The following is a 72,089-nucleotide window of genomic DNA, read 5'->3' on the forward strand; positions in this document are numbered from 1 at the left end:
GTCTTGAGGAATTTCAGAGGCGAACTGGAGGGATTTTTACACACCTCTTTCCGTATCTGGAGAAATGCGATTTATTCGAAATAAATAGATTATAATAAAATAATAGTTAAAATTAATTAAATTCGGACCAGCTCATAGCAAATTTCTTCGTTTTAGTCTACAAAAGCCCAGAATCGAGCACGCTTAGACGCTCTCCTATACATATACAGAACTTTAAAAATGATTTCTACTGCTATGGTCACGTATATTTTAGAAATGGAAGAAGAGAGAAACATGCGGTTTGCGGCATAATGTTCACACACAACTAAAACTGTTTTTTCTTATTTTCCTAGTTAATGAGTGGAACTCCTCAGCAGTTGGCACAGTGTGTGGAATGGTGGGTGCACACCACGTCTGTCACCCAGGTCCTGCGGAACAACATATATTTTTTTTTTTCTTTGGGCTGGATTTCCACAAACGTAAGCTTGCAATAGCACACATTAACGAGGACACACTAGGCCTAACATAGTGCAGGAATATCGCTTAGATATCTGGTGTGCTGCAAATGGTACACACATCTAAGGTGACCATCGTCCACTGTCTCCTGTTTTTGATAGATTTTTGTAGCTCTGTCCCAATTTTTTTCAGAAGCAATTCGGTACACCTGTTTGTTCCTGATTTAACAATTATGAAATGATTTATCATAAATTAGATTTTCATTTCATGTGCAGCGGTGCTGAAAGAGTATTTTCACAAATATGTAACGTAAAGAGCTGTGACAAGACAAAATTTGTTGCAGAAACTACGAAAGTGATGTTAGTGACTAGAGTGAATTATGATGAAACTTGAGTTGAAAGTTTTCATATTCTGTTAAGAATACAGGTATGGTGAACAATTTACAGCACTGATAAAAACTGTATGCCTGATCTCACTCCTTCATCGTAGAAGGATCCAAATAACATGTAAATAATGTACTTTTTGTAAGAAATGACAGTCATAGTTCACATTTATTACGTTTAATAATTAAGCGGCTACTAGAACCTTAGGTGTGTATAAACATCATGCCGCAAGCTGCACGTTTCTACCTCGCTCCATTTCTGAAATATAGGTGACCAAAGGTGCAAAGATAATTTTCGAGGACTCTGTATTTTCCATATTTCTTTACTGAGACAATGAGAAGCGGCCGATAATCGGTTATTGTCTGCACTAAGTTGCAGCCCCGCCTGCCATACAATTGAATATTCCAAATGGCATTTGTCTTCTACTCACTGAGCTGTATTAAAACTGACTTAACTTACAATCCGATTCCTAGCTGCAGATGAGTTCTACCTTTAAACATGAACGTTTATTTAATGCGTTTCCATAAATCCTATTTACTATCGTGTGTAATTTGTATCTGCTCCCAGTTGTAGCATTTCAGCCATCGGTCAGCTTAGGTCTACAGACTGTATGTGTCCGGGAAAATAATCCGCTTTGGCCCAGAGGTAAAGGGTTTTCAAAGTTTTCTTTCCGGGGTCGCAGTTTAAGTGGTGACAGGCATACCGAGCGGCGAAACGTGAGCTTAATTAGTTATGCGTTAATGGTAACTATAACAACTTAATCCACAACAATATATGAATTTAAGTGCCGACTGTTGTGGCCGAGCGGTTCTAGACACTTCAGTCTGGAACTGGGCGACCGCTCCAGTCGCAGGTTCAAATCCTGCCTCGGGCATGGATGTGTGAGATGTCCTTAGGTTAGTTAGATTTAAGTAGTTCTAAGTTCTAGGGGACTGATAAGCTCAGACGTTAAGTCCCATAGTGCTCAGAGCCGTTTGAACCATTTGAATTTAAGATAACGTGCATGGTGCCAATTTTAACTTTGATGTATCCCGTAAGATATGTCTTAACTTACCCTTGGCTAGGTAAGACCACTCTCTGGCGGCATAATGTAGCACTGCTTTAGTTCAACTAATGAAAGTACTGCAGGCTAGTTTCACTCAGAGGAATGGATGGATAGGACAGTCAGATAAAACACTAAAGAATGGTTTCAGTTGAAAGAATGAATACATATTTCAACAGCCAGAAAAACCACTGACTGTTTTCACTTGAAAAGAAAGAAAGAATAGTTCAATCAATACGCACAGCAAGCAACGGTGTCGAATGTTTTCATTCGTTTGTTCCTACAGACACTTTCACTCGAAAAAAATAAATGAATAATAATCCAACCGACTGACTCTAATATTTTCATTCTGTTCCTCCCACAGACCAGTTTCACTCAAAAGAATAAATTACTAATTCAACCCACATGTAAAACTACAACCGAATGTTTCGATTATTTTCCAATAACTGCATGAATCGACTGTTTTCATTCGGTTTTTCCCCTCACTATGGAATTTGACGGATTAATACATCTTCATCTGTATGAAAAGATGATTACTTGCATCATTTGTTGCTACATTTTGCGTTACTTATCGTGGTTTTGGAGATTTCGTATTGTGTTGTTTCTCATGCGTTTGAGAATCACTCGCATTTTTCGAACAGTTCACGTCACAGTAGGGAAATTACTGTTTCTATTCGAAATTCTGATGAGCGTGCCATCTATTGACTTTTGTTGACACTACATCCACGATCTGCGTAATTGCTTGTAGGGCACTGTACATTTTAGTAATAACAATAACTATGAAACCCTGACCAAAATATCTTCTAGGGTACATTTCATATGTACAACAGCAACTTATCAATAAATTAGAGTGTACTATCATGTTATGTGAGAGTTTCGATCTTTCCCTCGTACCACGAACTAATGACGTTTGGTGGTACTGTAATGGAGGGTATTGCCTTTACCACAACATCGTTCGTTGCTTTGGCATTTAATTTTTCATTAATTTTCTTCACTGTTTCATTTGTATGTGTGTGTGTGTGTGTGTGTGTGTGTGTGTGTGTGTGTGTGTGTGTGTGTGTATGTGTGTGTGTGTGTGAGAGAGAGAGAGAGAGAGAGTGTGTGTGTGTGTGTCCGTATTGAAAAATAAATCCATCTGTTCATTAGGGGATCACGTTGAAATTTTAAGTAATCAACCAAGAACTTTTAGAGATTTTTGGTAATGACCTTTCCTTTTTATATATTACATGCACGTATTATTCAAATCAGATTGCGTAATCTTATGTAAGCATTGATGTTCCTGTTGTCTTGAAGGTGAAGTGTGCAAAATTCCATCAAATTTGGAAGAAAATTGTAGATCTGTATGAATTAAAAATCGAACAGACACTCTTCTTTAGCATAGAGATAGATGCCTTTGATTGTGTGCATCATAAAATTATACTAGGTGAGTGAATATTTAATTTATTTAAAGACATTCTCCTTGCACGGATAGAATCATATAAACGGAAAAAGGCAGTCACAGTAGCAAATGATATGATAGTAAGAAGCGTATATCCACAGTGCACGAATATTAAATATGGTTTTCCAGAAGTTTCAGTGCTTGGCCGATTTCTGTCTTTGACATACATGACAGCTTTACTCGGGACATTGGAGGCCTGTTCAAAACCTATTATGGTTTCGGAGGGCACCAGTATATTCACAGAAAGCCCAAAACATTCATACCAAACACATAAAGCAGAAACAGGCTTTCCTTTGGTTCACTGCTAACAGCTTAATCATAAATGTTACTAGTGTATGCAAATCCAAACAAACATAAGTTTCAGATATCATGAGGTTTTAGATATACGTGGCTATCCACTCACTAACGCACTGTTTTGACAGCTGACAGGGTGTGTGGGCGCGATTTGAAACAGGGGAGCATCGCTTGGTAGGAGGTACTTACCAGGGTTCTCAGCTAACTAGCTTGCAGACGGCACTTCAGTCGCCTGCAATAGGCGAAACAACGGGCCACGGTGTAAGGCAGGTAACAAGAGGGCAGTAGGTAGCCTTCAGTGTTGATGAAAAGCGGCTAAAACACGTACTCTTAGCGGTTGCAGAACACTGCCTGTGTGAGGTGCCGTCATCGTCTGGAGAAAGTGGCCGAAGCTCATTTCACGGCCAGAAAAATCTTGACAACTGCATCGTATCACTCCTTCGATAGTACTTAATATATCTGACTATACCTATTCAGTTAAGAAGTTAATAACTTAAAAAGCCTTAAGCGATCCTAAAGAGCCAATTGTCCGGAAATAGAGCTTCAACAGCACTATGAAAATACAGTTGCAGAATGTATATTGAATTACGAAACGGAATGCTAATTCCGAGATGTGAAGACGTACTTTAACGCAAAATAAACCGCAAATCAGTACATGTAGCGGCAGTATGAGACAGAAGACTACAATATCTACCTACAGTTATGTGTTTTTTGTTATGTTTAGAAATAATACATAGCAAAATGGATGAATGGTGTATATCAGTGATTGAAATGTTCTAAGAACTGAGAGGTTCCGGTAATTGTGGCCTCTAGCTCTGAGCAGCTACACGCATGACTCGCAAATATTTCGATAGCTAGCCTCGTGAAGTTTACCTTTTGCGCAGATTCTCAATCAGATTTGTAATTTATCAGAAAGCGTTGTGAATTCGTTGGACTTGTAAATATTTCAAAAGCTTGCCTGGTGAACTTTAACTTTTGAGCAGAAGCGCAGAACCCGTAAAATTTTTCGACAGTTAGCTTCAGGAAATTTTAACATCGAACGTTAGTGTGGTGCACCGCACTTTATAATTTCGTAAGTGTGAGGACTTTTACCTGTCGTTATACTGCATTAACGATTCTGAAGCTTCAATAAACGCTTTTATTTGTAAACTGTATCCAAATGGTGTCTGGCCATTATTATTATTCCTCAAAGACCACCATCCTGTCTGGAATTAGGGCTTAATTAATTATTCATTAAGAAGAAAACAGATTTATCTGGTAATATGGCAGGTATGTGATCGTCCCCCATAGTAGCCAAAGCAGTAAACGAACATTAAATCGATAACACGTTTAAACCGGTTGACTTCCAAGGACACTTAGAAGACGTAAAGGGTGGCAAGTACGGGAAAGCAGAGCAAAGTCGTCTATCTTAACTTTAATTTCATATAAATTATTTTCAGTCATCAGTAAGTATACCAATTAAGGCTATTCCAATTTCTTATATATGCAGCAGGATGATATTAGTCAGCTTTCAGGTTTAAATAAACATATCTCAGCATAAACTTAATAATCTCGTTAAGCTTTTGGATTAAATGTGATACCCTCATAAATGAATGGATAAACTTGAAAATAAAAGAGAAATGTATGATTCTACTTAAATAAATATATTAAAACACGTAGTAATTCTTGAAAATGCTGCTAAGGGTCGCCGTAAAGTTATCTTCGGTACCAACACAGATTATTGACAAAAGACCTTCAAATTTTGAAAATATTATAATAGTGTGGATAATGTTCTCAATACTAGTTTTAGTAAAAAAAGAAAAACGCTGCTTATTAAGAAAAGAAATGATAGACGAAGTAGTTTTCTAGATAGTGTTGCAACATTGTTCGTGAGCGCAGCCACGACTGTCAATGGGACGTTAAACACCAATCTCCTCCTCCTCCTCCTCCTCCACCTACCAGCCACGACAAAAGAAAGATTAGAGTTTAACATCCGATCGGCATCGAGATCATTAGAGACGGAGTACCAGGCAAGAATGAAGAATGAGCCGCAGGAGACACAAATAGTGTCACAGATTCTTAAAAAACTTCATTAACGAATCCACCAAACAGTATTCCAGCTTCTTCTACGCATCCAGCCTCTCACAAAAAGGCTTTTTTTTTCTCGGCTATTCACAGAGCACTTTCCATTCACCTCTCGAAAGAAAACCTTTCTAATCTTATTAAAACTGTGGTGGTCAATAATAGTTACTAAGCTCTGTTGGTAGATGACATCCTCAAAAAGAAGATTGGCAAGAAGAGTACTACACTTTGTTCTTTCATCAGCGTCCCAGAAGAATCGGAGAAAAAATTCTTCTCAATTCCATTTTTTGGTCCAGTGTCATACCAGATTCAAAGGTTGCTTCGGATTAAATACAAATGTAATATTGCCTTTTCTACAAATAACAACTTGATAAAAAATGTCATCCATAATTTAAAGTCAACTACTAGCCCTCTGCCGAATTCTGGTGTCTACGAGATATCATGTGACACTTGCGGTGCCTTTTATATTGGTCAAACAGGACGTGCCTTTTCAGTTCGCTGTAAAGAACATTTTCTGAGGAAAAACGGTTCGTGTGCCCCTAATTCTTCTTTTGCAGATCACCTGTTAATCACAGGGCACTCTCCTAAAGGTATTAAGTTAAAAATATTGAATATTGCAAGAAAAAGGGCGTAAACTTGATATTTTGGAGGAGCTGGAAATTTCCAACCTTAACTTTCGAATGACTGACTTTTTCTCAACGAGCCCGTTCAGTTGCGCGGAAGAAGTTATTTCAATGGTATAAAGCCGCTGCTTGACGAGATCTAACACTCTGATGTACTAACTCCTACTTGCAGATTCAGAAATACCTTTTCTTCCACTTTTTACGCCTCGCATATGTAAATTAAAAAAACTTTTTTGGTTTTTATAACGTATGTATTATAGTAACCAGTAATATCATTTATTGGATTATTTCGTATATGTCTTCTTTATGCAATTATTCTGGAATTTTTATACTACAGCCAGTCATTCATTAGTTGTATTTTATATCATGCATTATCCCGCTATTATAATTACTTAATGTACACCGTTCAGGTGTTCGTTTATTTCCCTCTCTGCAGTTACGAGAGATGTTTACAAAATAGCTTGTTTTACCAATTGCCACCAGATGGCGGTATTGTCTTGAAGTTGCCGTGGCGCAAAAGTCACATGATGTTTCAGTTTTGTGTCGACTGTAGCAGAGGACACATGGCAGCACCTATTGGCTTACACCTCTGTTGCATTTTATTTTAATTCTGTTTATCTGACCGGAGCTTTCGTATTTTTTGGTGAGTTATGCTGTACCATTTGGTTTTAATTTTGTCCGAAGAAGGTATCCCTTGTGACACCGAAACCTAGGCCACAAATTAATTGTGTTCGCGACTGACGGCTGTGTTTTAAAAAAAATTATATTATACAACACTCGCTGATTGACAGCCATGGTAAAAAGCTTTTTTATTTCACTACCCCGACGAATAATCATAATCAAATCTACAGGGTAAACATTAATAAAAGCGACAAACTGCATGGACGGATTCCTGACTGGATATGGAGGAAAAAAGGTCTCGGGAAGATGTGTCCGAAATGGACGATGTTCAACGACGAAATATCACCCTGGAGCACGGTACAGAACTGGGCCGCATCCACGGCACATCACCAAATGTTGAAAGTGCCCTCCATGGGACTGCAGGTGAAAGGGCTAGCAGCGGTTGTCGAGCAGGATACACATAAACGTACTTTGGCTTACACAATGTTGGCCATCACTTATCTGGAGCTTGTACTACAGTTCGTCTCAATATCCCGTAGAACCCGGTCCTCATGGTCTGGTATATCCCCAGTCCGCTGTCTCCCTGCACATTCGTCTTTGTGAAGAGATCCATCATCACGTAAACGCCCAAAACGGGCTTGAAATGTAGTGTTGGATGGTTGGTGTCTGGATGGGTACACGTTTGTGTACAACCGTGTTGCCGCTAAAATGTTTGCATCAGTTTGGCAGTACACATATACCATCTCGGCCGGTTCCTGACATGAATACCAGACCACTCTGCTGCTTACAGTACGCTACGTCAATCATACAGCCTGCAAACACTTCAAATAGTGAGAGGAATTGTGATTCGTTAGCGCCATCTACCCTAGCAACGGTGCATTTATGGACAAGTTTTAGTACGACCTTATTCCTTTCTTTTCCATTCAGGAATCCGTCTCTGCAGTTTGTCGGTTTTATCAATGTTCACCATGTATGTTACTTCTCAACGGAGTTTGTTTTGTTGACGCACCGTATCTCCTATATTACTTAACCAAAATTAATGATTGAGACATCATTTTCAAGATTTCGTTCTTCGGTATTGACAAAACTACACCAATATTTTAAAGTTATTGTTTTCGTTAAAAAAATCTTTATTTTGATAACATGTTTATGAAAACCGAGTACTGGGTGCAATCTGACAATATAATGTTACCGATATGTGCAATAGCGGTTGGAATTATTCACTTTCTTGAAACAAACGTTGACTACTGCATGAATAAACTGAATTACATCAACGTTTATCATGACTGGTGAGTACTGTTTACGTTTATAGCTTCGGTTACTTAACTTTTACTTCGTCATTACTTGACAGCGTTCGCAGTGATAAAATACTGGTTTACAAAACTTTGTGTCATGTTTTGCATGGGCAGGCATGTTGCCTCTCTCCTAACAGGGAGACGCACATTACAATCGATTTTCAAACTAAACTCGAACTCATCGGTCTCATCAATTTGCACTCACATCAAAGATGCACAACTTTTTTGTGACTCTGATATCATCATTTGGGACGAGATTTCAAAGGTTTTCAAAGACACGCTAAATGTTGTCGATGAGCGTTGGAAGGACATCTTCAATAATAATGTCCATTATAGATTCTAAATTATTCTTTCTAATGGATATTTTCGTCAAATATTAGCTTTCGTTACACTTGGCAATACAACAGCCATCGTCAAAACTACAGTTAAACGATCACACTTATGGTATCACATCAGATCACGTGCCTTGAAGCTAAGAGAAAATTCTGCGATCGTTTCCACTGAATGTTTTTTTTTAAACTGCGTACGGTGATTTAGAACATCAAACATATTACTTTGGTCAAGCATCAAAATACCTAAACTTTGTTACAGTAATGACGAGAGTTTTGTCAACATCGTATTTAATGCCACAGAAATCAATGAACAAAATGTTTCGTAATTTTATTCAACGGCGATTCTGTGTCCAAAAATGATGGTTGTACAACGATTAATGAATATGTCATTCCCAATTTGTTACCAAGAGAAAGGTTTACCTATTTTCTAATACTGTCGAATTTGAAGAATTAATCAACGTTCGGTTGTACCCCGTAGAATTCTCGAACTCCTTAAATCCGCACTTAAAACTTCCGGGCTGATAGGCCGTGGTCGAAGTATAAAACTGTCTCCTGACGTTTCGTCTCCGACTGCGGGAGACATCCTCGGAGGTAAAGCCTACATGGAACTCAGCGGCAAGGGCACTCGCTAACGCCTGCTACTGTGATTGGCTCACTGCCAGCCATGTCATAACTACATTGCACAGCGCGGCCAGCGCAGCTGCTCGAGCAACAGCATTGAACGGCTCGCAGAGATGCCCCGTTATAGGAGAAGAGTGAGGCGATCACGCCCGACTGTGTATAAGGCTATTGATAACATTCAAGTTGCTATTAATCCTCTTGGAGCTCAGACTTTTTTACAGGGCCCATCGGTCTTTTGTGGTTGAGTTTTTAATTTCAAATGTACGAAAGATGACACTTGTCAACATCGGTCTTTACCTCCGAGGATGTCTCCCGCAGTCGGAGACGAAACGTCAGGAGACAGTTTTATAATTCGACCACGGCCTATCAGCCCGGAAGTTTTAAGTGAAGAGAGTACCGGCCGTGAAAGCTTACATTGTATGATCCTTAAATCCGACCAATTTACCAGCTGATCCATTTCTGGTAAAGAAGAATAAAATTATTGAGTTAATAAGAAATCATAAATGAGGGATTAAATAATGGCGCAAGATTAATCCATTTAGGCGAGTACATCGTTATTGCTGAATAAAACTGCGCACACACACTGCATTAATCTTGCACCTTCTGATCCAACTATTCCTTTCCAAATGATAAAGCAACTGCCAATAAAATTAGACTTCCCTATGTCCGTTGAAAAGCATAAAGTTAGACGCTTCAAAGTGCTCGATTGTATTTACCAGAACCTGTTTTTTCCTGTGGTTATTGGCATATTGAGTGATATTTGTTTTTCCGACAAGGACGCATACAGCCAAAAAGTAAACTACGATTACATTATATCTGCTTAGACTTTTTACAAATAAGTTTTGTGAAGTAATGATTTAAAAAATAAAATAAATCTGGCTATGACGATAGCTGTTTTTATGTTTTACGATTGACCATATTGTATATAATGATATCTGTTTCTTTACAGTAACGCTAATATTTGATACTACTACTCAGATCATTATACCTTCCATTAATAAATTTTTGTATTTCTTAATTTTTGCATTACTGTATTAACTGTCGCTGACATATCTGGATAGTGTGCGAATTACTCACTGTGGCCATCTCGTTAACAGGATTGACAAGTAGATGTAGATGTAGATATGCACGCCAGCCAGCGCGGATGTAACAGTGGTGCTGCACTGAGGACCGTAGTTCAGAAGTAAACGAATTGGTTACACAAAATGAAAATGCTAGGACTGACTTAAACTATCTAGAAGCAAACTTCAACCAAACAACCTGTTCTTTCTTCTATGCTTGGAGTTAAAGTTCAGCGCTAGGTTTACGTTGTTTTGTTTAGGTACGAAGTTAGTTTCCTTGGAACAGTCTTCATTCAATGTAGTACAAGAATAATTTGAGCAAAGTCCTATCACTTCCACAAGCACGAAGACCGATCCGTACGCGACGTCGCGGCTACCATCGGCGTTGTCTGTAGTGGCGGCGGCTGATCAGCGGCGCAGAAGTTGGCGTCCGCGTGAGGTGGACGTCCGAAATACACTTCCGGCTTAGAGTGAACTGTGAAAAGACGGCCGTGCGGCTGCCTAAATACTGTCGGACATCAAGAGACCTGCTTTCGGTCAGGTGTATTGTGGGAGCAAGTAGTATCCTTCGACCTGTGACTTCTTTTCGCCGAAAAGTGGTGTCTGGCATGGGGTGGCAACTAGTGACGCTAGGATCTATGATGTTTTGAAGACCTTGCCGGTGTAACGTATCAACATACATAGGATTGTTTCAAGGCTGGGGAAAGAAATAGTCATGTCCTTTCAATAGAAGCACCCCTGAATTTGCTTGGAGGGATTCAGGGATATCACAGAAACCTGAATCTGGATGATCGGACGTGGAACTGAACCGTCGTGTCACAAATGCGAATCTAGTGAGCCCATGCCCGTGCCATCTCGCTCGATAAACGCCGCTGCAAGATAGACACTGGATCTGTCCATCCCTTGGCAATGTCTGAATACAGCCTGATGAAATCGAAGTAGCCTCTGTGTTTCTAGAATTCTTTATTTTTTCTTTTTTTTTCTTTTGTTAGCCTGTGTAATCTTCTAAACTTCCGTTTTAAGATTCTTCGGCACTCTTTACGGCCTGGCCGTTTTGGTTCTTCCTCTCAAAAAGTTTTAGCTTCCAGTTTTTGTTTTGTTCTTTCTCTTTCCTGCTTTTTCTTTAGATTCCACATAATTTTTGCATGGAGAGTATGTCTTTTTCCTATTGCACATTCTGCCAACTCAACCTTTGAAGGGGATATTTGAAGCGTTGGTAACACAGAACGACGATGACATACGAAAAGTTCCAGCAACCAGAACGATGTATATGACGTCAGTTTCGAAGCCCCGGGAACCATTTCATCTAGCAGTTCTGGAAATTATGCGGGTGTAGAGGGTTGTGAAACATTGTACTGGGGAACACTGGAATGAGAGACTGCATCTTAAAATGTCTCAGCTACTGAGACGATCTCTTGAGGTTCAAATGGCTCTGAGCACTATGGCACTTAACTTCCGTGGTCATCAGTCCCCTTGGTCATCAGTCCCCTAGAATTTAGAACTACTTAAACTTAACTAACCTAAGGACATCACATACATCCATGCCCGAGGCAAGATTCGAACCTGCGACCGCGTCGGTCGCTCGTTTCCAGACTGTAGCACCTAGAACCGCTCGGCCACTACGGCCGGCGATCTCTTGAGGTACTTTGCCTTGTGGTTGGTTTTCTTTAAGGTGAATGGTAAAACAGAGCTGAGCCTGTTTTGCCCCATCTGGTATAATCTTTTTTTGCCACTGTGCCAAAGTGCAAAAAGATGGCTTTCGAAATCAGCACCCGCATTATGTTGATCATGCAAACATTGACATCTTCTGAGAAACATGCTCAACCAAATTAAATCTTTACTCATTTCTTATCATGTAATCTTACTCTATAAAGCACTGTCCCAAGGAAGTCAACAGCGCACCAAATTTCGTCAAAAACGTTAAGAAACTCTAGAAGGAAAAGGAACCGTCACCCTCTAATGACTCTCCAAAATAGCGGCTGACTCTAGCTCCAAGCGTTGTCAGACAAATGTCTGAACTAGTCACAGAGAACTGCAGGTATCTAGTTTCACCCGCATACTCGGTTTTATTCAACGCTACTACGTCGCAACTATTACTAGATATCAACGGGAGTAAACTCTATTAGGATCCATGTGGAAACTTCCGAAGCATAAAGATGAATGTTAGACTTAAGTGACAGCAGTACTGAATAGCTGAATCAGAACGCTCTGTACTTTGTGCGTAGAAAACAATCAGATTGCTAGAATACTTTGTATATTTTCACGCGGTACTGCCCTATGGCATAATTGTTTGGTCCAACAGAGTCAAAAGTGTTTATTCTACAGGATATGTAATGAAAATATTGCGCAAAGTCCCTTCAGGAACTTAGGTATTCTTACATCTACTTTACAATACATATACTCGCTACTGGTAGTTGTGATTAATAGTAAAAGTTAATTTAGGATGTACTCCGCAATTTATAACAAAATCCTAGGAGTACAAATAATTTACTTATTGGCTATATATCCCTATCTACGCTCCAGAATAGAATTTTATGGTCTGATGCAAATTTTTATAAGAGGTTGGCGGTGGACGTCATGCATAAAATTAAATATCTCCAGATATGCGGAAGCAAGAAAAAGGGATACATCAGTAGCCACTCTTTCTAATACTTACCAAAAAACTGGGCCCAAGGCAGTAAATTACATTTAACTATAATGTTCACATTTAAGAGATCTTGACTGTCCCACTATACAGACAGGTAATAACTGTCTATGTGTACTGATTGTTCCGTTTCAAGTATTAGTTGACAACAGTTCAATAGTACATTTTCCTATCACAATAATGTGACCACCTTAAAAATTTTGAATAACAACCCGCACCTCTGGAACAAATGCAGGAAAGGAGTCGATGAGGTACTGGAAGATGCCGACAAGAAGGTGAAACCACACCAACTCCAATCCGTGACGGCAGTAAGTTTCTCAGTTAAGGACCCATGGCGTGAATAGCCAGATAGAGGAGGTCCTAAAGATTCAAGGTCGGGTTGGTGGCCATGGGAATGCGGTAAACTCCTCCTGGTGTTCTTCGAGCCATGCACACATTCACTATGAGCTGTGTGCCACGCTGCATTGTCCTACTGGTAGATGCCATTGCGCGGAGGAAAAAGTGAACTGCATGGAGGGGTGAACCTGATCCCCAAAGACAGATGCATACTTGTATTCATTCATTGTGACTACCAGAATGACGAAATCACCGAAGGTATGCCCTCCGGCCTGGACCCTAATGACGATTGTTGCAGGATGTTGGATTTCAGATGTTTCACGGCGTATACGACAACGGCCATCTGTCCGATGAATCAACGTGATGCATCTAAAACGGCCAGCTGTCGTCATTCAGTGAACTTCCCATTATAGTACTCGTGTGCAAATTCTAGTCTTCGTTGCCCCTGAACAGCGGTCAGCCAGGGTGCATGAACCAAGCACCTGCTGCTGAGGCCCGTACACAGCAATTTTCGCTAAACGTCTGTGGACGAGACTCTCCTGCTAGCCCCTTTCTGCATCTGGGTCGTCACTTTCCCAACGGTTGACGTCTATTCCCGCGCACACATCTCCACGGCAGTCGCTCACCGATGTCATCTACTGTCCGTGCTCCACCAGAGTTACATCGGCGCTGGCTTTGGATAGGACAATTTCGGCACGCACAGTATACTTTAACCACGATGGGAAGCGAATAATTTAAAATCTTAGATCATTCGGAAATGCTTCCAACCTTGACCCGGAAGACAATGATAGTGCCCTTTTGGACGTCAGATAAATCGCTCCGTTTCCGCATCACTACAACAACTGCACTATTTTTAGCATGCCCAGACCTGCTTTATATACGTTCCACTGCTAGTGCTGGGGTCTGCCGTTTGTGAGTGGTACGTTGTCGCCGAACATAAGCGATTGTCTCATTAACGTGAGTGGGCTGTGTATAAGGGATGGAAGATTGGGTTTTTTGACGTTGGTGTTTGTCTCCTACTGAAAGTATCTAGCCAAAATTGAACCTTTTATTCTGTGAAAGTATCAGTGATAAGATTGTTCTAAATTAATTATCCAGAAAACCAGCATCTGACTGCGTCTGTGAACTTCTTTCTTGCACTCCTCCGTTTTGCCAGAAATGCAACATATATTTGACTGAGCAATCAAGTTTAAGAGAATAATGCCGTTTGTGCAATGGCATTAAGATGGTGCTGGAAAATTAACTTTTGGCCCTGATGTTATTTGGTTCTTTCATTACTGGGTAACTTTAGTTTACTACTCATTTTCATATTCAGTACAAGAAAAGGATGTGGATTATGATTCAGGCTGTTAGATTTAAACACAATGTTGATCTCAATATACATATTTTTAAAATTTTAAGTCATACACAAAACCTATTATTTCAAACATTTTCGTAGCACGAATCACTCTTACAAAAATTTTACAAAACGCTTACTGCGTCAAACCTTGGACATACAAATCCTAACTCTGAACATTATCTAAGAAAAACTAATTTGAAATGATTATATATCTTCTCTCTTAAACATGCTAAAGTTTGCTCAGGGGCAGCGACTTAACGCTGTCACCACACGTCTGCTTCCTCCGCGCACCTAGCTGCGACTCCTCCCTTAAAGCTGTCTACACACGTCTGCTTCCTCCCGGCACCTATCTGCGACTCCCCGGTTTTCTTTACTGCGCGCGCCCGGCTCTCTTAACCATCAAAGATCCTCCTACTCAAAGATATTATACTCGTTCCACCTTGCGGTTGGCAACTACCGACTATTTTCTGGAGCTACCCTGATCAGACCTTAGCACATACCTTTCACTACAGCAAATACGTAATATAATCTAGAAATAATTTCCTTAATCGCAAGGATAACATGATTAACATTAGTCATTATTTGTTGACAGTTGACTTTACAGAAATTGCCAGCATTGGGCGATTCTGCCTGTTGATCCATAAATTAACTTGTTTCACAAAACTGAACATTCTCCTTCGCTATAGCAATGGCAGAGCATGATGTGTGAAGAAATGAACTTTCGTTGAGGTGTGTGAGTGATTTGCAGTCATTAACAAGAGTGACTAGTAAGTTTCAATTACTCTCACAAAATCAACAATGTTCTGGTTGTGATTAAGCCGCACACCTAGTTTCTTTTATATTCTTCTGTATCTTAGTTACGTCACGAGTTTTTCGAATATCTCTGGAAAGCCCACCCGATTTCCTGCCCTGTAGCAATGTAATCATCTCTAAGCAGCACTTACAGCCATAGCTTTTCAGTTATTTAAGTTGATAGGTTTCCACCGGTAGTCTCGGTTTGAATAAAATAATTTAGGTATTAGAAGAGAATCGCTGTGAATTCGATCGAAATGTCAGCAGTACAATTCCATTAGTGTTTTTCAATGACGCAGCCTAACCCAAAAATTATTTAATTCAAAAAGTTCAGTTGTTTGCTGTGTATATTCCTACATCTGTCTTACCCCCCTCTTTATGCATGGCACTCTTAGTGCTATGGATGTTAGTCCCTGATGTTTGAAAACTTGTGCGATCATCCTATCCCTTCTTCTGTCTCTTTCTTTACATATATTCCCAGCGCACTAAGATTCTGCGGAAAACCTCCTAATTTCTTTTTATGTCACTTAACTTCTCATTATTATAGACTGTTTGCAACGTACCACATTAATAAATAGTGATTATAAAGTATAGCCCCAAAAATATGCAAATAATAAACTTATTAGAAAATGAACATAAACGAAATAGAAAGTTTCATTTATTTATCGTTTATTGCTTTGGCCTACTAGGACCACGCGAAATTACTTTTGTAGTCTTACTTTCATTCTTTCTATAGTCCCAGTTGTTTTTCATTATTTCTTACTTTGTTCTCTCGTTATGTCCACACTGGGCCTGCCTTTTCGTTTGTTTTCTCCTGAAAGAACTTGAAACTTTTTCCTTTAATTTTGAACTGTTCATCTTTCCTATTCTTTCGTTTCCATCAGATGTAATTTGACTTCTTTCGTCCACGCCATATATATTTTTGGTATTCTATCAAAATGTTAAAAATTCTTTTTTATTATTTTTACTCAACGAGTTCTTTTTAATTTCCATAGAATACAATTCCGCTCTTCCTTATGTGTACAATACTCGGTCAGTTCTCGCATAGATGTCATAGTTTTAGTTTCCTCTTGCCATAATTTCGCACCAAGGCTTTCCTATCTTCCTTCTGTTCTGCTTCGCGTAACTGTTTGGCTGTATTTAACTAAAGGCATTCTGAAGCAGAGAGGCATTCTGGTCAAATGACAAGGTTTTATGCCATAGTTTTGCATTTATGTATACTTTTTCTTGTCCAACAGTTTTTTTTTTGTGTCATTTGAAAATCACTTCAAGTTTTCTTGCAATTGCTGTGGTAGTTTCTTTGTCATAAGAATTCGGTTGTAGTATTTCACAAAGATATTTAAATTCGATATCCTCTTTTATCTTTCCATAATCCATTTCCACGTATTTCGCTGCCTCTTTCTTGTGTGAGTTATTTATTTTATACGTGCATTTTGTTATTTGAAGGTGAAATGAATTTTGTGGGGTGTGAATGGGTATCTCCTTCCATAATTGATGACATATCCATAAACATTGTACTTTACGAGAACATTGCTACAGGATAAATAATCTACACGTTACGAAATGATTTTAGGTATTTACAATTTATAAATGAAACCAGATGGCAGTTATGAGTCGAGGGGCATGAAGGGGAAGCAGTGCTTGGCAAGGAAGTGAGACAGGGTTGTAGCCTATCCCCGATGTTATTCAATCTGTATATTGAGTAAGCAGTAAAAGAGACGAAAGACAAATTTAGAGTAGGGATTAAAATCCATGGAGAAGAAATAAAAACTTTTAGGTTCGCCGATGACATTGTAATTCTGTCAGAGACAGCAAAGGACTTAAAAGAGCAGCTGAACGGAATGGACGGTGTCTTGAAAGGACGATGTAAGATGAACATCAATAAAAGCAAAACGAGTATAATTGAATGTATTCGAATGAAATCGGATGATGCTGCGGGAATTAGATTAGGAAGTGAGACGCTTAAAGAAGTTAATGAGTTTTGCTATTTGGGGAGCAAAATAACTGATGATGGTCGAAGTAGGCAGGATATAAAATGTAGACTGGCAATGGCAAGGTAAGCGTTTCTCAAGATGAGAAATTTGTTAAGATCGAGTATAGATTTAAGTGTCAGGAAGTCGTTTGTAAGGAGTGTAGTCATGTATGGAAGTGAAACGTGGACGATAAGTAGTTTGGACAAGAAGAGAATAGAAGCTTTCGAAATGTGGTGCTACAGAAGAATGCTGAAGATTAGATGGATAGATCGCATAACTAACGAGGAGGTACTGAATAGAATTGGAGAGAAGAGAAATTTGTGGCATAACTTGACTAGAAGAAGTGATCGGTTGGTAGGGCATATTCTGAGGCATCAAGGGATCACAAATTTAGTTTTGGAGGGCAGCGTGGAGGGTAAAAATCGTAGAGGGAGACCAAGAGTTGAATACACTAAACAGGTTCAGAAGGATGTAGGTTCCAGTAGGTACTGGGAGATGAAGAAGCTTGCACATGATAGAGTAGCATGGAGAGCTGCATCAAAGCAGTCTCTTGACTGAAGACCACAACAACAACATGAGAACAGTATAGTTTCATTCAAGAATTGCGCGTTTTCATTAATTTATGGAAGACTGCGTTCCACGCTGCCTATTAAAAAAAACTACACATCTATGGACAGGCTTCCGTCATACACTGATTTAATGAAGCAAGATTTATAAACGATGCTATATTTCAGTTGACCTCAGTCCTTCTTTGGTACCCAGACTAACAGCGCAATAGCCGAGGCTCTGGACTCGCACTCGGTATTAGTAGCATTAAGATCCCCATTCTGCCACGCTCCTGTAACAGGCCACAGCAAACTAATGAAAATAGAACAAGTTCAGTTTCTTCCCATCCCTGTCCAGTCCGAGCTTGTGCTCCAAAAAACCAACTGCTCATTGGCGACAACAGTCATTGCATTGACCGACATAATCAGAATAAAAGTTATTCTGGTTCATGACACGAATACGATGTGTTCGTGGTTAACTGACAATACTTAAATCAATATTTTAAATTTGTCGATATCCGGTATTGGGTGGAAAACTGTGAGGTTCCCATTAATACGTCAGCTATTAGAGTCGTGGAGTACATGTAGCGTGCACATTGTGGGTTTTTTACGACAGAAAAATCCCACTAGAGCCCTGGTGAGATGTATTTTTGTTTCCGGGCAGGGGAGAATTCATCATAGCAGATCGGGGAAATGAAATGTTAACAAAGTGTTAGTTAATAGAAGCATCTACGGGAAGGCTTCGAAACTAGTCTCACTTGTAAACGGTAAAAATGGCAATATGATACTAGGGACACAGAGCTGGCTAAAACCAGATGTCAATAACACTGAAATTCTAAATTCATAATGGAATGTATATCGCAAATATGGGTTGAACGCCGGCTGTGGAGGTGTTTTTATAGCAATTACATGCGGCTAGAGAATAGTGCAGATTAAAAATGCGAAAGAATTTGGGTGAAGACAAGTGTCAGAAGTGGATAATAAATGGTCATCCGATGTTTTTTATTGATCCTCTCCTTAGAAGCATTAGTGGTGGAGTATTTGAGGGACAACGTGGAGGCCACGTGGAGTGGCCGCGTGGTTCGAGGCGTCATGTCACGGATTGCGCGGCCCCTCTCGCCGGAGTTTCGAGTCCTTCCTCCGGCATGGGTGTGTGTGTTGTTCTTACCATAAGTCAGTTTAAGTACTGTGTAAGTCTTGGGACCGATGTCCTCAGCAGTTTGGTCCCTTAGGAAACCACACACATTTTGCACAGTTTGAAAACGTGAAGAATATTTCACCGGTCATGGGTCGTCGAACAGACGCACAAAAGTAAAGGCATATGTTTCTGACGTCTGTCAGTTGTAGAATTTTGGAATTGTTTTGTATCTCTCCAATTACATTTCTGGAGACCTGAAAACCTTCCCGGCCAGAGTGGCCAAGCGGTTCTACGCGCCACAGTCTGGAGCCGCGCGACTGCTACAGTAGCAGGTTCGAATCCTGCTTCGGGCATTAATTTGTGTGATGTCCTTAGGTTAGTTAGGTTTAAGTAGTTCCAAGTTCTTGGGGACTGATGACCTCAGGAGTTAAGTCCCATAGTGCTCAGATCCATTTGAACCATTCTGAAAACCTTCTCTGTAGGGATCGACATGGGTTGCGAAAACATCTATTGTGTGAAACCCAGATGGCCCAGTTCACGAGACCCTGAAAGTGGTGCGTAGCGGCGCAGAGGTAGATGCCGTGTTCCTTGACCTACGCTTGGCATTGTATACATTTCCCACTGACACCTAATGAACAAAATAAGAGCGTTCGGAATATCAGACCAACTGTGTGATTGGACTAAGGGGTTTCTAACAAACAGAACACATCATATCATTTTTCATGGAGAGAGGTCTTCAGAAGTAAGACTTTGGAAGTGCTGCAGTGGAGTGTATAGGTTCATTACATTTCACTACATAGAGGGTGGTCGGAAACGGTCGGAAAAGCTTCTAAGAGTGTTGCAGGTTAAACTGTGCTGAGAAATAATTGTAAAAAATGGAAAAATCTGATGTGTTGTGCAATTTCCGCTTTAGTTAGCATTGACAGCCAGTCAGGTAGTTGGGACACAAAAAATGGTTGAAATGGCTCTGAGCACTGTGGGGCGTAACTGCTGAGGTCATCAGCCTCTTAGAACTTAGAAGTATTTAAACCTAACTAAGGTCATCACACAAATCCATGCCTGAGGCAGGGTTCGAACCACCGACAGTAGCCGTCGCGCGCTTCCAGACTGCAGCGCCTAGAACCGGTCGGCCACTCCGGCTGGCTGGAGCACAAATTCAAGCACTTGGACGTGCTAAAATGCGGTAATGCACAGACATCTGCGGGTCCGTGAGTTATCACTTATTCAAGTGGACATAACCAGTTGAAATACAGTATATCTTTTTATAAAAAGCATAGGCTACATTTCTTCGGTTTGTGGAAACCAAAGGAAGAACATGTTGGCGACATACTCTCTGTCAGGCTGCTTGAATTTGCTATGCAGCAACCGGACTGGCTAACGCAATACTAATTAAATCTGAAATGGCAAAAACTTGAATTTTTGTCTTAGCTGTTATTTGTCAACACAACCTACACTGCTACACCTTTACGAGCTTATCACACTGTTTCTGGCCACTCTGCATATGTAAATGACATAGTGGACAACACCGGAATTGCCATGAGGCTGCTTGCGGATGATGCTGTTGTCTTAAGAGAAGTGGCAACGCTAGGAAATTGTAGCGAAAGAGGTCGCAACTGTACAAAATTGTGTCTAAGTGGATCCTCGCATTCGGGAGGACGACGGTTCAATCCCCTCTCCGGCCATCCTGATTTAGGTTTTCCGTGATATCCCTAAATCGCTTCAGGCAAATGCCGGGATGGTTTCTTTGAAAGTGCACGGCCGATTTCCTTTCCCATCCTTCCCTCACCCGAGCTTGCGCTCCGTCTCTAATGACCTCGTTGTCGACGGGACGTTAAACACTAATCTCCTCCTCCTCCTCCTCCTCCTCCTCTAAGTGGAAGACGACGTGCAGAGGATCAATGCTTGGTTCAGCAGTTGGCAATCGGCACTCAGTGCAAATAAATGTAGCGAATTGCTTACGTATAGACAGAAAGGTTATACTATTATCACGCGATTGCTGAACAATCACTGGAAGCAATTACATCCATAAAATATCTGGGAGTGAAACGAATTATAACTAATCGCAGGAAACTCAGAGGCCAGACAGATTCATTGGAAGAATTCTCAGAAAACTTATTCCATCAACAAGGGCGTTGCTTACAATACTCTCGTTCGAGCAATATTTAAATATTGCTAGTCTATCTGGGATCCATACCAGATGGGTTTCACCGAGAAACCAGCGAAGGTCCTAAGAAGAGGAGTGCGTTTCACTACAGTTTCATCTTGTAAGCACAAAAGCTTCACGGAGGTGATCCATCAACTCCAGTGGCAGACGCGGGAAGAGAGGTGTTCTGCATGATGCGGCTTACTGGTGAAATTCCAAGAGCGTACGTTCGCAGAAGGGTCAAAAATATATTCCGTCCTCCTACGTATATCTAGCGAAAACACGACGAACATTAAAGCAGAGAGGCCGGAGCCCACACTTAGGTTTGACGTCAATTGTTCTTTCCGCAAACCATTCGCGAATGGAACAGGTAAGGAGGCTAGTAACAGTGCTTCACAAAGTACTCTCCACCACACACCGCAAGGTAGCTTGCGAAGGACAGGTGTAGTTGTAGATCTAGTCATATTGTCGGCAGGACTAATTGTTTTGTGAAGGACACACCCATGATAAAACGTGCAGCAAACTTTTTCCATCATTCGTAACTCTGTTACCCTCAGCGTTCCATCTTCCTGCAGACAAGCTTGCCAGGCCTGAAACAGACATTCAGCCCTGTGTGGGAAAACAGCCACCTGCTTACGGCGAAACTGGTGATCCATCACCTGTTGGCGGGGGTGGGACACCCACAGCACGCTGTAGCTGTTGTTTACATCTTTCTCTACGGATGACAGGCGTCATGGAAGCAAACATCAGTCCTCTGGTAGAGTAAACCCGTCAGACGACAAGAAACATTACCCACACCATACCCTGAGTCGTTCTGAATTTCTAATTTTTATTTACCAGGAATTCTGTGAATCTGAACCCACTTTCATTGCCACACGGTTGCCAAAAAAGATAATTTCATTACTTTCCCTTAAAATGACGTTCAGTAATGCTGCATGTTTACTTCGTAATTGTGGTCTAATGTAACATAAGATCATTTGATCGGTATTCGTGGAAGAAACTGCGTAACCACTTAATTTTTCACACTTTGTAACTGTGTTAAGAGTCATCTAGTAAAAGCTCATGAGTAAATACGATACAAGATTTTTGTCAGTGTGATGTGAAATTTTGAAAAAAATGTCCTATATAATCAACGCATCAAACTTCTAATGTACGAGCAATACAAAGAAGGTGTACTAAGTATTTAAAATTCTCTGATTAGGACAGTCGCTATGGTAGACTCGAGAAGATTTTTGGTCAACTTACATTTTCCAAAATCGTTCTGCAGGAGACATATTTATTAACACATATACCTTATCTACGAGAATATGACGAATCATATTCATCTCCACACACCACTAATCAGGAAACGGTGCACAAGTTTCTTGGTCCAACGAAGAATTTCGTCTACATATCAACATATATTCGAAGAATCAGCAAACGACAAAGATGTGGGTGGTTAGATTAAATGGAAATCGAGAAGAAAGGAAACGAAATTTCAATGATGAGGAAAGATAATGGCGCCGTGTTATTCAGTGAGAAGTTTTACATTATACACAGAGGAAGTGGCTCAATAACAATAGAAAAGGTTTCAGTATTCTTGAATCGTCGGTCCTACGTGGAATTCTCGGCAGTTTGTTGTAGAGTTGTGTGGAAATGAATAAAGGGTTGAAAGAAGGTTTAATGCCACGTGTATGATCACGTAGGACCATCGCTCAAATCAAATACTCTTTTGTAGTTAAATTATAATCGTCTGGGGCTGAAAGAGAGAGTTCCTAGTTATTGCTACTGCCGTAGAAAACAGTGGAAAAATAGAATTAATGACAGAAATAGGGAGTAATAGATAACAGGAATAAGCTATCTTAAAAGAAAGCTGTAGAATAAGAAATGTTGAAAGTAATGGGTTGGCTAATCAGTATACAATTGGGACTAAAGATTAAAGCAAAAATTGTTGGTTCCAAAATTGCACAAATTTAGGAGAGGGGTCGGAAGAGCTGTGCTCTCTGGGAAGTAAGAACGCAACAAATTAGCGAATCCAGGAAGTCAACAAAGGCAGAGATATACACGTAAGTAGAAGTTGCTCAACTGATATCCGTAAACTATAGAGGGAGCATTAGAGACTACACAGTGTTTAAATCAAATGAAAGACAAACGAAAGTAAAGTCGTTTATCGATATACCATAAGAAAGTGTTGATGAATGAAGTGTATTAGAAGAAAACAGATGCAATGAAAAATAAATTTAGCGCTGTGCTTTAGAGGTAACTGCTAAGTGTCATGTGCGGTGAACCATACGGCATTTATAAATTATCTCTGGGAATGATCTAGAATTGACCGAAAACTTATCGAGTTTGAACCACTTCACGTAACTCAAGGCCCGAGATGATTTTTTATACCGTACATCCAAGAGTTGGCATATCCACAAGAAACAAATTGATTTAACGCCTCCTAAGTAATGTTGATACAGCTTACTTTGAAACACAAAGATCACTGTAAAGAAATAAATGGAATACAAAAAAAGTTAATATTAGTGAACTGATTGGGAAAGTTGGATGTAGCACACATACTGGTGGAGGCAGCTTGCAAGTAGTCGACGAAACGAAAGGAAAAGAAGAAGTCAGGCGACTAAGAAATACGCGGTAAAGACCAATACTGGATAATCTACGTCCTGCTCCAACCTATTTCAAAACCAAAAAGTAGATTTATAGACTTTCCTTACACGTCATGGCTCTACTATGTATTTTCTCTGTTTCTGTTGCATCTGGTATTAACAGAGTAGAGAATCGGCAGGACAAATGACGGTACAACTTATCCTTAACCTGTGATGCTCTTATATCCATAACTGTTTAAAGTGCATGCAAGCGAAATTTTGCTCTAGATTAATACCGTCCCATAAACATAGTATAAACTACTAGATCCCAATCTGTTGACAAAGATAACAGATAGGGTTCAATGAAGATTTAGTAAGAAGTCTAAATTTCTTGATGAAATAATCATTGTTATTAATATTGCGGTTGACTCTAATATACAGAATCTTTCAGGAAGAATGCTTAATATTCGGGGATTTGAGGAACGATTAACAGTTTTAGTAAGCATTGAGTCTGAAATGCTATGAGCACTTCTCCGTCTTCGACATACTCACACCAAAATAAGTTTTGCATCACCCCGGTTCCCAGAACTCTTGAAGATATTGAAGATATACGTTGACAGTGGGTATTGTATCACAGACGCAATTCCTTTGACTGTTCAGAAATGTCACTCAACCCACCCAAAGATGTAAACAACCATGCATGGGCAGCGCCTATTAGACGGACGGGGTCCGACAGCCGATCAGTTCTAGTCATTACACCAGGAAGGAGGTACACGGTACACGGTACACGGCACGAGTTGTCTGTAGTTCAACCATGCCTAGACGGTCAATACCGCGGTTCGATCGCGTCCGCATTGTTACTTTATGCCAGGAAGGCCTCTAAACAATAGAAGTGTCCAGGCGTCTTGGAGTGAACCAAAGCGATGTTGTTCGGACATGGAGGAGATACACAGAGGAAGGAACTGTCGATGATATGTCTAGCCCAGGCTTCCCAAGGCCTAATACTGCAATGATTGACCGCTACCTACCGATTATGGCTCATTGGAACCCTGACAGGAACGCCACCGTGTTGAATAATTCTTTTCGTGCAGCCACAGGAAGTGGTGTTATAGCTCAAACTGTGCGCAATAGGCAATGATGCGCAACTTCACTCCCGACGTCCAAGGCGAAGTCCATCCTTGCAACCACAACACCATGCAGCGCGGTACAGATGGGCCCAACAACATGCCGAATGGACCGCTCAGGATTGGTATCACGTTCTCTCTACCGATGAGTGTCGCATATGCCTTCAACCAGACAATCACCGGAGACCTGTCTGGAGGCAACACGGTTAGGCTGAAGGCCTTAGACATACTGTACAGCGAGTGCAGCAAGATGGGGGTTCCCTACTGTTTTGGGGTTGCATTATGTGCGACCGACGTACGCCGCTGTTGGTCATGAAGGGCGACGTAACGGCTGTACCATATAATGCCATCCTCCGACTATAGTGCAACCATATCGGCAGCATACTGGCGAGGCATTCGTCTTCATGGACAACAATTCGCGCCCCCATGGTTCACATATTGTGAATGACTTGCTTCAGGATAACATCGCTCGACTACAGTGGCCAACATGTTCTCCAGACATGAACCCTATCGAACATGCCTGGGATAGACTGAAAAGGACTGTTTATGGACTAAGTAACCTACCAACCATTCTGAGGGATCTACGCCGAATCGCCGTTGAGGTGTGGGATAATCTGGATCAAAAGTGCGTTGATGAACTTGTGGGTAGTATGCCACGACGAATACAAGCATGCATCAATGCAAGAGGACGTGTTACAGGGTATTAGAAGTACCGGTGTGTACAGCAATCTGGACCACCACCTCTGAATGTTTCGCTGTATGGTGGTACAACATGCAATGTGTGGTTTTCATGAGCAATAAAAAGGGCGGTAATGATGCTTATTTGATGTCTATTACAATTTTCTGTACTGGTTCCGGAACTCTAGTAACGGAGGTGACTTTTTTTGATGTGTGTAAAACAAATCTCTTCTATTGCAAGCTATTTGTGTTCCATATTTTGGGAGGAGGTGGTATGGACCAAAACAAGAAAAAAGTGACCGGCACACATGGGATCTGAAGTGTATGCGTTAAGGGCTAAGACCACTTGTTCATCTTCGCCACTGTGAACATCTCTTCTACTGAACAAGTGTTCATACCTCATAAGGGATGCATTTTGAGCCCATGGTTATTGAACATATTTTTCTTGTTTTCTTTCATACTGCTACCTCTCAAAACAATGAAGGCAGAGGGCAAGCAGCAGAAATTTGTTTCACAGTATCTAAGTTGAAGATGTGCACGTAGCTCTTATGGGTGCATTTTAGCGCCCATGTTTACTAGGTTTTTCCACTTCGAATGACGTTGCTGATATGTACCTCAATATTTACCTTCGCTCCTGGGACACAACGTATAGTAGATCATCTTCATCACCCATTTGACATCAAGCGACTTAAGAAACGCACCACGCTCCACAATCTTCAGCAATACGAATCGCCATTGCTCCTGCTAGTGTCATCTACCTACCTTCTATTAGCCATCAGTTCGACTTTCCAGTCCCATCTTGTTTCTTGGAATTCGTGAAACAACTTTCTTTGTCCCTCTGTCATCCGTAGTCTTAGGTGCTGTCCGAAATACCTTCACTGTTTTTCATAACTATCGCAGTTCCGCCAGCAATTCTTATCTGTTCCCTACTATCCCTCTCTTTCTCCCCCTCACTCTCAAGTGTCTTCAAATAATTTGCGTCTCTCCGTTACTCGATAAGCCAACTTCAAATTGTTAATGGTGTTCGTGTTGAAAGATTGAAAGACCACGTTATACTGTCATGAGTCAATATTGTTAATACGAACTGTTTGTTGATGTCCTTTTTCATACACATTCTAACTTCTAGTCTGAAAATTTATTTAGTTTATGAACAGCACTGAAAGCCAGTTTTACTTTTCTATTTACTGCTTTTGCTGTCCATCCAGTGGCATTAATCACTTGCCATTAGTAATAAAATCCAATAGTAATAAGTTTTTTTCAGATTTGAATGATTGTTCTCTGTTCTAAGATAAGTTTTAGTGGATGAAAGAATATTTTCAGGTATTGAAATTCGAGAAAAAGTAAAATTTCTTGGTCTTCAGAAAACCCACCACTTCATATAACAAAATTTTATTTGTTTGAACAGACTGTCTGTCATTAGTAGCTATTGTTATCGGAAGAACTCTTCACAGCAACGATTCCATTCACCACACCTCACAGATGTGATGGTATACTTTTGATTGAGCTGTCAATAAAATAGCAGTGAAGAAATGAATGTATTTAGTACATGACTTTCTATGTGTAATGGCGGGCACCCAAACAAATATAAAAAGGATTCTTAGAAATAAGCCATACCAGACGCCAAGCTGACCCGCTATATTTTGGTTTAGTGAAAATCGTAGTAACTCCTGAGTTTCACCAGATTGAACATTAAATAATAATTCTAATAAATAATTTGCCACTTTAAAAAAGTAGGTTATTTTTTTTACTGTCAGATGTTCCATTAGGCTTCAAACTTTGTTAACGGTATATGATGACATCCGATTTGTTCAGGGGCAGTGATTCACAAAAAGCTTGGGAACTACTGGACTAGAAACATATTGACGATTATCCTGTTTCAGGTCAGGTTGACAGTGAATGTGAGATGATCTTTTAAAATCCATTGTTAGACCCAATTGAGTTGAAGTAGTTTATCCGAATATGATGCCTTTCTAAGAGGACAGAAAAAGTGATATATTATTGATATAAAATACGAAAATAATGCAGAACGGAGCGCTAAGGAACTAACACTCTCTCAAGCAATGATTAAAAGCACCTTCTTATGGAGGTAGCTGCAAGCATATACTGAATATGGAAATACTGAGGCCATACATAAATGTGTGAACAGTGCAGCCAATGAAATCCACTTTTAACGGTTTCAGTGTTACAGTAGTTAGGACGTATGGACATATGCCACCTATCCTTTTACTACATTTACTTACGTCACCGTCATATATAACAAATGTCTCTCTCTTTCTCTTTGTCTCCTGTGTCTCCTGTGTGGCGGCTCGCCTGGTGCAAGTCTTTTTTTTTTTTTAATAAGAAACAATTTAGGTGATTTGCGAGTCGGTGATGATGAAATGATGATGGGGACAACACAACACCCTGTCCCCAAGCGGGGAAATTCCTCCTCCCGGTCGGCAATCGAACCTTGGCCCCTTCAGATAGCAAGCAGCTACATTGACCCCACAACTAACGAGGCGAGCTTAGATGTCGCCTCAGGGCCGATCATATCTGTATATTACATTTCATCAATAGCATGACATCTATTTAAAAGGGGCAACACTTCATACCATGCATTTTTGTCTCGTCTGGAACATGAATATCAAGACATTAATTTCGTCATGTATGGGTACACAGCTTGAACATACGTTCTCATTGATGAGATTTTTTTTCTTTTTTGTAGGTTTGTTCCCCTTTTACAAAGAAAATTATTTTTAATGCGAAATTTTATGTTCCTGTTTGATAGAGCGGTCGTAAATTAGGTTGGTCTGATATTTGGTTGAGCAATAGTTTTAACAGGGACGTGTAAGAAAAGGAGAATCACGAGTACTCCAGAACAACTGACCAGCGCTGTTGCACGGCGGCCGGCCAGAGTGACCGAGCGGTTCTAGGCGCTACTGTCTGGAACCACGCAAACTCTACGGTCGCAGGTTCGAATCCTGCCTCGGGCATGGATGTGAGTGATGTCCTTAGGTTAGTTAGGTTTAAGTAGTTCAAAGTTATAGGGGACTGATGACCTCAGAAATTAAGTCCCATAGTGCTCATAGCCATTTGAACCTTTTTTGTTGCACGGCGGTAGCAGTCAGCGTTGGCTATTGCGGTACTGTTGCTGCTAGAGAATTTTATTTTTTGTTCGTTACTGCACTTGTTAGTAAGTATCGATAAAACGAACATTGCACTACACTAATTTGGGACCGATCTATAGAATGGGCATGTGAAATTCCGTTTTATCCTTTTGTATTTAATGCGGGACAAATAGACGTTTTCCGTCAACTTTGGGTGTCGCATAAAGACATAATTGGCCGTATTTGTTTGGGCTGACTCCAACTACACATTGAAAAAAACAGAATTGCAGACATTTGATCAAACAACTGAGAAAAACATCTGAAGGCTCTTAGGAGGCACAGCCTCCTCGCTGTCCCGTTTCTGCCTGTATGTTTTTCGGATGTATTGTGTCGATGATGCATACGTCTTATTGAAAACCAGTTTCACATTACAAGATGTGTGTGTAAAATTTCTTAGGAATTTTTCTTGTTTCGGACGTCGGACGTCTAGAATCGTGCTCGTAAGGTTTGAATTCCATAGGTAAGTGCATACCGCCTAGGCAAAGAGGCTACTCTTAACAGACCTAAGTTAGAGGTGATCTTTGCTCTGCGAAGATGTGAACCAAATTTATCTGTCGATAGCGAGGAGAGGAGAGGAGACTAACCGTTCAGCCTCTGTTTTAGATGTGAACAGTGAAGTTTTGGTTTAGTAGCAGTAAGCAGCAAACAATTAAGATATTTGGGAATTATTTTATAAATTAATGGGAGACTTATTGTGGAGAGAGAAAGAACTGATCTAATGGTTTGCTTTATTCGAGGCGGCAGTTTGATATTACAGTACGTGAGACATCCGTGTCACGAATCTTTTGTTATTTTTTATTAGGGTTTATCGATCATTGTGAGGGAAACTGATTTAAGTATTAGATTTTGGAATTTTGTTTACGGAAAGATTAAACAAGAGAAGTATAATATTATAACGTAACTTTGTATATACATCACGCTTGTAGTTGAATACTTCATGATGTTTGGAGTATCGCTTGTTTAACCCAGAAAGTCAAACCACAGGACTAGTTTAGTAAAACTGATAACACCAAGAAGCTGTGCAGTTTTGTAATTCTTGGACTATAGTTATGTGATTGCAGAGGAGGCTTAACTATTATTGATGTTTCGTCAAATGTTGCTATGTCAAATGATACGAGATTGCTATTGAGTTCATTTGACCCAGAGGCATTGTCCACATCCCAAAAGGCAACCAAAAACGATAGCAGTGTTTATCGAGAACGTACTGTGTCTTTGTGTATCTCACAATCAGTAGCTAAGTTTTGCAGCTATTTTATCGAAATTCGCTCTATCTACGAAATCAGTTTGCAAGGCGTTATCCAGTGAGACGCAGGTAAGCCAAATAGTGTGCAAAACTCATTGTTTCTCAATCAGTTTTCACAGGGATAAATTTTAGTTTCAAAGTAATCATTTTTCATCACAGTTCATAGTTAGATTTTATGATAACAAAAAGTTTCAGGCAGGGCTACATTTTGTTAGAATTCTCGCAGTCAGATTTCTCTACGTATTTTCGAACATTAATTTTGTCATCAGATTAGGTCTGGAATGTCCACCATTCAAAATAGGAAGTCCGAAGTTTAGTATCTAATTAAATAACAAATTCAGTTATAATTAATTTAAATTTATCAAACTGAAATAAAATAATATGGAAATCTTTCAATATAAGCATCACCTACGCAGTACATCTGAAATTGCTCATAGACAAAAACTAGTCAGTAAAATCGTATTGCACATGGTGAAATAAAAGAATTTTGAATAAGAGAACAGCCTATGGATTTTTTAAAGAAACGCTTTCATCATTCAGAAATTTCAATACATGGTCATAGGAAAAAGCTTCGGGACTGATTCCATCTACTTGTACAGCTTCCAAGAGCCCATACATTTACAATTAAACACTGGATGTGTTAATTACAGAGTCGTTCTTTAATGGCATAAATATTTACGTTATTGATACCACAAAACTGCAGTGTCTGAAAGATTAAAAACATGTTTACATGTTGACGAACGTCTCTACTGATGTAATTAACGTGAAGCGGTTGATATTCTGCTGAAGGAAATTTTCCGCCTTGTCTAACTCACTGAAACTTAACTGCTTCAGTATGTCCGATCAAAGTAAATTTCGCTTCCACGCTCTACATCCTGCAGAATTACGGGTTGCGTTAATGAGACGCCTTTGTTCGCAAGTCTGCAGCTACAGCTTCGAAAAGAGCAAAATGGCACTGGCGTAATTGTTTTCCACAGGAAGTGGGCAACTATTAACATTTTGTTTAATACGTAGTGTACCGATCATCTCAGCTAGTGTACTAGTAAGTTGGTCCCTCCGTTTGAGCAGGGCAGCTTCATGTCACCCATTTTAATGTTCATATTTCATTTCTTACGTAAACTGTATTATCGAACTTAATGTCATTTTTTGTCAAATACAACAAATCTGTACGTCATGCGATATATATTGTCTTGTTGATAACACCTGTTATGAAAATGCAACATTTGTGAGTTAAAATGTATTTGAATTTTAATTTGGCTCTGTACTGCTATGTGTACATTAACACTTAGATATTAATAGTTCGTAGATTCGTATCTTTTGAGATAGAATGGGGTGGGAAAGGTTAAAACTCTGGCTAACATTTCAGCCTGAAGTCGTCATAATTTAGTTGTTGATAATCTGTGTTCCGGTAAAATCATGATTTTACATCAGGCATTTCGTGAAGATAATATAATTTTCTTCATTTATGACCAATTTTCAGCTTCATGACCTGCAGTTTATGTTAATAATATAAACTCATTCACCTGAAAATGGCATGAAAGGCCGAAACCTGGGTAGAATGAAATAAGCAACAATACCGTCAACTGGCGGTGTCTTCATTTAAAAATATTAAAGACATTTAGAACATTTTATCACACTATAAGTGAAATAGTGTTTCAATGATTTAAATATCGATGTGGTGGTGTGGGTAATAATTGTATCTCATGGTGATTCAAGTAACGGATAGTAAAACTATACGTCTGATATTAAAATGCATTCTATGGACATGCATTCTAAATCGTTTGAGCAGCCTAAACTGATTCTCCTAGTTATTAATCATAAGCCTCCCACTAGTGCTCCAGTTTAAATCACTTGACTGCCAATAACAGTGAGATTTCATTTTATGTGTTTTGTAAAGACTAGTGCTTGGATATTTATTTCAACATATCTAGTTAAGCTGATAATTTTTAGAGGCAGTAAAATGATTTACTGACCATTGCGATGTGAACATGAATGCACGATTATTGCAACGGAAATCAGTGATTTCTATTTATCAAATCCATTTAGAAAATGCCCTCTATACTTTTACCATGCCATTTTACTGTTAGTGCCCATACTCTGTGACTGCAAAACAACAATCTTGCAATGTTAGTATTAATTTTCAATTCTTTTTACTGTGTTTGATTAAAATATTAGAGTGTAACGAATGTTGAAATGTGTGGTACAAAATATATGCTAATATTCCTAAATCCTCAACTTCCTTGGGTAGGAGGTGGTAGCGCTAGTCATAGTGAAATAAGAAAATTTAGATAATGGAAAAAATAGCATTTTCTTCATTTGTCATTAATGCTACCATGATAACTCGTGGTTAGACCCAGTGTGTGCTATTTAATTTTCTGCACATTCAACAAGCAGCGTCTCTTCCACATTTTGTTGAACTCAAGTATCACCAGAAGAAACAGTCTCATTTGCATAGTGATGTACCCTATGTAAGATTTTCTATTTCAGGTGGAAATCGTCGTTTTAATAATAATATTTAGTGAGGACGTGTTACAGTGTGTTAGATGTTAATAATGTGGGGCTCTGTACAGGGGAGCTCTGTCATCTTCATAGATTGCTAAGAAAAGAGATCCTGAACCTTACTGGCAGACTACAACTGTATGTCGTACTGGGACTCGAACTTGGGACCTTTGAATTTTCCTTTTGACTTTTACCTCTCTCTCTCTCTCTCTCTCTCTCTCTCTCTCTCTACCGACTGGGCTTTCCATACACAGCTTCATGACCTTCCTATCTTCCACTGCATAGTGAAAATCCTTTGTGGAAATTTCACTACCATTCAAATTTCACAGAACTGCTGGAGCAGACGTTCTTGTAGCTGCTTCAGCCTAATACCACGAACGAGGTTCTAGATTCTAAAAAGGCAGAATTCAGCATAGTTCAAAAATATCCTCTTAAGGAAACCGCAATGATCCTAATGATTGCTTTTTGTTTAATTATTTGTTGTTAGAGTGTCTAGAATATTTCCTTCACACCTTCACTTACATAACATCACCTGCTACTCATACGAAAAGCTACGTTTCTTACCACGACGATTCAATCACGTCTCCGACATCTTCATTTAAGTTTTCCGTGATTTCCCTAAATCGCTCGATGTAAATGCCGGGATGGTTCCTTTGAAAGGGCATGGCCAACTTCGTTACCCGTTCTTCCCTAATCCGATGAAACCGATGAGCATGCAGGTTTGTCTCTTCCCACAAACAACCCAACCCCAAAATTACCTCTCTTAATTTCCATCTGTACATGTTCGCAAAGTTATATATTTAGGTGATGATTATAATTCCAGACTCAAACAACAACAATAATAAATAATACTACTTAAAATAATTATTGCAAGCCTTCAGAATAACAATAATCGTTATTACTTGAGCACTTTTGAAGCCAGAGACATAAGAGGTTGAAACGTCCCCTTAGAAAAATTTTACACGACTGTGCTTAAACTGACACACAATAGTTTTTAGCGCAACGCAATCTGACTTTCAAAAATCCCTACAAAAGAATGGCCCTGACTAACATTAACCTATACATTCCAAAAATCACTTACCTCACAAAAATCTTCGTTACTCAAGCTACTGCAATACAGCGAGCGCCACTACTGCCAGCTAAATAAAAGATTCAAACTACGGAAGGCACTAACTACTGATAGGCACAGTTAGCAAATGAAAGATTTTAATAGAGAACAAACAATGTATTTACCTTTATAGTCATAATATATATATCTGTTCATGACATCCATTCTTACAAATTACAAAACTCCACCATCTCTCTCCCCACATCCACCACTGCTGGCGGCTGACCTCCAACTGCGCAACGCTACGCGCTGTTAGCATCCAGCTGCCGCTGCTCAACACTACAATGGCAGACAACAATGCAAACTAATCACAGACTGCGCACAGCACAGCCAGTGATTTTTATACAGAGCGCTACGTGGCGGCGGCGTTACCAATAAAAAAACCTAAACAGCTTACTTACATAGCCCCATGCTCCCCACAAAAAAATTTACAAATTGTTTTGGGCAGTGGCCAATACAGATTTGAAAAATTTTTTCATAATTACAATAACAAAGAAATGAAATGCACACACTTATCGATACAGTGTTGGTCAAGAGCTAAAATTTTCTCACAGTCCATAAAGACAGTCCTGATCATTCATCAAAGTAAAATTGCACTGTTTTTCTCAACGTCTGAATAGTAAAAGAAAATGCACACGGAAGTAGTGGATTTCCATGCAGTCTTGAAGCAGTAGTGTTGTCCTTCCAACGGAAAGACAGTGCTGACTTTTGACATGCAGACAGCTAATGGGCCACAACAGAGCAAACCCACAGCAGAGTCAGTCGAAGTAGAAGACTATCGGTACTTAGGTCATCACAGAGCAGACCCATTGTAGTCCTGGTAGAGATTAGGGTATTGGTGGGCCACCAGAGATGCAGACCCACTGCAGTCCTTGTAGAAATAATGGTATTGGTGGGCCAACGAAGGTGCAGACACACTGTAGTCCTTGTAGAGATGGCCAGCAGCCATCTGTTTGACTGTGAAGGCGCACAACCACCATTGAAGAATCTTGTGGATAATATAGCAAGTCCATAACCACCACTTGTGCACTCACAAAAATTGTTTTTGAAATGTCCTTAGAACCAGCAATGCTGTTATCCAGTCCCTTACTGAATTATTAACACATGGGCAAACACTATCAGTCCCTACTTCTCACATATTGTCCATATACTATGACCAACAGAAACGTGTGCAGTGAAATGTAATTTACAAATTACTTAATTTGATGAACTGGTGTCAATTACAATTTTATAACATAAGAATACAATAACAAAGGTACAAAATACATCTTTAAAGAACATAACAATACAGATAACATTTGTAGTAGTGCAGGCTTTACAGAAGAATCGAAATAGCAAATACATCAGTGTTACAAAAATTACGACATAAGTACATACATAAAAGATCAGAATAACTTTTGAAACATCAACTTCACACATGAGCATTAGAACAAAATAGAATAAATAATGTCTAAACATCTTTACAAAGTAAATAACATGTTATTAATGCAAATTATATTTGAGGATAACAGTATTCCTCATCATAGTGAATGTAGCTTAGTATTAGAAAAATTCTGCAACATAAGTCTTATCAGATAAACATATAAAGACAGGAAAAACATAAATACACAAGGGTACACAAACACATAGTGGGATAACACAAGGAAAGGCTAGGGTTTGTTTTACTGCAGTATTTTGCAAACAAAACTTTCTTTACTTCTCGGAGATCTCCCTTCGTTCTTCATTATTTCCAAAAAGTCATATCCATACCTGCTTTCTGTACTTTTCTCATATAACCTCTCAGTGCATTTCTTCAAATCCATCGCAACTCATTCTCTTATATAGGCTACCCCCTCTTAAGCTAACTTAAATCTACTGAGCTCAGATGCTAAACTAAGGGACGAGGCAATGCAGTGGCACAAAACAATTCATAGAAACAACAATGACAAAAAAAGTTGCAAGTAAGCATAGCGAGCAGCAATAAATTTAATAATTTATATCTAAACATGACAAAGCTGAAGCAGAAAAATATTATGCTAAAGACAACAATGCAGATAAGGACAATGTCTATTCACATCTTAATGTCTATGTAATTAAAATGGTGCACCACAAAAACTTATTGTAAAAAAATATTACCATGTACTTGAAAAGAAAATGTTGTATTCAGTTACTGTAATTAATCCCTTCTTATTGTTCTTTCTATTCAAAGTGCTCCTTTTTCGAAGAATATGGATCATAAAATTATTATTTAATAGATCTGTTGGCAGAAATTGTTCACATTAGCAAATGCATTTAATTTTATTTTATAAAATCAATTATGCAACACAGCTGGAAAACAGATATTAAATGAAATAAGCAACCATGAAAAGCAAAGCACAAAAATATCATTCAATAGTCATGTGACATTTCATAAGTTAGTAGAAATTCTCTCAACTCTCGTAGAAAGACGCTTGTCATAATCAAGTGTGGAGATGTAAGTATCTTTCCAAGTAATGAGCGTGTCGTTTTTGCGATGCTTTCTACAAAGGAATGTCAATAGCGAGGACAAAGGCCTCCCTTTTTTTCCTTGTGCCTCTGAAAGGCACACACTAATGGCTTGTTTCCTGGTGGCTGTCGCCCAGCTGGGCGCCAACGACGCATTATGTGCAGGTGGTCACTTAACTTTCTTATTGAAATATTTACGACACCAGTTTCCGCTACAGTGGCAGTCTCATATAAAAATTTCACAGGTCGAGAATTTGCGTTTCAAATCTGTAGAAACAAAATCCTTTAAATAGAATAGTGTCCAAATAATTTTCGTCAGCATAGTGATACATTCACGCATATACACTCATTTCATAACTCTTAAAGTACGATTCTCGGTTTCCAACATCCTTTTTCACAAATCAGAGTCCCTAACCACTACTCATTATTTCTTACCTTATTACACATATATATATTCGTCGACACTTCTTCAATAATACAGAAATGACTGAGTGACGCGCGTTTCTTCGGCTCGCGAGTTTTTCCGCTCACTGAAGGTGTTACAGAGAAGTGCGACAGTCCACAACGTGTGCATCTGACTAAACAAGTGTTACTTGCCGTGGTGTATTGTTCTCCGTCGATTACCACAAGTGATAAGTGATAAGTGAGTGAAAAATGGGAAGAGCACGAGTAAGCGGCAGCAGGCGAGGCTACAGGGGCGCAGGCAGCGCGGGCGCCCGGTCTCCGGCGGCAGGTGAGGCCCCGCTTCCCGACATCGGGGAGCTCGTCCGGTCCCAGGTGAGTGCGGCGCTGCACAGCAAAGACACGCTAGACGTAATCGTCCAATCCATCACGGACTCTGTGACGGCCGCGGTCATGGACAAACTGCAAGAGTCTGTCGGGCGCAACAGCACCGAAATCCAGTCTCTTAGAAAGTCCTTGGCCGCACAAGAGAAAAAAGCCGCCGAGCTAGAAGCTAAACTGTCTCTTGCCACCGATGAAATTGAGCAGTATCAGCGAAGGAACAGCTTGCGCTTGTTCGGGGTAGCTGAAAACGATCGCGAAAACACCGACGACCTGGCCATTAGCCTCGTGCGTGAGAAACTTGGCGTGCAGATCGACGTGGCCGATATTGACAGAAGCCATCGTGTTGGGCGCAGGATACCAGGCGCCACGAAACCCAGGCCTATAATAATTAAATTTGTGTCGTACCGGAAAAGAGCTGAAGTGTTTGCTCAGAAAAGAAAACTCGCCAAGAGTGGGGTTACCCTGAGGGAAGATCTGACGCGCGAAAGACTAAAAGTTTTGAACGCTGCGATCACACAGTTCGGCCTTCAAAATGTACGGACCCAGGACGGCAGGATCGTAGTCAAGACGGAAGGAGGGAGGAAAACGGTGACGAACATGTTCGAACTGAAAGACTGAGCGAAATCTCGCGAGACACAAAGTCTCATATTGTAATCTGTCTAATATAAGTTAATTTTTATTCTTTCTTTTCATGTTTTAGCTTAAATATAGCTCCGTTATTTCTATAAGTACCATAAGTACTCTATTTAAAATCAGTCAATTATTTCACATAAATATTGTTTCTTTATTTGTCTATCATAAGTGCTCATGTATACTCATATTGTCAGTTAAATGGGAATTAACATTCTCCATTAACAGGAATCTGCTTACAACCGCCTTTCTATATCTGTTATTTTCATCTTCGCCACTACCACTACTACTACTATTATCTTTTTCGTAACCACTACTGCCACTTTCCATCTTTCTTTTCGCTCCCTTCTCCGATACTTCCAGCGTGTTTTTCACCTTTAGTTCACAGACGCTTGAGTCAGTCACGACCTTGGACACCTGTAAACATGTCTTCCCCCGCGAAATCCAGCTTTTGTCCCTCTTCCGGCCAGCAGGTAAACGGAGCGCGCTCGGTCCTACAGGCGGCCACAATGGGACGGACCGGTTCAGGCGGCGGGCTCTTTGTGGCCCACGCGAACGCGCAGTCGCTAACGGCTCACTTCGACGAGTTCTGTGACCTGTTCTGCCAATCGCTGTTCCACATTATCCTCGTCTCTGAAACTTGGTTGAAACCAAACATTTCTTCCGACGCTATCCGAATCGCTGGTTACTCTCTCCTAAGGGCAGATCGTGAAACACGACGCGGGGGTGGTGTGGGTGCCTATGTTCGCTCTGATCTGACACCTACTGTACTATGCACATCGGATGCAAAGGGCGAAGGAGAAGCAGAGTTCTTGTTTTTCGAAATAAATACATCAAATCAGAAACTGCTAATTGGAGTAATCTATAAACCTCCAAACGTCGGTGCCATGTCCTCCTTTCAGTCTGCCCTGTCCTCACTCGTGACACAATATGAACACATAATCATTATGGGCGACACAAACATCGACTTACAGTTAAAATCTCCCTCTGCCGAAAAACTAAGGCGACTGTTCCACTCCAATGATATGAGTTTAACACCGCTGGACCCAGCTCACCACACGTCACACAGCCACACACTCATAGATATAATAGCAACAAAGCGACCAGATAAAATAATCCGCGCCAATCAGACATCCGCTCCGGGACTCTCTGCTCATGACGTGATATTCTTAAATTACTCAGTGCATACTACCAAAGAAAAATCTCACCTGGTAACCTACAGAAACTTAAAAAATGTTAACCATGACGCTCTTCAAAAGGATTGCTCAGACATCCCTTGGCATGATATAAGCAATGAACCGACTTTAGACGGAAAAATTCGGCAATTATGTAGCAAAATTATTGCACTGTATGATAAACATGCTCCTCAACGCACTGTCAAGGTAAAGAGAGCTCCTGCTCCATGGCTCACCACTGCATTACGCCAGTTAATGAATAAACGTGATGCTGCACACAGGGCCTTCAAGCGTAACCCAACTCCCGAGGCGTACGAAGCTTATAGGAAACTCCGAAACAGAACGAAGCAAAGCGTGAGAAATGCCAAAATCAGACATGCCCGCTCTGTCGTATGCGGCATATCAAAACCTGCTGCACTGTGGAAAAAGCTGCGCAGTTTCGGTGTAGGGAAGCGAAGATATGACGCTGTTTATCAAGCGTCTGCAGAAGAATTAAACGATTTCTTCTCAACAGCTGTAATCTGCCACGCAGCGACAAATTACCAGCCCCAAGATATCAATCTCTTGAGAGACAAGTTTTTCCTAAAACATGTCACTACCGGCACAGTACACAAGGCAATTATGAGAATCTCCTCCGAGGCAGTAGGAAATGATGGAGTGAGCATTGGCATGATTAAAAACGTCGTAGCCACTATTATTCCAATTATCACAGACATCTTCAACCTGTCTCTTGTCAGTAGTATATATCCTACTGAGTGGAAGCAAAGTTTAATCCAGCCTATACCCAAGACTGACAACCCTAAGTCGCCAGGTGACTACAGGCCGATCAGCATACTACCTGCAATATCTAAAGCCCTAGAATACATCGTCCATGAACAGCTGACGGATTACCTCAAAACTCATAACATCCATGACGAATATCAGTCAGGCTTTCGAAAGCACCACAGTACAGCAACTGCATTAATCAAAGTAACTGATGACATTAAACATGCTATGGACAGACGTGAAGCTACTATCCTAACACTGCTTGACTTTAGCAAGGCTTTTGACACAGTTGACTTCGATATATTACTAATTAAAATGAAACAGCTGAATTTCTCAAACAGCGCAATACACTGGTTCGACAGCTACCTCAAAAACAGAAGTCAACAAGTCATTTGTGGGTCGGAAAAGTCATCATGGAAAAGCGTGCGCTCTGGAGTTCCCCAAGGCTCCGTCCTTGGTCCACTACTCTTCTCACTGTATATTAATGATATTTCTTCAGTGATTCACTCCTGCAGCTACCATCTATATGCTGACGACATCCAACTGTACATAAGTGCAAGCCCCAAAAACATTGCTGGCGCAGTAGCGAGTATGAACGCAGATCTTTGCTCTGTTTCTCGATGGGCACAGAACCTAGGTCTGAAACTAAACCCCAAGAAATCCCAGGTCACACTTATATCTCATCCAAAGTTAATCAGCCGGTACTTTCGCGAAACGGTCCCTAAAATACTCCTCAATGGTACCCAACTACCATACCAAAAAACAGTAAAAGACCTTGGAATAATCTTGGATGAACACCTAAACTGGGAAGAACAAACAGTCACAGCTTGCCAGAAATCGCTCTCCTCCCTACATGCAATTCAAAAATTTAGAAAAATATTTCCAACCCATGTTAAACAAAAATTAGTCCAAACACTAGTCTTGCCTAATCTTTACTACTGCGATGTAGTTCAACACGGCACGAATAGTGAAAATTCTAGATGCCTCGAGCTAGTGATGAATGCTTGCGTCAGATACGTGTGCAATATTCGGTTGTATGATCATATCAGCCCTTCATACTCCCAGCTAGGTTGGATACGCCCACATAAGGCACGCGATCTCCACACGATGTGCTTACTTCATCGATTTCTTAGCCACTGGTGCCCTCAATACTTATCTTCTCACATTAAACATCTATCATCATTCCACAATCGCAATACCAGATCGGATACGTCTATCATCTTGGCTGTACCTTTACATAACACAAAATCTTTCTCCGTGTCATTCTCCATCTCAGCCATACGACTATGGAACGCACTCCCCTGTGATCTGCGTCTTATCCAGAACTACTCAACATTCAAGAGGGAACTCAAAACTTACATATTAGGGACGGTATAGCCACCATTGTTGTGCCCCTAACATCTCTTTCTTTCTTCTCTCCATCACAGCTTCGAATTTTACCATTCTTTTTCTCTTCCTCAAACCTATCTACCTCTTATATATCTCTTTCACCCCATTCTATCGTCTTATGTCTCTGCTCGATGAGAATAACTCACAAGCTGCAAGAATATAACGAGAAAATTCCCAACTAACTGACATTCACAAAATAAATGTATGTTTACTTTCATATACTTAGTCACTATTATTATTATTACTATTATCATTATTATTATCATTATTATCGTTGATTGTTATAATTATTTTTATTGTTATAACTATCATTGTACTACTGTTATAATCTCAAATTTTTTTCGTTTGACATCAATACTGCATAATACGTTAAATGTTCTTAATGTTATTTAGTAACTGTATCTCGTTCAATCTGAGTATGCCTGGTTAGGTGTAAGAGAGGGCCTGAAGGCCCTAATCTTGCCAGGTAAAATAAATGCATAAATAAATAAATAAATAAATAAATATTTCATCATAATAAATACGTAGCATAATCAAATTCCTCATATAGCATCAGCTTATTGATCATAAACATACCGCAACAGCGTAATACACATCATCATCATAACATCATAAAACCTCAGCCAAATCTCAAAATAGTTGGAGCTTCCTCCAATAATTTCAAAACCTAAAAAAAAAATTCTCTGCTCATGTCAAAAGTGTCATCTGCCTCAAACGTACTTTAAAAATCGTGATCCCATACCAAATATGTGATTTAAAGCTCTCATAGTATCACAATGGTTCCGAAAAAATATGAACAGTTCACAAAGTACAGACAAAATACAACTTCGTAAGTGTGAAGTTATCCAATGGTGTAATTACGTAAACATCTGTCACTGATGTAGTATAATAAATGTTTGTTTCTCTCAGTTAAATGATCAGATAGCTGTGTAATTTATGTGTTAGAGAAATATGGTACCGATGTGAAAAGTTGTATAAACAAATACCATATTAGCTAAGGCTCCTTGTGCTTGCCAAACACATGGTAAACAAAGTAAGCATGTACCCCCCTGAGGATTAATGTAATTATATCCTCAGGTGTTACAGATTACAGCAATGGAATGAAATGTATCACGGAAAACTTTCTTTGTAATTCAAATATGTTGAAAAATAAATAGTTTAATGCGTGTCCTGTAGCGCTAAATGTGCGTCTTGCTGTAAGACAATCTCTGTGGAAGTGTTGTAGTTATTGTCCTCCGAAAGCTAAGTTCTGCAGAAGTCAATGTACTTACCTAATGATAAACGAAATTGAAATGCTTTGCGTATAGATATCTTAGTTATTACGCTTATTGCCGTGATGAAGTAAGTACTGTACTGTACGTATTGTTGTGCTACAGAAAAGGCTGTCTCATTGCAGCTATACCACAAACGTTACTACTAAAACATGTTTTACTTTCCAGAAAAAATCAGACAAACTGTGCAGATATAAAACAGATAAACTGCAAAAGCAACATTGTAAATTGTCACTCATTAGTAGTGTCGTGATAAAATCGTGTAGCTGTCACATAAACTAACCACTGTATCATCTGGTATCTCACAGAAAGAACTTTAAATCCAGAATGTATTTTCAAGTAAACCAAAATGTTGCATTAAAATCTCATTAGCAATACTGGTAAATGTTCTAAGCATGTGAGCCTTATAGTCGTTACGTAATCATGCAACTAACAAGCAAAAATGTACACACGAAATAACACAGTGATGTCTGTTCACTATAACAATGCACTCGTAAATACTGTCTAAATATGTTCCGTAGGTTCTAGACTGGATAGTGAACTTCAAAACATTGTTGCATGTTAACAGTTTCTAAGTGTGACAAAGCATACTAGAAATGTGAAGTGAAATGTTTTATGGCAAAGACAAAGTTAAAAAGCAGATTATCTTTCAATAAACGGTTTTACATGTGAAATGTGGTGTAAACCTTTACTCTTCCTAGTACGCAGAGTTTCAATTTCAACGCAATTATCATGTGGTATACGTCGGATTCTGTAAGGTTCATTGTAAACTAGAAAGAATTTGTGACTCAAGTGTTTCTTCTTATGTGACAATGGATGAGCTTTAATGAGAACTTTCTGACCAATATATAATTTCTTTGCATTTGCTTTACCATGTAATTTTTTCCTTTTGTCTGCAGCAGAATTTATATTTTTAATAGCCAAATCAATTATGTCTTTGTGTCGAAGTTTACGTGTATTCGGAAAAGGTACAAGCTCTCTGATTCTGTTTGGTGGTTCTTTATTCTTCAGTACAAGAACAGGTGGTAAAGCAGTGGAGTCATGAGGCATTTCAGCACGTTTTGAAATAAGTGTAAATATCTGTCCCAATGCTGATGCTTTCTGTGACAATAAAGTCTGCAAAGCTTATTGATTTCTTTCATAATCCGTTCAGATGGGTTACAATGTGGTGAGTACAATGAAATAAAAACAGATTTGATTTTATGGTTACGAAGCATGCGTGACCAAACAGCAGCTCTGAATTGCGGTCCGTTATCTGAAATTACTTTACTAACGTGTCCAACTTCACGTAAGAAATTTCTAACAAAGGCGTTGAATACTGACCGTCCAGTGGCTTTACGTAACGGAGTGAAAGAAACAAATTTTGAAGTAAGTTCAACAGCGACTAGAACGTACGAAAATCCATTAGATGTTCTGACAAGCGGTCCCAAGAGATCAACAGCAGCAAATTCTTTTAATTTAGAAGGAATGATAGGAAACAATGGAGCACGATGAGAGACAGTAGATGGTTTCGCCTTTTGACAAAGTTTACAAATAGACAAGACTCTTCGAATTCTCTTTTCCATATTGTTAAAATAACAAGTCGTTCGAAGAATATGATAACATTTTCGTGGACCAAAATGTGCATAGCTGAAATGAATGTACCAAATGAGCTTATTAACAAAATCGTCTGGAATGCAAAGTACCCATAGCTTGTCATCAACAGTGCATCGTTTCAACAGTATGTTGTTTCTAACCAGATAATAATGCCGAATCTGTGTGTGTGTCTTTTCATGCCATTTACTTTTGATGTCTTTCCAAATCGGATCTTTATCTTGTTCATGAGCAATGTCCTTTAAAGATGTGGTGATGAAGTTTTCAAAGGCGACTTTCTGGATGTAAAGAATACTGAAATTTCTCTCGAGGTTGCTTTCTGTGTTACTTTTCTCAAGCCCAGCCGGTGCGCGTGACAGTGCGTCCGCAACAATGTTCTCCTTGCCGGGAATGTAGACTATTGTGAAGTGGAATTCTTGCAGAAACAATGCCCAACGTTTTAACCTGTCATGATTTAATTTTGAAGACATAAGAAATTGTAATGCACGATGGTCGCTGTATACTTTTACGTGCTTACCATAAAGAAAGAAACGGAAATTGTTAAATGCCCAAACGATAGCTAAAGCTTCTAATTCAGTAACGGAATAATTTTTTTCAGGTTTTGTTAGCACTCGGCTAGCAAAAGCAATGGTTTTCCGAACAGTAATGTCATTTTCTGTGGCTTCTTGAAATAAATGGGCACCAAGACCGACTTTAGAAAAATCCGTGCTAAGGCAAAAATCTTGTGAGAGATCTGGATGAGCTAGTATTGGCTCGTTAAGTAACGATTCTTTCAAAGAATTGAATTCCAACTGTTCTTGTTCGTCCCAGTTCCAAATAGTATTTTTTCCAGTGAGAGAACAAAGTTTTGGTGTAACTAGAATTTGCATATTCAGAAAACGACGGTAAAAATTTACGAGACCTAGAAAACTGTGGACTTGTTCTTTTGTGGATGGAATTGGAATGGCTCTGATTGCTTCTAACTTTTCAGGATCCGGCTGGATGCCTTCAGAAGAAATAATATGTCCCAAAAACTTCACTTTTGTCCTACCGAATTCAGACTTTTCCAAGTTAACTGTAATTCCAGATTCTGCAAAAATATGTAACACGCTGTTGAGGATGCGATTATGTTGTTCCCATGAGGCTTCTGCTATCAGAATATCGTCCACATATAAGGTGATGTGACGTTTTAAGAGCTCAGGTAATATGGAATTTAGCCCGCGAATGAATGCTGCCGAGGAAATGTTCAAACCAAAAGGAAGTTTCCGAAACTGATAACAAACGCTGAAACAAAGGAAAGCTGTGTATTTTCTACATTCTGGATGAAGTTCGATCTGATAAAAGCTGGATCTGAGATCAATGGAAGACAACACTTTTACACCATTAAAATTTGGAAGAAGTTCTTCCATCGTTTGCGGCCTGTCTGTTTCAGAAATAATGATAGTATTGATTTGTCTCGAATCTAAGACAAGCCTGATCGATCCATTTTTCTTCTCAACAACATGTAATGGATTGTTGTATGAGCTTACTGCAGGCTCAATAATGCCGTCGTCAAGCATGGATTGTATTTCTGTTGTAACACGGTCCCTATAATGTGCTGGATTTACGTATGGTCTAACACAAAATTTAGTATGCTCACGAACACGAAATTGGTATTGAAATCCCTTGATTGTTCCTGTTTTGTGAGTAAAAACTGTGGAATGTGCTTGTAAAATCTCAAAAAGGTCCTGCCTATCAGTGTCATTACAATTCTCAATTGTTTGAATTTTATTCTGAATTAACTCATTAGTTTCAATTGTGCTGTCGATATCATCCCTGTCAGTACTTGCAGAGCGACTGTTAGTGTCTAGTTCCGTAGAAAATTCCGAACTGTTGTCTAACAGAAGGTAAAGCCGATTAATTTCCTCGTCATGGTTTGAGAGCCAATCTTCAAATTTCAAAGCTATTGACTTACCTTCTTTCTCTAAACTTATTTCAGCATCGTGAAAGTTTAAGATTGCTTTGTTTTCATTCAAAAAGTCTACTCCCAGTATAATTTCCGTCGACAATAATGGAACAATAAGAAAATTCATAGAGAAGCTGTGGCTTTGACAAAAGAAATCTAAGTTGGTTTGTTGGCGTACATCTACACTTTTTCCAATGACTGCACCTTGTAATTTAATCTTGCGTAACGGAAGTGTGGGGCAATCTTTCGATTTGCTGCATTTACTAAAAGCTGTTTCACTAATTACTGAAATGGGACTGCCTGAGTCAAGTACTGCCGTAAATTTTACGTCATTTACTGTAATGTGAATCACAGGATATGCAATGTTGTTATGTTTTACGTCCTGTTCCTGGAGTAAGATGTCCCTAATGTCTTCCATTTTTACGTAATTACTAGCTACGGCAGCTGCGTCGTCAGTTTCATGCGTACGTTTTGTGGCTGCCAGCAGTATGAGTCATTGCCTATTGTGTCTTTGTTGGCGCGAGTCGTTAATGGGATTAGGAGACCTAACTTCTACAAATTCACCTTGTGGGGAGGGCCCTGCTCTGTTTGTATCCCGCCAGTTCTGCTGCAATTCAGGTCTGTCGTTACGATCATATCGTGTGTCGTCATGTCGGTAGATTCCATAGTTTCTTTCTTGTCGGTCACGTGGTGGAGAATTTCTCCCTGAATCGTAACTGCGCGCTGGACCGTTGCGTCTTAAGTTATTCCGTCTCCCTTGATAATAATTATTTTGGTTTCCATATTGTCTGTTTCTCTGATAGTCTCTGTGATAGTCATTACCCCGGAGAGGTGATCTTTCCCTGTAATAACTATTACTCTGCCAACGGTTGTCATACGGGTGGTGTCCGTTTTGGTCACGATTTACGTTGTACGAATAGCCTTGTCGTGTATTATTTCTGTCATCGCGGAATTGTGACAGGTGTGACCTGTAATTGTTGTGTTCCTGTTTTCGCGTTCCGCGATTGTCAGTGTCAATTTCCAGTTCTTGTAACAGTCCCTGAAAAGCTTCAATGTCGTCTTTGCATCGTCCTGCTAAAATAATCTGTCGTAAATGTTCAAGTAATTTGATTAAGCAAATGCGGATGAGTTCTGAGGGGCTGTATGGGTTTGAAAGATACTGATTCTTATGTAACATGTCTTCAAAATATTTGACAAGACTGGAAAATTCAGATTGTTCGAAATGTTTCATCATTATGATGCTATGTTTTACTCGGTCTTGTGTGGCTTGGGACCAATATGCTGAGAGGAAGGCATGGTAAAATTCTCCTTCACTGTGGCAATCGTGAATGACCGATCGCATTCTTACAGCTGGTTCATTCTCTAAGTAGCCACACATAAATTCTAATCTGTGTTCTAATGACCAGTTGGGAGAAAAACAATGAGAGAATTGATGGAGCCACGCTTGTGGATGAATGTCGTTGCCAGAAATCTTAAATGTTTTGAATTTACGTGCAGTAATGAACAGCTTATAGTCAAAATCATCGTGTCGGCGGGTAGCATATCGGTCATTGTTACGTCGTATCGGCGGTTTCATCTCAAAATTCGGTGCACCTTGCCAATTACTTTCATGATTTCCGAAATGCCGTGTGTTATTATTTTGTGGTTGTTCTGTATTACTATGTCCCTCTTCCCATGCTGGGGCGCGAGTGTCCTCTGAAATATGTAATTCTTGTATTACTTGAGCCAACTGATCTTGTACTTCCCGCATTTCTCTTTTGTACTGTGTGTTGATTTGATTTTGATTCTGTTTGAATTTCCTAATTTGTTCATACTCTTCAGTGTCAGTGAAGGCTACAGGTTTGGGTCATTCAGATCATCATCTACCTTCGTAGATAAGTTAGTGAACTGATCTGAAAGTTCGGCTACTTTATCCGACAGTGAAATTATTTCCTCTGTGTGTCTTTCTGAACCAATTTTCAGAGTATTTACTGTGTCCTTTAAGTTCGCTTGAGTTTTTGCAAGTTGTGTAACCGAATCGGTAGATGCAACTGAGTCAATTTTAGCTTGCAAGGTCTCATGATTTTCATGAACAATATTTTGCAGTTCTTTTATGGCTGCTTCGTGATTCTGTAATGCACTTTCATGCCGCGAAAAAATAGGTTGGAAATGCTCACAAATTTGTGTTTTTACGTCATTACAGACTTTTTGACATTTCGATTCGATGTTATGTAACTCATTAGTTAAATCTTCACGTGTTTGTTCAAGTGTGGTGTCTAACTTTTGAAGCTTTTGTTCCATTGTGTCTAACGTTTGAAGCTTTTGCTGTGTTTGTCTCTGATTTTGTTCCATTGTGTCTAACTTTTGAAGATTTTGTTCCATTGTGTCTAACTTTTGAAGATTATGTTCCATTGTGTCCAACTGTTGCTGTGTTCGTCTCTGATTTTGTTCCATTGTGTCTAACTTTTGAAGCTTTTGTCCCATTTGTTGCATTAATTGTAATAACAGTGCACTGGTGTCTGAAACATGTTCCTTAGTGCTATTCGGCAATGCATTTGAACCGCCAATATTCGCAATTTGAAAAACAGAAAATGTGTCCTGATTTATTTGAGAAAACGGTGAGGACGCAAAATCTGAATCTACAGTATTTGCAAGATTGTGTCCTGTCATTTCGGAATCGTGAGGCGAGCTGTTGCCGACCGATCGATCGATAATGCTTCCCTGTTCACTAATTGTTTCACTGCCTACACCATTATTTGCAGGCCGCTCCATTTTCCTATGCGCTATTACCAAATTACTACTATGAACGTTAGTGAATTCATTACATGGTGACGCTAACACACTGCTTTCGTCTTCACTGTCATTTCTCAGTTTACTTTGGAGCCTAGTGTTACGTTTTTCACACGCCATTATTGTCACAATTTTTCACACGACAACACAGAAAAACACAATTTGAAGAACAAAAATAAGAGAACACATTAACATAGCACTGAAAATAATATCTAGTTAATTGCAAGCGCAGCTGCGAAATACTTCGTGCAAAACTACATGCATGCCACAACTATTTTACTGTACAACAATGAATGACTGCAACTACAAAGGAAATTCTCTCTATGATTACGCGCTAGCAATAAACAAATGCTACACTAACTACACAAACTACAAGAAAAAATCAGAAGATTCCAGTGAGGTATCCTTGGCTAAGGGTCGACATATGAAACGTCCCCTTAGAAAAATTTTACATGACTGTGCTTAAACTGACACACAATAGTTATTAGCGCAACGCAATCTGACTTTCAAAAATCCCTACAAAAGAATGGCCCTGACTAACATTAACCTATACATTCCGAAAATCACTTACCTCACAAAAATCTTCGTTACTCAAGCTACTGCAATACAGCGAGCGCCACTACTGCCAGCTAAATAAAAGATTCAAACTACGGAAGGCACTAACTACTGATAGACACAGTTAGCAAATGAAAGATTTTAATAGAGAACAAACAATGTATTTACCTTTATAGTCATAATATATATATCTGTTCATGACATCCAGTCTTACAAATTACAAAACTCCGCCATCTCTCTCCCCACGTCCACCACTGCTGGCGGATGACCTCCAACTGCGCAACGCTACGCGCTGTTAGCATCCAGCTGCCACTGCTCAACACTACAATGGCAGACAACAATGCAAACTAAACACAGACTGCGCACGGCACAGCCCGTGATTTTTATACAGAGCGCTACGTGGCGGCGGCGTTACCAATAAAAAAACCTAAACAGCTTACTTACAAGGTAATGAGAAGGGAGGAAACTGCAGTGACACAGTGATGATTAAGCAAGAGAAAAGACCACCTGTAAACAACGAGAAGACAGCTGGGGATTAGACTGGAGTAAGCTGCAGATGTGGATGTGAAGCAGTTATGACAGGAACATTAACTGACTTAGGAAGCAGGAAATAAGTGTTATTTTTTTCTGCTATCCTGGTTGAATATAAGTGTTAAGAGTTAATGATGAATGAGAGGGAGTACAATTTTTCCACATGCGCTAGAGGAGACGGATGGGGTGATTGTGTCTGCGCTTATCTGCAAGTAGCCATGACAAATGACAGTAGCTCGAAAAAACGTGCATCACTGAATGTATAGCAGACAAGCATTTATTGGTAGTTCCATCCAATAGATTGTCATATGAGAGATCTTGACGAATAGCATCACCATCACAAAAAGTTTGGAGTTCCAGTAAATTTAAGAGTTTCTTTTTAAACTAGAGAAGATTCCTTTTTTCATTTCTGTAGTAGGTGGGGTAAGGAATGGACCTCAGAATTTCAATGTTACTATTGCAGCAGAAGTTTACTCCTTCCTGATAGCAATTTAAGTGGAGATATTGAATCCCTCATTTATATTCAGGAACGAATACGGATGGAATCTGTGGGCAGCCTAGCTGAAAGAATAACCTGTAATTCAGAAAAAAACACTAAGGTAAAAAGAATATGGGACTAACACTAATACGACTACATAATGTTCCATTGCAAATTAAAAGTTAAATTTAGAAACACTGTGCATTTTCCATCCTAATTTTTTTTAAGAAGTCGAGATGCGATGACTGACAGTATTGACGTCAGAGCGATTATGACATACTGGTACCTTCTCCATAAATCGAAAGATTCGACAAGGAATGTGAACGAATAGCAGGCAGCAGAAAGATACAGGAGATGGTAGAAACCTGCACATCAGGATTACGCAGATGGATTACGCAGATACGACGGGAACGTACAAAAACCTGGGATAATTTTACCTGAACGTCTCTGACCCTAGGTATGGATCCACAGCACACTATGAAAGCTTCGGAGATCCGCCGCTTCCTGTGGTACTATGGATAATGGTGGGTGTTTTTACCGAATATAAATGTTCAAGGAAACAAAAAATTAACATTTTAAGAACAGTGCTAAACTTGTTAAGCATGTACACTAATTTATGAAGCGATTGTTCCTTTTTTGCAGACGTCTTTGATTTAAAGTAACCGAGTTGGGAGGAAAGGCGGATTTACACAGCGTGATACGTTGTACTGACAGCCAATTGGACAACTTGTTTCCAGTCATCAACCTTTCCGCTGGTTTGATGCTTTCCTTCATGTCTTCCTATGCTGTGATTTTCTTCCCGTAATCACGTGTCTTTTACACTGGATACATTATACAGCATGAGCATTAATAGAACCTACAACCTGCAGGTAAGAAATCCTAACTGGAAGAGGAGGAAAAAAGGTCTGATGTACATGCGTGTAGAAATGCATGTTGCCACGGTAGATGCGGTTGATGAATGACAGTTCCTTTGTCCACGTGCCGTGTCTCCCTTGTGTGTTACAGGATGTGCAGAGGACGCAGCGAACTTTAAACAGCGTAATGGTCCGGTATTCATATCGGCAATAAGCCGACATGGTGTTTCAGTACTGGTAAGCAGATGGAACGGTCGAGAGGCAGCAAGGCTTTACCAAAACAAGTACCCTAACAGACACCAACCACATCACGAAACATGTCCTTTTGAGAGTTTGTGTAATCATGGGTCTTTTCAGACAAACGGACATGCTGGTAGGGAGTGGACTGTGCGTACAAAAGATTTGGGGGATCGGATTCTACAGGATATTGAGACGAACACTAATACAAGCTCCATGCAAGTGGCCCATCATCATGGTGTATACCAAAGTGTGATTCCTTATGTGTATCCTTCGAGGCAACCGCTACTGTCCCTATCAACTGGAATGCCATGGAAGCTACTTTGAACATCTGTTGCGACTTGGATGAGATGCACCTCTGTGTCCTGGACGACTTGTTTTTACATACGGTTGTTGGTAAATTATTGCTTCAAGAAGTTCATGACAGCTGTCGTCCCACGATCCATAATGGATCAACGCAGATTAAATATACCATTCCAGCTGTTGGGACTAGCCGGTGAGTTATACGATTATGACGAGTGAGGCCTGAAGATTGCATCAATGTAATGCCGAAACTGGTCTCACATCAGTTCATAAAATAACAATACACACGGCTGTTGGTAAATTATTGCATCAAGAGCTCATGACAGCCGTCCTCACGGAGGCCGAACGGTTCTAGGCGCTTCAGTCCGGAACCGCGCAACTGCTACAGTCGCAGGTTCGAATCCTGCCTTGGGCATGGATGTGTATGATGTCCTTAGGTTAGTTAGGTCTAAGTAGTCCTAAGTTCTGAGGGACTGATGACCTCCGTTGTTGGGCCCATGGTGCTCGAAGCCATTTGAACCAGCCGTCGTCCCACGATCCATGATGGATCAACGAAGATTAAATATACCATACCTGATGTTGGGAGAAGCCCGCGAGTTATACGACTATGACGAGTGGGGCCTGAAGATGGCATCAATGTAATGCCGAAACGGATAGCACATAGAAGTTCATAAAATAACAATACATACGGCTGTTGGTAAATTATTGCATCAAGAAGTTCATGGCGGCCGTCGTCCCACGATTCCAAATGGATTAACGAAGATTGGACTATTTGTTGCCTTTGCACGCACTCTGTCCATTACCGGACACAGCTTCGTACGACCTTTCTTCCTCCATTTCCAGTCAAGAATCGGTAAGTGCAGTTTGTCTGCATTATTGATATTCACCCTATGTAATCATTTTTGCATGTTCTACTGTTGGTCTGCGCCCGCTATGTTCCTCCTGTGCCATACTAAAGGTGCCAGGATGACTTTCCGGGTAACCGCAGTACCTGTATTTTTTTTCTAGAAAGGGGTCTTTCATTGACTTCGTTTCTCTCACATTCACTTTTCAGTACGTCTTCTTTGTGCTTTATCTGACCACTTAATTTTTGGTACTGTTTGATAGTGCCATATCTGAATGCTTAGAGTCTCTTGCTCCGCGCATTTCCTATGATTCAAGTTACACATCGTCGCACTACGGTACTCCAGCCATCGACTTTATGGAAATTAGACAGCGCGTTCTAGGAGGATGGTTAGCATACAGGGATATAACAGGGACGCTCAATTGAAGCAAGAAATTTCATATGGACATATGCCCATTCCGAACGTTTTCAGAGATTGAAGACATTTAATTTATGTTTATTTTTGGAGTAATGGCGTTGGCGTATATGTATTAATAATCCAACCTCTCTGACTTTTTATTGTAGCCGAACTTACCTCGTTGTTTTCAACCTCTTTGCACGGAATGTCTTTCTTCCACTAAACTAGCCCGTTGAACGCGCAGTTGTCCACGGTGTGCTGTGAGTGAAGTAATGCGCGGGAACGAGAGTGTATTAGAGGCAAGAATTGGTTAACTGTGTAGACACGCTAGATACAATGCCACACATCTACACTAACGAAAATAGGCATATTTAGTATTCGTTTGTAGCGTCTGCGATACTAGTCCTGTTGAAGAATACCTCCGGTGCTTCCCGACACACTGAACGTGCGGTCTTTACCAGAATTTACAGCACACTGCGTGAAACAGATGTTCTTCCTAGTTCTACTTTGCTTCTCAACGCGTTGCTAAGTAACCTGTGCAGGGACAGTGGCACATTTTTGAAATGGTGCAGCACAGTTCTACTATCAGCACATGGCGACTTTCTGCACATATCAATGTGCCACGAACACTCGTATGGCGAACATTACATTTCACACTCAGCGTGTCCACAATATTTACATTGACGAAAATGTCACACGACTCGGATTTTGTCACATGGGATTATATTAATACTATTCATTTATGAAGCCACGTTGATATGTAATGAAATCTACAGCTTATATTACTATCGTCGACGGTAATAAGAAAATTATCACGCTACAGTGTTAACCAATTTCCAAGTTTGTTTTTCGACCGTTGGTTGGAGCTGTGTGATCGATAACATGCTGATAGCTCCAGTCACTTTAGAACAGCATATGACGGGAGGGAATTACTTGCATTTTTTAAAAAAACTCCTTTGTGGAACACCTTAAGAATATTCCTTTTGCCAAACGGACTGCTGTGCCCTTCCATCATGATGGAGCTCCTCCACATTTTGCCAGACGCGTGAGAGAACATCTCAACTACACTTGCCCTAATCGCTGGACTGGGCGTGCTAGTACAACATTACGTTATTTTTGATTGTGTCGTTGTATGAAGTCCGACTCTACAAATGTCGGTGCTGTATCGTGAGTGGAATAAGCGCTAGATGTGTGCGTGCCCATAGTCCTAATGCTAACATCTGGCTCGCAACAGTTCATGTTGACACGTCTGGTCTCACAAGCCCTCATGTCTGTGAGCTGATAGCTGTACGATATGCCATTGCTGCCCTGACAGTACGACAATCCTGGAGGGCGTCTGCGCTGCATGGACATCCAGAACCTCGTCTACAGGTGTGAGAATGCTCACGTGATCACTGATACTAACATCGATGCACAACTGACGCTGCACGTCCAACTTTTGTGGCAATTATACGAAAGGACCATCCGGCCACTTCGAAGGCAATAAAATGATCCTTTTCAAATTCCCTCAGTTGGCTCTAAGAAGCACGAGAGAGTCTCCATGGCGTGGTTGCCTACTTGCTTCACAAGTCTGAAAGACACTGAGCCTTGAGGCCGTGAGTATTCCCCTAGGTTAGGTTAGGTTAGGTTAGGTTAGGTTAGGTTAGGTTAGGATACCTATTCCACTACGCTATGTGTTGGCCAACGACGATGAAACCATTATCAGTACATCTGCTATTCCCCAGGTGCCACATGCAGTCAGCAGCTCAAAAGCAACGTCTTCTTCCAAGGTGTAATAATTTTTTGTCCGGCAGTAAATAATAATGTTTCTTAAATGTATTCTATCAAGACTACCATACGGAATGCAGCATATGTCCGTATGAACTTTTTGCTTAAAATGATGGTTCCTGTCAAATCCCTGAATACTAACCATTCCTCCTGGGACACTCTGCATAAGTCTGCAAGCCTTCGTGGTCGGTGTGGCCGTGTGGTGCTAGGCGCTTCAGTCTAGAACTGCGCGACCGCTACGATCGCAAGTTTCAATCCTGCCTAGGGCATGGATGTGTGTGATGTTCTTAGGTTAGTTAGGTTTAAGTAGTTCTAAGTTCTAGGAGACTGATGACCATAGATGTTAAGTCCCATAATGTTCAGAGCCATTTTTATTCTACCATCAAATTTAGAGATATCTACTGGAGTTTAATATTAACATCCGGTACCTGTGTAGTTTTTTACTGAAGAGAGCTACTCTCTGTGGTCAGAAGTATGTGGACACCTATTAGTGGACATTAATACCCGGTGTTTCCAGAATGAGATTTTCACTCTGCTGCGGAGTGTGCGCATATATGAAACTATCTGGCAGATTAAAACTGTGTCCCGTACTGAGACTCGAACTCGGGACCTTTGCCTTTTTGCCTTTCGTGAATCGTGCTTGGGTAGCACGAATGGTAGAGCATCTGCCCGAGAAAGGGAAGGTCCCGAGTTCGAGTCTCGGTCCGGCACACAGTTTTAATCTTCCAAAAAGTTTCATATCAGCGCACTCTCAGCTGAAGAGCGAAAATCTCATTCTGGAAACATCCCCCAGGCTTTGGCTAAGCCCTGTATCCGCAATATCCATTCTTCCAGGAGTGCTAGTTCTGCAAGATTCGCAGAAGAGCTTCCGTGAAGTTTGGAAAGTAGGAGACGAGGTACTGGCTGAATTGAAGCTGCGAAGACGGGTCGTGAATCGTACTTGGGTAGCTCAGTTGGCAGAATACCTGCCCGCGAAAGGCAAAGGTCCCGAGTTCCAATCTCGGTCCGGCACACAGTTTTAATCTGGCAGAAAGATTCAATACGGGGTGTGCCGACTCTGCGCCTTTGTGATAGGGTGATATCTGCTGGGGCAGTTTGTATAGAGGTCTGAATATCTATGGAAGAATGGTCCATTCTTCGATAAGAACCGAAACCTGAGAAGTTAGCAATGCTGGACTCTGGGTCTCGAGTGAAGTCGACACTCCAGCTCATCCGAGAAGTGTTCCATAGGGTTCAGATAGGGACTCCGGGCAGGCGACTCCATTTCAGGAATGTTACTTCCCACAAGCCATTGTTCCAAAGATCCTGCTTTACCCCAAGGTGCGTTTTCATGCTGATATAGTCATCATCTCTGTACAGTTTCTCTATTGTACGTGGTACACGATGTTGTAAATTGTGTTCAGATCCTTTCCAATGGCGTAGCTCATACCACGACTCAATATTGACTATAGAAATGTGTGGCCTATGAGGAGCTTGTTGATCATTTTACCCCACCGTTTTAACTCTCTACACACAACCATTGTGCTAGCTGGGTTGCAGTTAACAGTCTGGAACTCAAGAGTGATTTCTTGCACTGGTTTCAAGCGATTTCGAACGACCAACCTCCGCAATGTTCGATGGTAACTGCTCATCGGTACATGAAGTGTCCCTGGTCACAGTTTATCAGTGGTTGTTCCTTCTTTCGCGTTTCCATTTTAGAATCACATCATCATCAATGCGGCACCCTTATGAGAGTTGAAATGTCCGTTATGGATTTGTTATTTAGGTGACATCCAATGAACAGTCCTCATTCGAAGTCATTGCTAGTCCTCATTCAAGTCATTCATAGTAGTCATTTGCTGACCGAACCACCTGCTGGTACGGCTTCTCTTCTGACAACACAATGCTCCCTGCTTCCTTTCATCTTGGCGGGTCCGCCTCTATTGACATCTTGTGGTCCGCATTACATAAGAGTTTCGGCATGACTATCATCAGTGTGTAATGTTAACAAGAATTTCGCTGACAGCTGTTGTTTTATTGATACACAACCGCTTTCACGGCTTCAAGCCGCATCATCAGGTGCAGCAATGTTAAAATGTCAAAGGTTTACACATAACTCCAAGTCAACATACATTATTCAGTGAATATTATCTACTTTGCATTGGCGAACGAAGGGCGACTAAGACGTGATCTATTAATTTCGTAAAAATATCTGGTGAGAGGCTAATGTAATGATAGACCGTTTTTCTTTTTTTTTTTTTTAAATTTGCCTGCGTCGCTGTGGCGAGAGGGGAGCTCCGTGTTGGGTAGAGTAAATGTGACTCACACAAGCGGCTGAGTACGTCTTATTACAATAGTTCTTTCAACTACACGTCATCACATTTGCATTTTCTCTCTTTATCCTCAAGTTATAGACCATGCTTAGGATGAATAATGTCTCGCTTAACAGGTCTTCCAGGACTTACACTAGACCTGATGGGCTGCATCCTCTAGAACATTTGTTCCTATTCCGAAAACTTTTTTCCTTATTTCTTCTTAGAAATATGAATTGAACAGCAATGGTGATAAGCTGCAACCTTGCCTGACACCGTTCGACACTAGCAGGTTTTCATTAACCCGTGATGCGTCAAGAGGCGTTGAGCGGTCTGTGATGGCTGTTGCAAAACTTACGCGCTGGCCTGGGTAGGAAGATTGCCGGCGCTGCTACAGTGAGGGGCAGTGCCAGCAGGCCGTGGACAATGGGGCTGTCGCTTTTGTGTCGGAGTTGGCCGCAGTTTCGCGTCGCTTAAGCCGCAGCCAGAGCGCTTCCTGGTGGTCCAGCTAACTACATCAGGGTCACCATGCTATGAGCTATCCCAGCAGACGGTAGGTGCAGCGTTAATAGCTGCCACACAGTGGGGCTACGACAACGACAACATCTGCCCGGTCCCACGGAGACATTGTATAATGAAGCCAAGCGGGGCTTACTGATGACACGAGACATTCCATTCAGCGACTGGAGAGCAATCGTTATTACCAGAGATGCAATACTGCTACCCAAAAAAAAAGAGGGAATTGTCGGTCAATTTCATCTGTGTTGTTTGCCTTTATTTCTTCCGTTAGACTCAATTAAAATCATTTGGCTATTAGATTTTTAAGGAGTCCTCGGCAGTAGGTGAGCAATGTACTCTTTGGACACAATTCAACCTCGCTGTACAGTGACCTTACCCTTAGCCTATCACCTTTGTAAGGACTTTGTCCTTTGATCTCATAGCTTCGTTATGTCCGCCCTCTTCTCCCATTCTTACACAATTATCTTTGGTATGTTGATGTATACTGACTGATGTAAGACTTCCTAGTGTGGCCCATGGTGCAAGACGCCACAATGTTTACTTCAATTTCTTAGTAATCTTCAGCATGTCTGTTTCAATGGTCACTTTTCTTAAACACACTAATCACGTAAGTGGACACTCTTGAAATAACTTGATCGATGAAAAAGTGTTGTGACGATTTAGAAGGTCAACTTCGCTCCAAGCCTCAAACGTCCAACATCTTTATCTTCTGTGGATTCGACGCTTAAGAAAGAATGGCCTATCAACCGTCCACAGACTTTCAGCTTTCTCTTTGAAAGTATTACCGGCAGAGTTCAGACCGTCATGAAGGCGAAGTTTGAATATCCCACTAGCATGTGTGAGCGTTCTTCTGATCAACAAGTGTGGACCCCCTTATTTGATGGGAGGCCGTATTTTTCATTTTGTAGATATTTAGTAATAGTGATGATATGAAACTTGAGTATGTATGAAATGAAAAAAAAGTCTAACCATCAGCTAATGCACCCCCTGAAGAGGGCCACTGGCGAGAGGCAAAAACGTGACGACGAGAACACATGATTGTTACTGTCTCATTGACGACGGTAACGCTCGCGAAAGCCTTCGCCAGCATTCAGCTATTTCTGCCCACGATTAACTCTAAAGTTAAAGCCACTAACATTTTGTAGATTGTGAGCATAAAGTCTTGCCCTGACTATAACAATTTATTACAGAATAGCCGTTTGACATCATAATTTGCATTTGATGCCATCACATAGGTAAGTTTTACTAGGTTTTTTTTTACGTTAGTAAACCTTAACATGTGCTCCCTTGGTAGCTTGGAGAATGCCGCGGCGGTATTCCAGTTCCCGCCAGGTGTTTAGTAACATGTGTTCTGTCACAGTACCCACAGCAGCTGGTATCCAGCCTTCAGTTCGTCGACGTCAGCAACTGGTGTGAGCAAGCCTTTGTCCTTGTTCTTGATATGGCTCCAGAAACAAAGTGAAGGGGGCGTAATGTCTGGATGGCGAGGAGGCCAATGTTTTGGATCGTTTCTTCCAATTCACGGATCCGGAAGTGTTTCATCGAGGAAATCACGCACTATCAAATCCCAGTGGGGCGGGGGAGGAGGGGGGTGCCCCATCTTACTGGAAAATTATCCATGGTTGATAGTCTTCTAACTGTGGAGCTTTGATAAAGCTTGATTTCCTGGATGAAACACTTCCGGATCGGTGGATTGGAAGCAACGGTTCAACACGTTGGTAACCTCGCCCTCCAGACATTACGCCCCTTCACGTTTTTTTCTGGGGCTATATCAAGGGCAGAATCTTGGTCTCACCAGTTGCTGATGTCGACGAACTGGAGGCTGGGATACAAGCTGCTGTGGGTACTGTGACAGAACACATGTTACGAAACACGTTGTGGGAACTGGAATACCTCCTCTACATTCTCCGGTATACCATCGGAGGACACGTTGAGGTTTACTAACGTAAGTGGTCTTGAAAGAAGAACTAGTAGCACTAATCTATGTAACGGCATCAAATGTAAGTCATTATGTCATACGGTTATTCTGTAATAAATTGTTATAGTCACGGCAAGACTTTGTGCTCCCACTGTGTTACGTTGTTGCCTTTTTTCCAATTTTAGATCTAGCTACCAATTATTGCTTAGGACAGTAAAAATTATAATAAAACTGAATCCATCTGTGAGGTATGGTACCAAAACAATATTACATATCCGATAAATTCCGGTGTTGCGAGGAACAAGTGTTCGACTTTTATATTTCAAACGTACATGGTGACAATTATTGAACTATATGAAAAAAATGTAAATTAGTTACAAATTACAGTGTGTGCAAAGTTTATTCACCATGTAGAAGCCACTACGGTTATTCGTATTTAGGATATGACTTGTTCGATATGCCTGTCATCATTGGCAATGATGTGGCGCAGACGAATAGTGAAATTCTGCTGACCCGCTGATGAATCGGAACACTGAAACTGCCTCTGACCTCCTGAATGGTTGCTTCCTGCTCAGCAGTGGTTTGGGGTTTAATGCTGCACACCTTGTCTGTAATGTAGCCCCACGAAAAGGAGTCGCATATATTCAGATCTGGAGGATATGGTAACCAATCGAGGCCCTTGCCAGTGGCCTCTGGGTGCCCCAGGAGAGGAACCCCGTCCACAAAGTGCCCCTCCAGGACATCAAGCTCCGTCTTGCATAAATCACATCTTGTCGAAACCAGGATCACTTTGGACAAGGGGGATGAAAGGGTCACCGCGCCATCAAGGAATATCGCACCGATTATTCCGTGACTGGACATTGCACACCACATAGTCAACCGTTGAGGGTGAAGACTTCTCGAATCGCGAAACGCGGATTCCCAGTGCCCCGAATGCACAAATTTTGCTTATTGACGAACCCATCCACATGAAAGTGGACTTAGTTACTAAACTAAAGCAAAGTGCGCGTACCAATTACCATCATGCCCCGCGGCCATCGGGCAGTTTGAACGTCCTAACGCAAACCATTCAGAAGTTTTGAGGACTTCATTTCCTATAGTTCAGTAATTGTCACCCTGTAAGAGTGTCAGAAATAGGACTGGTGAACGGATTCAGTTACAAACGTGCTGTTGTATTTCTTCGTGTCCTACCTGTTCAGATGAAAGTTACTTCTGCTTTCTAAACACGTACAAACAGTATAAACAGCATTTCGTATGATAAAAACTAACAAATGAAGAAGTGGGGATCAGTATGGATTTCCGCAAAAATTATTATTATTATTATCATTTTTCTTTTGTGGAAGCTTCTTCATCAGAGTTTAAAGCGATTTGTTAAACGACACTAATGCCTGAACGGTGAAAGTGTGAGGTAATTAGTAAATGATAGATTAATATCAAATCTGAACACATAAATTCTAACTATGGCTTTAAGAGTCTTAACGTTGATATTTGGAAATGCTGTCACATGATTAGTTGTCGAGTAACGGTCAACTGCTGACGGTTGTCCAAGGAGCACTCATGCCCGTATGATCATTACGAGACCAGTTGAAAGTGCTGTACCTTGTGACACGTTGGTTACTCGATTAAAGCATGCCTGAAGATGACGTAATGTATCGTCGAAACTGGTATCCTAAAAATAAAAATAAAACCTAAATAGCGGCGATTGGCATTGTTTTATTGGATATTGGCTAGCTGTAGCCCAACACTCCAGCCAGAAGACGGAATTATATTCATACAATGCATGCAGGTGATCGGCCAGGATGCTTACGTAAGTATCTGTCAGAGTCTAGTCCCATATCACTCCAACTGCACAAGCTCCACACCATTACAGTGTCTCCATCAGTTTCAACAGTCCCTTGCTGACATGCAGAGTCCATGGATTGTCAAGGATGTCCCTATACTCGTACACGCCCATCCGCTCGATACAATTTCAAACAAGACTAGTCCGACCAGGAATCATGTTTCCAGCAATAAACAATCCAATGTCGGTGTTGACGGGACCAGGCAAGGCGTAAAGCCTTGCTTCGTGCAGTTATCAATGGTACATGAGTGGGCCTTCTCCTCGGAAAGCTCACATCTATGATGTTTCGTTGAAAGGGTCGCACGCTGACACTTGTTGGTGGCCCAGCAATCAGCAGTTTACTTCTGTCACGTTGAACGATTTTCTTCAACCGTCGTTGGTCCTGTACTGACAGGATCTTTTTCCGACCGCAGCGATGTCGGAGATTTGATGTTTTACGTGATTCGTGATATTCACGATACACTCGTGAAATAGTCGTACTGGAAAATCCCTACCTCATCGCTACCTCGGAGGTGCTGTTTCCCACTTTACATCACCACGTTCAAACTCGCTGAAATGCTCATAAGCTGCCATTGTATCTACTGTAACCGATCTAACAACTGCACTAGACATTTTTGGCCTTATACAGAAGTTGCCGACCGTAGCTCCGTATTCTGCCTAATTCAATATCGTTGTATCTCAATACGCATGCCTATACCAGCTTCTTTGGCGCTTCAGTGTAGAATCTTTGCAGAAGAGAGACAAATTTGGTGGTGTTCTCATGAAAATTTTAGAATAAATAGATTACAATACTAGGCGGCGAGAAATATAACTTACCTTGAAAATTTAATGTATAAAACTGATTTTGTAATCGAAATATATAAATCTCGGTGCAGAGCAACAGAATTATATTAAAATTTAATTTTTAACGGAAATAAGCGCAGCTCATGCTATGAAACTTTAATGTGCAATGTTCATTTTTATTTCGAAATATGTAAAACTAGTTCCAGGGCAACAGAATATTGTAAAAATTTAATTTCTAAGGCACAACGGAAATAAGCGCAGCTCATGCTACGAAACTTTAATGTGTAATGTTCATTTTTATTTCGAAATATGTAAAACTAGTTGCAGGGCAATAGAATAATGTAAAAATTTAATTTTGAAGGCAAATACGAGGAGCTCACGCTATACGATGTGAAATCCAGACTAGCTGACAGGTTCATAAATTCGACTGCGGGAAAGCTATCCGTTGTCAATGAAATTTACATATGTCATCCATCTGCAAAACAAAATGACTCAGTTTAAAATTTAGCCCTAAATATTGCTGATCGTTGTCTTTAGTCTTGCAAACAATTACTGCATTAGAACTGTAATTGTAGTTACACAGCAAATGAATATACAAAATCAACGCATCTGACTTTCTGATAAAACTGTTTGCAAATTCACAAAGATGGCTCTTTACTGAAATCTTCTGTAGGTATTAAGTCTGTAAACTGATGTGATATTATTTTCAAATGGTTCTGAGCACTATGGGACTTAACATCTGAGGTCATCAGTCCCCTAGAACGTAGAACTACTTAAACCTAACTGACCTAAGGACCTCACACACATCCATGCCCGAGGCAGGATTCGAACCTACGGCCGTAGCGGTCGCGCGGTTCCAGAATAAAGCGCCTGGAACCACTCGGCCACACCGGCCGGCTGTTATTTTCACACACAGAATGAAAATCACTAGGCCTTGCAGTGGACATGAACTTTGATGGCAATTAAATTTGTTGGTCTATCTGTACGCACGGAAACCCCATCTGCTCTGCAACCTGTCGCTATTAGGAATAATGGTGTAATCGTCAAAATTCAAATTTAACATGCCGTACTTGCGATGTACAGTGCAAGACAATATCTTACAAATTCATGAAATGCTTCTCAATACATAGCTCGCGATGTGCAATGCGAGTATGCAAACACAGTCATGTAGAAATAATAACAATAATAATAATAATAATGTCGTGTGAGTAGGGCCTCCCGTCGGGTAGACCGTCCGCCTGGTGCAAGTCTTTCGATTTGATGACACTTGCGCGTCGATGGGGATGAGATGATGATGATTAGGACAACAACAGTCCTTGAGCGGAGAAAATCTCCGACCCAGCCGGGAAGCGAACCAGGGCCCGTAGGATTGACAGTCTGTCACGCTGACCACTCAGCTACCAGGGGCGGGCAATGTAGAAATGAAAACGGGGAACTAATTCTAACGACGTATAAATGAGAACAAAGACTCCAAGTTTACGGTGCTTCATTAAGCAATGAAAACAATAAACCTCTTTATGAAATTCTCACATCTACGCGATTTGGCAAAATTCTTCTTCTTTCTCGGGGTCTTCGTCCCGCTTCACCGCGGGGTCACCCTTCTTAGTATTGATTTGGCAGTGTTAGTTGCAGAGGGTGGCCGGATGCCCTTCCTGCCGGCACCCCGAATCCCCGGGGACGGAATTGGTGTATCCCAGCCGTCTGCGTCTAGTGTAAGCCATGTAATAGAGCGAACGTTTTCAAATGTCTGCGAGTCGTGTAACTATGGCGGAATGTGGGGACCAGCACGGTATTAACCTAGCAGGGTGTGGAAAACTAGACGAATTAGCAAACTGTTTCATAATAACTTTCCTGTGTATAACTGCCTTCCTGGCACTTCTTTCAACTACAACACAATGCTATGTACTTCATTATAAAATTTCTACAGCAATCTCCAAACTTACGCAATGTTCTAACTACAGTTACAAATATGCAAAAAAAACTCGATTACCTTAGAAGTTGGCTCTTATCATTCTTCCGTTATCTTTCCTCAAAGCATATTATGACAAAATCTTTTTAAAAAAATGCTGCGTCCGCTACACGGCAGGCAAGCTTCCATTCTTTTCAAACCGAGTAAATTTCCAGAGTGTACAACACACACAAATATTTCTACTCTCTGCCTTACTCTGATCGATATCTGTGGTCTCAAACACAGTCTTACAAAGAATATATCGATATTACAAAGGCTGAGTAGATTTAGCAGATTCGCAACTTCATTCCAATTACGGTCAAAACTTCCTGACAATCGTCATGGCAAATAGGACAGCCCCCTTTCAAAGTTTGCAATGATTCTTATGGAAAGTGTGTTCCAAAGGAGCGAAAGATTTATTTTGCCGTATAAAACTACGACATCATGAATTTAGTGTCGGTAAAGATACAGCACAGGTGCGAGATAAACATCAGTGGCCTGTGAGATGATAGCTTTTTTATTCAAGAAATACTCAACGAATCTAGAACTCCCTTAAGAACCTGCCAACAAAGTCAAACTATAAACAAGCATCGTAAAAATGAATTATTAAAAATTTAATTGGCGCTCCGCACGGAAAGATACAATGTTGGAATAAAGTTTTGAAATATCGAGAACAAAGAGATAAAACTGAAGAGACATTGTTTACGCCCATGAGCAAATTTAGATGTGTTACTGTTGTAACTGGATTTTGTTTGAGGATAATATGCGCATGAAATTTGTATCCTCAAAAGATATAACTTTTAATTTATTGTCCGTATCGTTTACTGTACAACGGGGACATGTCCCGGTGAAAAAAAGTTACCGGTAACACAAAGATGGATAAAAATTACATTATTTAAAGAAGCAGAAATATGGAGTAATTTTGATTTAGAGTTGTGTGAGGCAGTATCTTTCCCTCCTGTATGATTCGTGAAAGTGAACTTGTTCTCTTTCTTCACTTAGGAGTTGCTATGTATTCGGTATCCCTTTGGCGTAGAGAGAGACAATGAGATTCGTGGCGAGACAACAAATTGATTGGCGTTCTTTATAAGAACGGATGACATTTGGATTACTGTAATCATGGCCAGGCTGGTGCCTCAAAATGGATAACCCATCAAAGTCTCGAGGGATGAGAAGAGTAAGGACTCCGCGTGTAATAACGCTGTAGATTCACCATGAACCGAAGTTCTCTTCTGTCCCGTGTCAGTCCTTTCATCTCAGCTAACTATGTCTTCAATTATCTGCTAGACATATTCCAATCCCAATATTTTTTCTTTCCCTACAGGCATGTTTTACTGACTATCATTACTTTTGTCTTTTTCCGATTTACTCTCAATCCATATTCTGTACTCATCAACTGTTCATTTCATTCACCAATCCTGTAATTCTTTTTCACTTTCGTTTACGATAGTAATGTCATGTGCGAATTTCATCGTTGATATACCTACACTGCGAATTTTAATACAACTCTTGAACCTGTCTTTTATTTCTGCCATTTCTTCTTCAATGCATAGATTGAACAATAGGGGCGAAACACTGTATCCCTGCCTTTCACCGATTTTAATCCCAGCGCTACAGCGAAATTAACGCAACAGAAATTACTTCTCCTTCTAAGGACAGCACCTTAGAGACTGATGTTGCCAGATTAATCCATTACAATGAGCTGCAACAAAAGACATGGTCTTGCATGTTATCTAAAATAAGAAAGGCAGTCATAGCATGTGGCAGGAGAAACCAAAACAAAATGATGCAGTCCATTGATTGAAAATTCATTTTCTGCATCTGAAGGGTGGCAACAATGCAAAAATCCGCACCGAGTTGGTAGAAGTGTTCGCCTAAAAATCACCATGACACTGAAATTAGGTATGTTCAGACAGATGGGAATGACGGCCACGAAAGGGGAAACCATCTCTCTGTGTAGCATCGGCAATCGAAAAACAAGTGGAGACACAAGTGCTCAATGACCGGTATACAGCAATCGAGGAGGAAGTAAAAATTAGTTACGGCTCAGTTTTAACATGTTACCCAACTGTGGTGTTCGACCAGAGTTCGGGGTGCTACATCAAAGTCGGCAACGCGAATCGATGCCACAGACAATAGCGAGGAAGGCGCTCGGGAAGACCACGCCTCTTTCTCTCCGCAACAGCAGCGCCCTCACACTGATGTCAGCATAGTGTTGAGAATGCAAGAGCTCAGTCCAGTTCGAGACCTCAGCTACAACAGTGAAGCTCATCGTCTATGACCAACAATTAGTTAAGGTCTCAGATGGACTTGTAGCGTTGTCAATGTTGAACCTCAAGAGAGCAGTTTGTTATTTAGTGCACCATGTGATGCTTTGATAGTCCATGACAGCTGTAAACTAGCCAGTGTTACCGAGGCGGAGAAATGTGTGAAAGTTAAATAATCGCAATAAAGTTAACTATCATTTCATGAGTTACAGTTGCTATGTCCCAGCTCAACGAGAACGCAAAGCTGTGGCCGGACAAAAGCAGTTCTTCCTGGTGGCTGTTGTGACACTCTGAATATGACAGAGTACAGTGCCCACTGGGTTATTCTTCTTGTCACACACACTCTAAACGCACGTCGAAACGAGGTAGCAACAGCTGTTGCAGCTGCGGCTGACCAGTCCAGATGACTTCTTTAGCCACCAACGCTATGATTCCTACATTCATAGATAACCAGCAGCATGGAATCTGAGGAACTCTCTATGGGAGAAAATGAATGGTACAATTTGCAGGGAGCACCATAAGATCTGTAACACACACATTAACAAACTGAGCTATGTGAAATTCAGACAACATCAGAACAATAAACAAGAGAGAAAGGTTAAACGCATTGACACAGTATTCAATGACAAGCTGTCAAATATTCAAATATGTTAAACAAAGTACTGAAATGTAATGCAAATGTATGAGGCGACGCATTAAAACAGCTCATAGTGCCAAACAAGAACGCAACCGACATTGAGAAATGGGACAGCAATTAAAAATCTGCAGTATGTCACAAACTGTAGAAACACCTAAAGAAGGTACAATTAAGATACAATTCCGAAACGATAAGTAGTACAACAGAATCCTGAGAGAGAATAAGGCAATAACCACAAATCCAGATAAAAGCCACATATCAGTAAGTACGAGAGGAAACAAATACACTGAAAGAACTCCAAAAAATTTTCAAACAAATCAGTTGTACAACTGAACAAATACTCAGGAAAACAGTCAGTTGAGAAACTGAACAAACCGTGAGGAAAACAGTCTGACAACAAAATTAAATGGCAACTAGACAAACGCATTTCTTGTTGAAACCACATATACAGAAAAAAAAACTCACCTGCTTGAATCCCTATTGAGTTTCCAACCTAAAGTAAACAAGGAAGTATGTCCAATCACACAATAGTAGATTGTATGAACAGATCTGCATACAGAATTCTTCCAAAATCAATTAGTTTTTAAGAAAGTGTATCACATATAAATTTTGCATTCTGTAAGGATTAGGACCGCACATGTCACTGAAAAAAGAGAAATATACAATCTAGATGGTGCTCATTTTATATCACTAGACATCCCAAACCTATACTCCAATATCCCCATTAAAGAAGCGATTGCAGTCCTAAAACACAGTTTATTAACGCACACAAAGTGTTGGCAAGACGAGGTTACAGAATTTGTAGAGTTAATAGAACTACTCAACTATAATTAATTTGCATTCTTTACCAGAAACCATAAAGGCTAGCAACAGGCTCATCCAGCACAACAGCAGATATTTTTATTAACCACCTAGAAAAGAAAACATTCGATAGACAGGAAACCTGTTAAAAATTATGTACTACGAAAGATGTTAGATGAGACCTTAAATGTATTCAAAGATGACACTAATGACTCCACACATCCTAACTTTGGTCAGTAATAAACCCGAGAAAAATTTTACAGCCGAATATTAGAAAAATAGTTTCACAATTTCCCAGGCCTGTGCTTAGGATATGACAACAACAGGCACAAGTTTAAGACATATAAAAAAAGGTAATTCCAGCACCAAAGTCCCTGTCACATCGTTAACCCGAATATGTTAAGAAGGTTGGAAATAAAACAATAATACACAGATCAGACGCAGTTCCTTTGAACAAAGGCAACAGGGGGAAGGAATTAGAGAACTTAAGCAAGTTTCTTTGGCTAGTTACTTCCCCAGCTGAACGATGGACATAATGTAGGAATAAAAAGCGAGAAAAAAATAGAAATTCCTGGTTCCGTGGAAGGAAATAATAATACAGTCAAATGTGTAACCAGAATTACTTTTGCAGGCAACATTTCTCAACAGACAGCATACTTACGTAAGCCACATAAAGTGGAAATATCTTTCTCACAAACAACAAGCTAAACAGAAATTAGTTCACTCTTTAAACAGTAAAACAGATATATTCCCACATAATGGGACATAATGCCCAAAATCACATGTAAAAAAGTTACTCCGTCTACTACATAGGACAGACTGTCAAGAATCCTCATACTAAATACACTGAAGACATAAACAGTTTATAACTGCCCACGTCGTGTTCTGCCGACTCCACTGTGGCTTGAATGGATTTTTAAGCTTGTTTTATATGCCCGACTTCTACTTTCAACACACAAGTCACCAGGGTTGAGCAGTTTCTTAAAGCGGAGTTCGCCGTTATTAATTATTTTAGATTTAATTTTGATACTTCTACAAAGACTCAACGTTCCTTTGTTTAACAGTGCGTCGTCAAAATAAGTATGAAATGCTAATGTCTTGGCAATACATAATATCGATTATTGAGTTAAAGTTCATACCTATTTCGCCATTTTAGAGAAGAGAAACCTTAAGCACTTCTGCTTCTATAGTCTCAGTATCAAATGTTCACTAATTTCAATTTACTTCCTATATCAGTTCAGTATTTAACACAAATTATATATCAATGTCATTTCAGAGACATAACGTCGGCTCCACACTAACGGAATAGCACGTAATTGTCGTTAGAAATCACTTTTATGAATAATCATTTTTCTTATGACGTAAATGTTTATGATTGATCACTGTCTAGGAGGAAAGAGAGATTGATCCTAATCATGATATAATAGCTTTTAATGAGCCCTCAATCCTTAATTAAATAAAAAATCACGTTCAAGGATGATATGCGAACAACTCTCGTTACGTACGTTTCCACGTATCTGTCAAAACTAATCCTGTCGCCCACAGTTCATGTTAACACTGACGTTAACCTCTTTTGTTGGAACATCGAATCATAACTATTATGTGAAAGTTTATTCTAGTCCCGAATTAATTGCTTTCAGATACTCGCACGACCGAACAGCAGAACGGAACACAAACGACTTGTTTTAACAACCGAACAACGCAATGACGTTACATTACGACAATGTCCGCCCAATGAACATCTCTTTGACTTTCTTTACTCTGCTTAATTAAATTGTTCCTAATTATATTTTTTCAGCTATTTAACGAAAACATCTAACAAAAAAAAAATAAATGTATCCCAACGCAAAAGATCCGTTGTAAGTTGCATAAGTTACAAACATAGGCAGTTCACAAAATCAGCCATTGCACCACACGTAAACAGTTCACTAAATCACCATAGAACATAAAGAAACCACACCAGACGCCCATTCACAAACATACACTCCATCACTACCAGGAATTACAAAAAATGGTTTTAAAAGAGGAACTGAAAATTTTTGTTTTACACAAAAAGCAAATGACAAACAATGAATCGGCTAATTTATTCAAATGTTTTTCCTGTATTTAAAAAATACAGGATAAGCATAAATATGTTCATTCCTTCATACATTCCACACAACATTTAGAAAAAAAGTATAAGAGGAATACAAAGCGAAATAGATAATTTAAATTATCAGTGCTGTTAGGATAGAAATTATGACATCTTGATGTAAACAATTTAATCCACAAAAAATGGAACACCACAGACGTAATCCAGATTTTTTTGGAAGTCATACTATCGTAATGTCTTCGTACCATAATTCGATTTAACATGAACAGACAGTGTGAGCTATATTTTTCCTGTGTGTGGATTTCTATACAATGAAGGAGGCCCAGTACCTTAAAACCACAAGAAGACAACTGCAGGACCAGATAAATAGAACAACACCCTCACGAACATCACATAAGACACCGATGTAAATATATGCACTTGATTAAGAAAGTAAGATTTCGAAAATCGTCGTGCTACCCTTGAAAAAGTTGGTGCCTCATGCACTGCTCTGTTATTCAAATCCTTGCAGCGATGTTTTTCAATCCTGACTAAGAAGCCAACAACAGAGTCGGTGTCACAGTCTTTTTCATTTTTGCTGAAGTACTTCCACATAAAGGCAATGAGAGTAAACAAACTGAATCAATTATTAATCCTCAACAAGCATCCGGAGGCCACGTGTACCTTGTACCTAATATCGTTGGTGGAGAGCGTGTTCTCCTTTATATTATTCCCCTTTATATTACGACATTTACTAAATATTGTTGGTCATTCTTTGCTTTAAAAGTAGGGGGGTCGAATTTTCTTTTCAGTCACATGTTAGGTAGTCAGCTCGATATGTTGTTGATAACGGCTGACATCCGATTTCGTTGAACGGAACAGGTTTCAGGAAGATCGACAGTCATTTGTTCTGAGAAGCCTACACATTCTCTTACGAACAACGCTTTTCCTAATGTACTCTAGCTCCAGAAAGTAATTCAAGGGAAACGTAAGCCACTATCGCGCTCCAATTGTCTTTGTACAGCGTTTACTGCGGGATCCGCCGATCCCTTTCAGTTCCACAGGCGCGGCATGAATCCCTCATTAGTCTCCTTAATCTGAGACAGCGGCTTTGGAGGCTCTTGTGGGAAATCGCGACGCAGTGGAGGTTCGGATAGAGATCGTCGCGTTGCACTTGTTAGGGATGGCTCTTCGGGAACCACCAGAAAGTTTCCGCTTCGCCCACGCTGACGATTCATTAGCCTGAAGGGATGCTAGCTGCACCAATATGTTCAAAGCACACTCTGAATGTCAATTCGCCCTCTGTTCAGCTAGCAACAATCCGTTAGAAAACCAAAATATCTCTAGTTCGTAGTGATACTGAAATTAACTCCAGATATTTGACAGAAATGAGGTGCCTTCAGTGAAAATAAATGAGATATTGCAAAATAACTTTATTAATTGTCGACTTTTGGAAAATGAAGTGCACACTACACATATCTATTGCTGCCACATTTAGCTATCTTAGCACTCACAGTAACGAAGCAGTTTCTGTCCAGCCACGTATGTTTCTTTGACTTTGATTGCCCTGTAACTGACAACTCTTACTAAAATATTGTTGCAATAGGCAAACATTAAATGTAATATAGACAACGGCCTGTATTATAATTAATACTTTCTTACACAGAATGAATCGCCCATAAAATTTAAGGGGCTTTCAGTAAGTAATGCAACACTTTCTTCAGAAAGTAGGTTGGTTTTATTTAGGATTCCCATCCATCATAAGATTCTCCACTCTTTTGTCTGCAAAACTGTATTTTTCAGTATAATCTCCGTTCAGAGCGACGGTCTTACGTCACCACTGTCAGTCGACGTCGGAGCCATCGTCTTCATGCGTCAATGAACCCCCATCATCCACGAACTGCTTTCCGAAAAGTGCATCATAAATTGGGCCACACAGACCGAAGTTGCGAGATCTGGGCTGTAGGTTGGCAGGGAAAACATAGGTACAAAGACGGCAACTGAGAAAGAAGTACTTCAGCTGATGGATGAAAGAAAGAAGTACAAAAACGTTCAGGGAAATGCAGGAATACAGAAATACAAGTCGCTGAGGAATGAAATAAACAGGAAGTGCAGGAAGCTAAGGCCAAATGGCTGCAGAAGAAATAGAGAAAGAAGTGATTGTCGGAAGGACTGACTCAGCATATAGGAAAGTCAGAACACCACTCGGTGAAATTAAAAGCAAGGGTGGTATCTTTAAGAGTTCCATTGTTAAATGCAGAGGACAGGGCGAAGAAGTGAAAAAAGTATACTGAAGGCCTCTATGAGGGGAAAATTTATCTCATATGACAGAAGAAGAAAGAGGAGTCGATATAGAGGAAATGGGGGATCCAGAATTAGAATCAGAATTTAAGAGACCTTTGGAGGACTTAATAAATGAGGCAGAAGAGACAGATAACATGCCATCAGAATGTCTAAAGTCACTGGGGACAGTGGCAACAAAACGACTGTTCACGTTGGCGTGTAGAATCCATGAGTCTGGCGACATACTATCTGACATTAGAAAAAATATCATCCATGCAATTCTGAACACTGTAAGAGCTGGCAGTTGCTAGAATTATCGCACAATTAGGTTAACAGCCCATGCATCCAACTTGATGACAAGACTAATATACAGAAGAATGGAAGAGAAAATTTAGGATGTGTTAGATGACGGATAGTTTTGCTTTAAGAAAAGTAAAGGCACCAGAGACGAAATTCTGACGTTGCGGTTGATAATGGAAGGAAGACTAAAGAAAAATCGAGACACGTTCAAGGGACCTG

Source organism: Schistocerca gregaria, chromosome 3 (genome assembly GCF_023897955.1).
Source record: "Schistocerca gregaria isolate iqSchGreg1 chromosome 3, iqSchGreg1.2, whole genome shotgun sequence".
Classification (NCBI taxonomy): Eukaryota; Metazoa; Arthropoda; class Insecta; order Orthoptera; family Acrididae; genus Schistocerca; species Schistocerca gregaria.